This window comes from Crinia signifera, chromosome 1 (assembly GCF_055691185.1).
Source record: "Crinia signifera chromosome 1, ASM5569118v1, whole genome shotgun sequence".
NCBI classification, from domain to species: Eukaryota; Metazoa; Chordata; class Amphibia; order Anura; family Myobatrachidae; genus Crinia; species Crinia signifera.
In genome coordinates this window covers 350,734,780-350,806,868 of record NC_139217.1, presented here as the reverse complement: position 1 = coordinate 350,806,868, position 72,089 = coordinate 350,734,780, and the positions used below count along the sequence as shown (strand labels likewise).

The 72,089-nt window shown below is 43.9% G+C and overlaps 2 protein-coding genes across 2 annotated transcripts; both read left to right on the top strand.

Moving 5' to 3' along the window:
• The first annotated feature begins 31,276 nt into the window (after positions 1-31,276).
• On the top strand, positions 31,277-69,279 carry LOC146008153 (paxillin-like). Its single transcript, XM_083147144.1, has 11 exons — positions 31,277-31,431; positions 53,698-53,912; positions 54,944-55,017; positions 55,101-55,240; positions 55,730-55,922; positions 56,015-56,150; positions 63,953-64,123; positions 64,202-64,375; positions 64,458-64,539; positions 64,733-64,881; positions 66,936-69,279. Exons 1-11 carry the CDS (start codon positions 31,419-31,421, stop codon positions 67,200-67,202), a joined length of 1,614 nt encoding a protein of 537 aa, XP_083003270.1. The 5' UTR covers positions 31,277-31,418; the 3' UTR covers positions 67,203-69,279.
• Positions 59,365-63,946, top strand: LOC146008163 (uncharacterized). The gene is made up of 2 exons (XM_083147155.1): positions 59,365-61,410; positions 62,639-63,946. The coding sequence occupies exons 1-2, from the start codon at positions 61,147-61,149 to the stop codon at positions 63,119-63,121; spliced, it is 747 nt and encodes a 248-aa protein (XP_083003281.1). The 5' UTR covers positions 59,365-61,146; the 3' UTR covers positions 63,122-63,946.
• Positions 69,280-72,089: the final 2,810 nt, after the last annotated feature.

Here is a 72,089-nt window from a genome sequence, read left to right as displayed (position 1 = left end):
GTACTTATAGGTGCTGGAACTCATTTCCTCTAAAACCAGCCCCCCAAACCCCCCCCCCCCCCATCAACCCCCCCCCCCCCCCCCCCCTTAGGCAGAGCGCCGGGCCAGTGCCAGGGATTTCCGTACCCCCTGAAAACTAGAAATGTGGGCTCTACACCCCATACTTAAAGGGACAGTGGTCTCACATAGAAGGAGTGTGGTCACAAAATAGTCCCCACAATTCAAATTACACCCCTCAGAAGCACAATTATATTTACATTACACTACATGTAGTGCCCCTGATTCATATTACACCACATAGTAGTGCCCCTTATTTACATTATGACACCTAATCATGCTTCTTATTCAAGTTATGCTACAAATAGTTAACCTTATACATGTATGCCACAACATAGTGTCACTTATACACAATGCCCACAGAAGTTATGCTCCAGCTCCATCCCTTGTGACTATCTAGCAGCTTTCCCTCATCCCTGGGTCTCTCCAATCCCACTCACCCAGTATTTTGTATGCACAGAGCCTGCTCCTCTTAGTGGCTCTTCTCGAATGAAGGGGTGGTGATGGCATGACATCACATATTCCGTTTTAGGAAAGGAAGGAATTGGGACAGGCTTTTCTGTAGGAATTACTGTGCAGGGTTGTGGTGGTGAGGAAATTTGTTACCCCTACCATTACAGGTGGTGGAACTCAATTTAATTCCTTACCCTGAACACACACTTTGTAACTCCAAGAGTGTACAGATAAACTTGTACAAATATCTTTCAATTATCAATCCTACTATTGATTTAGCAAAACTTGGGCTGTAAACTGTCATATAGGCAAAACAAATTCCCTGAAAACAGCCAAGCTAAAAATGGAGTTGTTTCTAGCAAAGGGCGTAATTCAGACCTGATCACAGAACAAATGTGTTCTCAAAATTAGCAAAAACATGCTGCACTGCAGGTGGGGCAAATGTAACACGTGCAGGGAGAGTTGGATTTGTGTGAGTTATTTTGTTTCTGTGCAGGATAAATAGTGGATGCTTTATTTTTTACACTGCAATTTAGATTTCAGTTTGAACACACCCCACCCAAATCTAAAGCTGGGAACACACCGAAATATTTAGGTGGGAACAAAAATCTGGTAATGTATTAGGAGCATTAGAATCAAACATCTCTCACTTTCTGATTCTCTCACTTTCTGATTCTCTCACCATATTACATTTCACCCATTGTGTCTGTAGTAATGAACTCTACCATTCAAATTCCAACAATTAATAGTTAAGTTTATTAAAAAGTTAAAAGCAATCTCACTTCTACAGTAACATGATCTGCTATTGTCTGTTCCCTGTGGTCTCATTTTGCACTTTAAAGGAAAAATTGCTTAAAAGCATAAACACTGATGTAATAAAATGTTATAGAATTATTGCCAGTTCAATGTTAATAAGGTTAGAGGTTTGCCTTATTGGAGATATACATCTTCATAGATTGTGCATTGTTTTTAAATTGGTCTGTTAACGATTTGTATGCCCGCAAACAGCAACATTTTTTAGACTGTATAAATACATTTGTAATGTTATTGTTTGTAGCATGCTTTGTTTTATACAGGTAGCTCCATCTGTACCACTGCACCAGTAGCACACAGCAATTCCTTTTTATTAAAGGCTGATAGTACTGCTTCCCAGGGCCGGTGTAAGGCTTCTCAGCACCCTAGGCAAAACTTCAACCCACTGCCGCCCCCGCCCCCCCCCCATACTGCCACCAATAACCATTTTCCAACCCCTTAATGCATATTTGCCTAAAATTCTGGAATGGCAGGGAGCCTCCCAAAAATTGAGTGGTCCACCCAGCCCCCCAGGAAGGTGGGCAAGACCCTTGCTTTACCTGGAGGCCCCCAGCACTCTCCCCTTTGACACTCATAACAGAGTACAGGAAGGGAGGGCGCAACGTAAGGAAGTATGCCTCAAGAGAAAGTATGGAGGTGAGGTCTTAGAAGTTCCACAGCAGCCACCTGCATTAATTACAACAAGGATTGTTACAGACATCATTGATTTTTTGATAGGCAGACTTGGTGGCGCCCCCTAGAACCTGGCGCCCTAGGCAACTGCCTAAAGCTACCTAGTGGTAGAGCCGGCCCTACTGCTTCCTAATAATGTCCACGCGCACTTTACCCAGCAAAAAACATTGATATTTTGCAGTTCATGTCTAGGACCAACTTTGCATTCTGTTCCACATTTTTATACACTTCATATGTAGTTTGTATAGGTGCCAATCTTGTCAGGGCCGGCTTGATGCCTTCTAGCACCCTGAGCGAGATTTTTTGGAGCGCCCTCCCCCCAATGTGATAATTGTGCTCCACTATACATTATACCACACACTGTAATGCTCATTCTACATATGCCACACATCGTGATGCCCATTACACATTATGCCACACACCATGATGCCCATTAGACATATGCCACACACTGTGTAATATAGTATGCCTATGGTTACCACTCATCCCTTTTAATTTTGGACACATATTAATTACACAGGTTCTGTGGCTGATTAAAACTATGTGAAATAGTCTTGAAGTCAGCCAGCCACAGAACGTGTGTAATTAATATGTCTCCGGAATTAAAGGGTTGAGGTGGTAACCCTAATTATGCCACAGTGCAGCTCAGCTACAGTACATGCTCATTGCTATGGGTGCCGGACGCGGTCCCGACCGTCGGGATCCCGACTGTCAAAACTCCGTCAGACGGGTGCCCGATGGCCACCTGCTATTCTCCCTCGTGGGGGTCCACGACCCCCATAGAGGGAGAATAGGTGGCGAGTGTAGCGAGCCACCATGTCTGCAGCGTGGTGAGCGCAGCTAACCCCGCAAAGGGCTTTGTTGCGCTCACCATGCTGTCTGAGTCCGGGCAGTCGGGATCCGAACGTCGGGCTAAGGACTGTAGGGATCCTGACTGTCGGTACCCTATACCACACCCCATTGCTAGGGGGTTCTATCTCAATGCCAGGGGTTACATGCTCAATTCCAGGGGTTACGTGCTTGATGCCAAGGAGGTTTCATGCTTGTTGCCAAGGGGTTTCGTGTTCGTTGCCAAGGGGGCTTCATGCTAGCTGAGAAGGGGGTTTCATGCTTGTTGCAAAGGGGGTTTACATGCTCGTTACCACAGGGGAGGCAGCACCGGTGGGTTCTGCAGTGGGTGCATTGAAAACACTGTAGTCTGACAGCCAGGCAGAGAGTGGGCTAACCAGCTGTCTCCAGAGCGGGTCCACAGATATTTGAAATCTCACGCTGGGTCGCCAGCCAATAGCAGTTTGCTGTCCAGTAGCCAATCAGGGGCAGCAGTGGTGGCAAAAAAAGGTTTAAAAAACAAACAACCTTTTATCCCAACAGTGATATGTTACGGTGGGGTAGATGTAGTGACAACAGTGATATGTTCCTGTGGGGTAGATATAGTGACAGCAGTGATATGGGAGGAGAAGTGTTCCAGAGGATAAGTGGCCATTGGCAACCAATCAGCTGCTCTGTATAATTTTATACTGTGCAAATAATAGATGTTACTTCAGTGCTGATTGGTTGCCATAGGCCACATCTCCTCTGGCTCACTTCTACTATGTATAGCACTGACTTACTGGCTCATTGTGTGTAATAAGAGCTTAAAGTGGTCCTGTAAAGGTGACGGAACTCCTTTCCCCTTCCGCCTCATTAGGCAGAGCCTAGAGCAGACTTCCCTAAAGGGATAATGGTCCCACAAGGAAGGGGTGTGGTCACACAATAGTAACTACAATAAAAATGACAACCCACAGTAGCACAATCATATACACCTTAAACTGCATGTAGTGCCCTTGATTAATATTAAATCACACAGTAGTGCCCCTTTTCAGGGCCAGATTAAGGCTGGTGGGGGCCCGGGCAACAAATGTGTGGGGGCCCCCACCATTAAAAATTAAAAATCCATTGATATTTGTATATAAAAAAAAAAAATCTCACTGTCCATGTCCCTCAGAAGCTCCATGTGTCCCTCCAGCAGATTCCTCACCTCTGTGTCCCTTCAGCCCCCTCTCACCCTGTCTTCAGCATGCACAGAGCCTGCTCCTCTTAGTGGCTGTTCTTCATTTCAGCGGCGGTGATGGCATGACGTCACATACGCTGTACCAGCAGAAAATGCCGCTGGGACAGGTTTTTCTATTGGAATTACTGTTCGGGGCTGTAGTAGAAGTGGAACTCAGTTCCCCCTACCATTAGATGTGGTGGAGCTCAGTTCCATCCCATTCCCCCTCACTTTAACCCCTGTGTGTAATTATAGCAGCCTACCCTATATAGCACTGGCTTACTGGTGCATAGTGTGTAACTATAGCAGCCTACCCCGTATTGCAATGGCTTATTTGCGTATTGTGTGTAACTATAGGCTATAGTTACACACAATGCGCAAATAAGTCAGTGCTATACAGGGTAGGCTCCTATAGCCTACCCTGTATAGCACTGGCTTACTGTGTGCAGCCGCGCGCCGCTGCCGGGTCTCTCCGGCTGCTGTGTTGGTGTGTTTGGAGTCTGGACTGGAGAGGAGATTAGAGTCTGTGACCGTTGTCCGCGCTTACAGTGCAGCAGGCAGCAGCAGCCGCTCAGCTGAGTCAACTGTCTCCTGTTGCGCTGCGCACATACCTTACTACACATGTGCGGCCCCACTGTCAAATCTGCTCCAGACCAGTGGCGTAACTATAGCCCCGCAGCCCCCGACATAGCGGGGAGGCGCTGAGTAACTGTGGGCGCCGGTCTGCGCTGCAGGACTATGTTTCTATTCACTGTGTGTGGCTGACCGGGACGTGTGGGCAGACAGCGGAGGAGGAGACAGTCCGGAGCCTGGAAGAGATCTGCGCAGAGGGAATGCGGCGGCATGCGGCGGGTTAAGGGGGAGGAAGGGCTAGGGGGTGGGGAGGCGGCACCTCCTATAAGATTCCCCCAAGATTTCTGTTGCCGGCCCTGACTATAGCAGCCTACCCTGTATAGCACTGGCTTACTGGTGCATTGTGTGGGGTGTGGATCGTTAGGTCTAAAGCAACTAGGTCGACAAACCCAATGTTTGTCGACCTAGTTGCTGTAGACCTAATGACCGTATACCATAACACTGGCTTACTGATGCATTGTGTGTAACTATAGCAGCCTACCCTGTATAGCACTGGTTTACTGGTGCATTGGGGCAGATGTATTAATATGGCTTTTACGCTTTTAAAATAACGTTATGGGTGAATTAATTAACCCCCCGTGCTGATAAGGAGAGCCATTATCCCCAACGTGAACAGCTAACTTTATCGGTGCCACAAGCAGGGCGGCTCTCTGGGCATATACGAGATCTTGCCTTTATCTCGTGCGCAGCCCAGAGCAAGCAGCAGGGTAGCATTGTCCCTGCAGTAGGGATTCAGTGGCGCACACAGGGGACGTTTCTGAGTCTAAGGGCCCTAGGCTGAAAGCTGAGGGTCCCCTATTTCCATGGGTACAAGAATTTTAAAAATCGGCCCTTGGGAACCGGAGATATCTGACTTCAAAGCAGTGGTCACCATCTAAGCCTGTTAATTGCTCTTCCCAGTCAGATATTTCAGGTTCTGTCTGACTTTTTTATTCCAAAAGCTTGGACTCTCCCCCTTTGATGGACACTAGTAGCATGTCTTCTCTACTTTTCCCAGAACCAGAGATATCAGCCTTCCAGTAGCTGGTTACTGCTCCAGTTCCACACACCTGGTATGTAGTTTTATATGCTCGTTGGCAGATGCTCTGCCTCCTAAACTCTGATCCCCTAGTCCCCAACACCATTTGGTAGGTGGGATTCTCTAGTTTTTAATTCCATTCAAATCTAAGAAATCCGGGAACTGGAGATATCTGCAGTCAAGCAAGCTGTCCTCCCACCAGAAAATTATGAACAATAAGCCCACTCCACTATACACCAATCCTCTGCGTATTAAACATCCTCTACCACCCTGGAAGTTATATATAAGGGTCCCTTCATTCAGCCCAATGCCCCGTTCTCCCACCCTTTCTCCCTTCATCTCTGCAGTAAAGGGGTAATTAGTGGAAAATACTGATCCAGTCCCTACATGCTGAGCGGTTGATATAATACCCCCTACCACCCTACCACCGCGGGATATCAAAGCTTCCCCCACCCCTACTGCTGGAGGATCGGTATGGGCCCCAATACATTGCTATGCCCAGGTGCCTACACTGCTGTTGACACCCCTGTATGTATGTATGTATGTATATATATATGTGTGTGTGTGTGTGTGTGTGTGTATATATGTATGTAATACTATTTATAGCTATGAATATCATGACCATGGACCAGTAAACAGACTGTAAATTAAAGGTAAAACTAGAACCTAATAAATACACATATATAATTGAAATTAAATTGATACCATCAGTTTGAACTTATATCTCTTTATTCGTTGTTAAAATACATCCAGTGGGAAGTCTATTAATTTTGAGCCATTGACAGTAATACCAATACTGAAAATTATTCATTGTTGAGAAACCTCTATACAGATCCATTAAGGTATGATATGCTTTTTCCTTTTAATAATAATAATAAAAAAATATAAAAAAATATAAAAGTAAATGATTGGGTCGAAACTTTCACGCCCTCTTTTCTTTCCTTTTTTCCTTCCTCCTTCAATTCTTTCCAATTTTTTTCCATTCGTTTTTTAATTAACTATGGGGAATACAAAAATAAAAAGTCTCTCACCTCATATGTACATATATTTCAAAAAACAATTCATAAGAATACTGGAAAGAGAACACTTAGTATTAAAAAGTGAACGTTTAAGAATCCATCTGTTCTTCATCTGTAAAATTGTATGTATTAATTTGTCTTTCCTTGTCTGATATGCTTATCAATATGTTCTATTTATAGATATATGTAAAGCACCCCTGATGAAGTCTCGTAACGAGACGAAACACATCGGGCTTTTGTATACATCCACTATTTAAAAGAAAATCCTCTGTTGAGAAACAACTGTGTGAACAACTATTTGTTTTAAAAAGTGATTTTTTAATATTTTTTTTTTATTTGTGAAATGTGTCTATGTATGGTTTAAGACAGGAAAGACTATTATAACAACTGGGCGCTATATAGCACTATTGTGGTGATATATATATATATATATATATATATGTATGTGTGTGTGTGTGTGTGTGTGTGTGTGTGTGTGTATGTGTATATATATATATATATATTATATTATTATTATTATTTATATACATTTGGTCTATCTATAATACTTTAACTGACCTGGCATATACTGGGTTACCTAAGTATCACAAACAAGAATTTAAATAGGAAAATGGTGGCGCCAAGGATTGCAGCTATATGTATATCTGTGGAGCACCAGCTCTCCACCACTCGACAGATTGCAAAAACAAATTGATATACACTTCAGAGCTATCCCAAATACATCAACCCACTATCCGGTGGTAGAGATTTAACACGATTTTCTCAAGGTCTTCCGTACTTCTGTAAAGACTCCAAGAAAACCCTACTGACCTCCAATAAGGTCCCTATGTACTATAAAGGTTTCTTTGTTTTGGGGGTTCTGCAGCTTTTAGCGACTCCTCCTTTTTATCCCGACATCCACTAATGTTCTATCCAAATGTTTACTGACCTTATAACAAGGCCCTATGTTCACAAAAAGGCATCTTTGTCTGGTAGATCCAAATATAATCATTCGATTTAGACCTCACCACCGCTTTGCTACTGGAAACCAATGGAAACAGCATTCACCTCAAACTGAGGCCCTTTGTTCATTGAAAGGTTTCTTTCTAGCTGTCCATATAGGTTCTTCTCCCAATCAACAACACGGGACGTTCATCATCAGTTATAAATGTAATCCAGAAAGTATACAATAAAAACATGCAATAAAACACGATTAAAAATATCCACACAGTTACAGATGAGCCCAACAAAAACTCTCTCCTTATATCCGGATAAAGGGAAGAGTGTTACCAGTTGGAAATACATAAAGGGTCTCACCATCTACTGTGTGTTTTTCATCTCATCAACGCGTTTCAGGCTATTCACATCAGCCCTTTTACAAGGTGTGAGGAGTACATAGGTGGGAGGGTATTTATACCATTCCCACCAATCACATATTAAATAAAACCAGAAATGGAATTCTTAGAATATAAACATTATACTTTAGCGATAACCTAAACAACTTCCTAATACATAGCATCATCCTCTCTAATCATCTAAACATATACACCGTTAAGTCATATACGTACAGAGTAGAGTGCAGAGTCAAGAACAATACATATAATCCTTTCATGTGTATAACTCCGGTGTTCCATATTTTCCTTTTAGCCGTGTTTCAGCTGTAGTCGCCGGCTACTGGAGCGCTTTTTTACGGTAATCGGCTCCCCCGGAAGTGCGTCATCGAACTTCTGTTTCCTCCGTGACACATCACTTCCTGTTCTTGGATCGCATTTACTTGGAGTTCTTTTGACATCCGTGTCACCTAAGTGTCCATCTCCGTGCTTTGCTCCGCCCCTCTGGAAACCCCCTTCTGAAAATCCTGAGTTTGCCCCTGGAATAGGACACCGCTAGCCCAGGGCTGGCGAAGCAGTCGGGGTGATTTAACGCCTAGGCGGCTGTTAATATATCGCCCCGGCTGCTACTGGAGGGGAATGCAGGGGACAGCCCTGCTGAATGTTACTCGGTGGGCTCTCCCTAGGGCACATTAGGCGCACTTTTAGTACATCTAAAAAAAGTAACCCCCACAGTTAACTAGCGTTAAGTGCAGAAATGCACTTAACAGTAGTTCATACATCTGCCCCAGTGTGTGTGTAACTATAGCAGCCTACCCTGTATAACACTGGCTTACTGATGCATTGTATGTAGCTATTGCAGCCTTCTCACACTAAATAGTAGAGATGTGCGGGCTCGGATTCTGGAGATCTGAGCCCCCATGAACGCCATCAACCCGAGCACGGTTCCGAGCAGCGCTCGGAGCTTCCCGCCTGACTCGAATCCGGGCGTGCGGCCAAAACGTCATCGCCCAGTGCTGGGTTTCGCGAGGCTTTAAATAGCGGCTCCCGCGCCCGCCATCTTCACTCCAGTCTAGAAGCGGGTTGGGAGAGGGTGTGTTGGTGCTGCTGCTGGGGCTTGAACTGAGGCTGTCTCCCTCAGTGCTGCTGTGTACTCTGTTATCTCTGGTTAGGGTGGGATCACCCTAGCAAGGAGGACAGTCAGCTGTGTAACACTCAGCTGATAACTGATTCTGCTGTGTGTGTGTAACTGTGTACTACTGTCTCCTCTGTGCTGGGGCCTACCTCTGGTGTTGTGCTGTACATAGTAATATTATATTATATATATAGTCCACTGGTGCTGCTAGTGCCTGCACTGAATAGAGGCTGCCAGTACCTACTCAGTCCACTGGTGCCACTGACAGTGCTACTGCCTACATAGTAATACCTACTAGGCTATTATATTTAATTAATAAATAATACCTTTCCTGCAGTGATGTAACTGTAATAAATTCCAGGCTGCTGGTGCCCTGCCAACCAGTACCTACTGCAATATAATTATTATTATAATATCATTCTGCTGATAGCTAGTATTGCCAAATCTACTGGCTCGTGCCTACTACTGCCGTATCTACCTGTCTTGTGCCTAGTACTGCCGTATATACCTGTCTGGTGCCTAGTACAGTGTATCTACCTGTCTGGTGCCTAGTACTGCCATATCTACCTGTCTGGTGCCTAGTACTGCCGTATATGTAATACCTGCCTGCTGGTGCATACCTACTGACATATTATAATTGCACTCCAGTGGTGCTGTCGTGTGACATAACTCCACAAAAATAATGGAGATCCAAAATATGGAGGATAAAAAATAGGGAAAGATGAAGATCCACTTCCTCATAGTTCTGAAGCTGCTGCCAATAATCATGACATAGACGATGAAATGCCAACAACGTCGTCTGCCACAGCCAATGCCCAGTGTGAAAGCAGAGGGCATGTACAATCGAAACCAAAGTTCCATAGAAGGATTGGAAAAAGTAAATGTAAATCGTTGGAAGAGAAACATAAACTTGCCAATATGCCATTTACAACACAGAGTGGCAAGGAACGGCTAAGGCCATGGCCTAAGTTCATGACTAGTGGTTCAGCTTCACATGATGATCAAAGTCCTCCTCCTCTCCCCCCGCCCTATAGTAAATTTAAGAGAGTTAGGCTGACACTGACTAAAAAAACTCAGAAAACAACTCTGCCTTCTAAAGACATATCCCAAATCCCCAAGGAGAGTCCAAGGGTGTCGGTGGTTGTGATGCCGGACCTTCCCATTACTGTACGTGAAGAGGTGGCTCCTTCCACCATTTGCAGTACGCCCTCTGCATATGCTGGAAGAATAACCCACAGTCTAGTTCCAGATTTTAATAATGAAGGTGATGTTGTACACCAGGAGGAGGATATTAATGTAGCTGGCGCTGAGGAGGAAGTTGACGAGGAGGATGCAGAGGTGGTTTGCTTAAATTACACACCAGGGGGGAATGAGGCACCTGAGGGGGAAAAAGTTGTTGTCCATGGGATGAAAAAGCACATCGTCATGCCTGGGCAGAGGACCAATGAATCCACCTCTACGGTCTGGAATTTTTTTTTATCCGAATCCGGACAACAAATGTATTGCCATTTGTAGCTTATGTAAAACTCCAATAAACAGGGGTAAGGATCTTGCCCACATCCTCCCTTATACGTCACCTGAACAATCTTCATAAATAAGTGTTTAGTTCAGGAACTGCGGCTAGCAGTCCAGGGACACAAAAATCCCTTGGTCCTCCTTTTGGAGCTAAGCGCCTGAAAAGCACACCACAAAGTCCCTCCTTGTCAAATTCCTCCTCGATCCGGAATGGGGGGAGTCCTGCAGGCCATGTTACCTGCATGACTGACTCCATAGATTCCTCCAGAGGATCCTGCTGTGCTACGCCTACTACTGCCGCTGCTGTTGCTGCTGCTGGAAGTCAGTCATCATCCCAGAGAGGAAGTCGTAAGACCGCTATGTCTCTCACTATGCAATTGACCGTCCAACAGTCATTTGCCATGAGGATGAAATACGACAGCAGTCATCCTATGGCAAAGCAGATAACTGCGGTCTTGACAGCTATGTTGGTGTTAGACGTGTGTCCGGTGTCCGCCATCAGTGGAGTGGGATTTAGATGGTTGATGGAGGTATTGTGTCCCCGGTACCAAATCCCATCTAGATTCCACTTCACTAGGCAGGCGATACGCACGATGTACAGGAACGTCAGAAAAAGTGTCCTCAGTACCCTGAAAAATGCGGCTGTACCCACTGTCCACTTAACTACGGACATGTGGACAAGTGGATCAGGGCAAACTAAGGACTATATGATTGTGACAGCCCACTGGGTAGATGCATCGCCTTCCGCAGCAGCAACAGCAGCATCTCCTGCACGCCAGCTCATTCCAAGGCAGGCTACGCTGTGCATCACTGGTTTCAGGAAGAGGCACAATGCCGACAACCTCTTAGAGAAACTGAGGGAAATCATCTCCCAGTGGCTTACCCCCTTAGACTCTCTTGGGGATTTGTGGTGTCGGACAACGCCAGTAACATTGTGCGGGCATTAAACATGGGCAATTTCCAGCACGTGCCATGTTTTGCCTACACAATAAATTTGGTGGTGCAGTATTTCATTAGAAGTGACAGGAGCGTGCAGGAGATGCTTGCGGTGGCCCGCAAAATTTGCGGACACTTTTGGCATTTTGCCACTGCCTGCTGAAGGCTGGAGCGGCAGCAAAAAATGCTCAATCTACCCTGCCATCAGCTTAAACAAGAGGTGGTGATGTGCTGGAGCTCCACCCTCTATATTTTGCAGAGGATGGAGAAGCAGCAAAAGGCCATTCAAGCCTACACGGCCACCTACGACATAGGCAGAGGAGCGGGGCTGCACCTGACTCAAGCGCAGTGGAAGCTGTTTTCCGTGTTGTGCAAGGTTCTCCAGCTGTCACGGCAGAAGGGCTGGATGGAGTCGTGTGGTGCACAGAAGCTGGAGACGGACCAGGGCGAGTAGGATTGAAACGTGCAGGTTTAATAACTGATTTCATAAATAATAAGTTCACTTAAATACTTCTTTAAGTGGCAAAAGAATAAATCAATAAGTCCAGCACAATATACTGCCAGTGGTAATTCTGGAACCAGTCTTTAGGTGAGCCAGAGTACATAGAAGAAGATGCAGGAAGAGGTTGATTTGGTGAGGGAAGAAATGGATCCGGAAGACTGGAAGAGGATGGAATGGATGGATGATGAAGAAAGGGAATTCTGGAACAAGCAGGGACCAGCACTAGATAGCGCTTGCAGCATTGGTGTCAGGAGAAAACCTTCCTTGGATAAGGTGCAGGGAGCAAGGCACCAGAGTCAGGAGAGAGAGAACCAGGATCCAGGAGTCAGCTCGGAGTTGTGAACGACTCAGAAGACTCATTGCACTGACACGGATCAGCCTGGGCAGCTCCACTAAATCCCCAGGGAGTGGCTGCCATTGGCTGTCCGTGCAGGATGAGGAGGAACTCTCTACTCTGGCCCAATCCGCTACCTGCCCTTACTCAAGATGGCGCCGCCGGCCTCCCGGCGCCGCAATCGTCAAGGACGCTGCTACCTGATGCTCCGTCGCTGCCGCCTCTACCCAGCGCTGCCCCCACCTGCCCGCCTCAGAGTGGAGCCTGCACACGCTAGCCGGCGGCGGGCGCGGACGGGTGAGTACTGTACCCGCCGCGCTCCGTCGCGGCTGCGTGTGACAGTACCCCCCCTTTTCAGGGTGGCCCCAGGACGCCTATGGGCCTTGTGAGGATTTCGCTGCAGAAATTGCTTAATCAGCTTTGGAGCATGCAAATCAACGGAGTCCACCCAAGAGTTCTCTTCAGGACCAAAACCGACCCACTCCACCAGATACTGAGTACGAGCATTGCGGTGACGAGAGTCTATGATACGTCTTACCTCGAATTCGATCCCACTCTCGGAGTTAATCTTGGGTGGTTTGGGAACCTTCTTCTGATAAGAGTTCAATCTTAAAGGCTTGAGGAGGGACACATGAAAGGAATTCGAGATCCTTAGGGAAGGAGGAAGTTGAAGTCTATAAGCGACTGGATTAATGACTTGGGTGATAGCATATGGCCCAATGTACCGGGGAGCCAGTTTCATAGAAGGCAGACGGAGGCGTATATGACGGGTAGATAGCCATACCCGATCCCCGAGTTTTAATCTGGGCGCTGCTCTTCTTTTCCTGTCCGCCATTCTCTTGTATCGAGCAGAAGATTTAAGGAGAGCGGTGTGGACATCCGACCAAATCTTCGCAAAGCGTTGGAGGGAAGTGGTCGCTGCAGGAACTTCAGAAGAGAGTAATTCTGAGAAGTCTGGAGATCGTGGATGTTTACCAAATACGGTAAAGAAGGGCGTGGTTCCGGAGGAAGAGTGATAGGAGTTGTTATGCATAAATTCTGCCCACGGGAGGAGATCTACCCAGTCATCTTGAGAGGACGAGATGAACAATCGAATAAAGGCCTCCAAGTCCTGATTCACCCGTTCCGTCTGGCCGTTGGTCTGGGGATGAAAGGCAGTAGAAAACTTGAGATTAACCTTTACCGTGGCACAGAGAGCTCTCCAGAATTTCGCCACGAACTGTACTCCGCGATCAGACACAATTTCTTTGGGCAGACCATGTAATTTAAAAATGGTGGAAATGAATAGCTGAGCCAGTACTGGAGCAGAGGGAAGACCTTTTAGTGGGACGAAATGGACCATTTTTGAGAATCGGTCAACCACTACCCAGATTGCTGTATGACCTTTGGAAGGAGGTAACTCGCAAATGAAGTCCATAGATAGATGAGTCCATGGTTCTGTGGGAATGGCCAGAGGACGGAGAGGACCAACAGGAGTTGTTCTGGGCACCTTATGCTGAGCACATTTTACACAAGACGCGATGAAGTTGGTGACGTCGTGACGAATGGTTGGCCACCAATAAGAACGTGACAGGAACATCAAGGTCTTCTGTATTCCTGCGTGACCTGCGAAACGGGAGGAATGTGCCCATGATATTATTTTTTTTCGCAGTCCGAGAGGCACAAACGTCTTGCCTGGAGGAGGAATTGGCTGTACGGACACTTGAGCAAAAACCACTGGATCAAGGATTGGACGAGGAAGAATCTCTATATCAGAAGTCGTTTCAAAGGAACGGGATAGGGCGTCAGCTTTAATATTAGTGGTGCCAGGTCGAAATTTAATTTGAAAATTAAAACGTTCGAAAAACATAGCCCATCGGGCTTGACGAGCAGTGAGGCATTGAACTTGTTTGAGAAAGGACAAATTCTTGTGATCTGAATACACGGTGATCTTATGCCGCGCACCCTCCAGAAGGTATCGCCACTCCTCTAACGCAGTTTTGACAGCAAGTAACTCTTGTTCCCCAATGGGGTAATTCTTCTCTGCCGGAAGGAATTTTTTGGAGAGGAAAGCACAAGGATGTAATTCTTGATCCTCTCCTTTTTGTGACAAGATGGCCCCAATACCTTCCGAGGATGCGTCCACCTCGAGGATGAAGGGCTTGTCGAGATCTGGTTGGAGGAGAATGGGTGCCGTCATAAACGCCCTCTTTAACTGTTGGAAGGCTGAGAATGCTTCTGGCGGCCATTGACTTGGATCAACTCCTTTGTGGGTAAGAGCTGTGAGGGGAGCAGCGATGGTAGAGAAGTTCCGGATGAATCGCCGGTAATAATTTGAGAATCCTAAAAATCTCTGAATTCCCTTGAGTGTCGTGGGAGGTGCCCAGTCTTGGATCGCTCTCACCTTCTCTGGATCCATCTCGATACCAGTAGCAGAGAGAATGTGGCCTAAGAATGGAATGGAGGTGACTTCAAAAACGCATTTTTCCAACTTACAGAATAGTTGATTTTGACGAAGACGTCGTAGCACCTCGGACACGGTCTGTCTGTGATGTTGAAGATTGGAGGAGAAGATGAGTATATCGTCTAGATAGACTACAATGGAATGGTACAGCAAGTCCCGGAAGATATCATTCACGAACTGTTGGAAGACGGCAGGGGCGTTGCAAAGGCCGAAGGGCATCACCAGATATTCATAGTGACCGTCTCTTGTATTAAAAGCCGTCTTCCACTCGTCACCGGAACGGATTCGTATCAAGTTGTAGGCCCCTCGTAGGTCCAATTTGGTGAAGACAGTCGCTCCTCTGATCTTATCAAACAGTTCTGTGATAAGGGGTAAGGGATAGCGATTCTTTATAGTGATGTCGTTCAGACCTCTATAGTCGATACAAGGCCGAAGACCGCCATCTTTCTTTTTCACAAAGAAAAACCCAGCCCCGGCCGGAGAGGTAGAAGGTCGGATGAACCCCTTGTTTAAGTTCTCTTGGATGTACAAGGACATGGCCTCAGTCTCGGGTAGCGACAGAGGATAGATGCGGCCACGAGGAGGAAATTTCCCAGCCATCAATTCTATTGGGCAGTCCCAAGGCCGGTGGGGAGGTAAAGTGTCAGCACCTCCTTTACTGAAGACATCTGTAAATGGACGATACGGTACGGGTATAGACAAGGGTGGAGCTGAAGAAGATGAAGAGCAGTTATCCTCACATTGTGGATGGGTCTGGTAGACCGGAAGGATCTGAGGAATGCAAGTAGACTGGCAGACTGTTCCCCAGGCCTTGATCTCCATAGTGGTCCAATCAATTTGTGGATTATGTTTGGAGAGCCAGGGAAGACCCAGGACCATTTGATGAGAAGATTGTGGAAGAATGAAGAATTGAATGATCTCTTGATGTAAGGCTCCGATGAGCAACTTCAGCGGAATGGTTTGATGAGTGATTTGTCCACTCCGAATTCGACTCCCATCCACAGCCGTGAGGACCAGCGAATGATCCAGAGGTTGCACAGGCAGGGCATGCTGGTTGACAAAAGAAGAAGAAAGGAAGTTCCCCGCTGCTCCAGAATCCAATAAGGCCTGAAGTCTTCTCTCGCCTTGGGGACACACAAGAGTCACTGGAATAGTAGAGTCAGTAGAAGAGGGAGATGAAAACAATACTCCTAATCGGACCTCCCTCGGGGGGATTAGGAGCGGTCGTTTCCCGGCCGCAGTGGGCAGGCAGCCAATAGGTGAGCAGATGAGCCACAGTACATACACAAATTCTCTCGCCGTCTTCGGAACTTCTCCTCGAGGGACAGGCGGGAACGATTGATTTGCATGGGTTCATCAGCTGGTGCAGCAGGCGAAGGAATTGCCTTGGGACCCGGAGCAACATTGGGAGAGAAACAAGGACGAAGGCGATCAGAACGATTCCTCTCAAGTTGGCGTTCTTGGAGTCGCAGGTCGACTTTGGTACATAGGGAGATGAGTTCTGCCAGGGTGGAAGGAGGATCGCGAGTTGCTAACTCGTCTTTGATGCGCCCAGCCAGACCGTTCCAGAAGGCAGATACGAGAGCCTCTTCGTTCCATCGAAGTTCGGACGCCAGGGTTTGGAACTGTACGACATATTGTCCCACAGGGCGACTGCCTTGACGAATCCTCAGGATCTCCGTGGCTGCAGAGGACACTCTGCCGGGCTCGTCGAATATACGACGGAAGGAGGCCACAAACTCTTCATAATTATTGAGAAGAGGGTCCGCACGCTCCCAGAGGGGGGACACCCACTCCAGGGCTGGACCAGCCAGTAGGGATACGATGTAGGCCACCCGGGTTTTGGGCGAAGGGAAATTGGAAGGCTGGAGGGTAAAATGCACGTCACATTGATTTAGGAATCCTCGACATCCTCTCGGAGACCCGTCATATTTACTGGGTGTCGACAGCTGTAGATGGTGAGGAACAGATGGACTCGCAGGAGCAGGAGGGGCAGAGACTCCAGCAGTGGGTGCGGCCGAAGCTGAGGGAGCCGCCTGAGGTGGTGACAAGGACTGGAGGAAGTGAGCCACTTGACGCTGGGTGGTTTCTACTTGTTCCAGGCGAGCCATGATGCCTTGAAGAACATCCGTCATGGAAGCCTGTGCTTCACCCGATTCCATCGGGTCAGTGCAAACTGTCACGGCAGAAGGGCTGGATGGAGTCGTGTGGTGCACAGAAGCTGGAGACGGACCAGGGCGAGTAGGATTGAAACGTGCAGGTTTAATAACTGATTTCATAAATAATAAGTTCACTTAAATACTTCTTTAAGTGGCAAAAGAATAAATCAATAAGTCCAGCACAATATACTGCCAGTGGTAATTCTGGAACCAGTCTTTAGGTGAGCCAGAGTACATAGAAGAAGATGCAGGAAGAGGTTGATTTGGTGAGGGAAGAAATGGATCCGGAAGACTGGAAGAGGATGGAATGGATGGATGATGAAGAAAGGGAATTCTGGAACAAGCAGGGACCAGCACTAGATAGCGCTTGCAGCATTGGTGTCAGGAGAAAACCTTCCTTGGATAAGGTGCAGGGAGCAAGGCACCAGAGTCAGGAGAGAGAGAACCAGGATCCAGGAGTCAGCTCGGAGTTGTGAACGACTCAGAAGACTCATTGCACTGACACGGATCAGCCTGGGCAGCTCCACTAAATCCCCAGGGAGTGGCTGCCATTGGCTGTCCGTGCAGGATGAGGAGGAACTCTCTACTCTGGCCCAATCCGCTACCTGCCCTTACTCAAGATGGTGCCGCCGGCCTCCCGGCGCCGCAATCGTCAAGGACGCTGCTACCTGATGCTCCGTCGCTGCCGCCTCTACCCAGCGCTGCCCCCACCTGCCCGCCTCAGAGTGGAGCCTGCACACGCTAGCCGGCGGCGGGCGCGGACGGGTGAGTACTGTACCCGCCGCGCTCCGTCGCGGCTGCGTGTGACACCAGCCATTTGAACTAGCCACACGTGAAGTCAGTTCCAACACTGCCAGCTTGAGTCAGGTGATTCCCCTGATCAGGCTGTTGCAGAAGCTGGAGAAAGTGAAGGAGGAGCTAAAGCATAGCGATTCCGCAAAAGCATGTCGCTCTTGTGGATGAAGCCCTCCATATGCTTTGCCAGTATACGAGGGTGGTCAGTCTGTTAAAGTCAGAGGAATACATTCTGGCCACCGTGTTCGATCCTCGGTTTAAAGCGTATGTTGTGTCTCTGTTTCCGGTGGACACAAGTCTACAAAGGTGCAAAGACCTGCTGGTCAGGAGATTGTCATCTGAAGGGGACCATGTCACGGCCCCAGCTCCTCCTTCATTTTCTCCCACACCTGTGCCTGTGATGAAACAGCTGCGATTTTCCACACAACCCACTGGCGGGGATGCAGGGCAGGCAGGAGGTAGTTTTGACATCTGGTCCGGACTCAAGGACCTGCCAAGGATTGTTGACATGTCTACTGTTGGTGCATTGGATGCTGTCACCATTGAAAAAAATGGTGGAGGATTACTTTGGTGACAGCATCCAAGTAGACATGTCAGACAGTCCTTACCTGTACTGGCAGGAAAAAAAGGCAGTTTGGAAGCCCCTGTACAAACTGGCTCTATTTTACCTGAGTTGTCCCCCCTCCAGTGTGTACTCCGAAAGATTTTTTAGTGCAGCGGGGAACCTGGTCAGTGAGCGGCGAAGTAGGTTGCTTCCACAAGATGTGGAGAAGATGATGTTTATAAAAATGAATTATCTCTTCCACGTAACCACGCCTTCTCTTACCTTCAAGCCACTCACTATTTACGATCTATTATGACTAAAGAGCGACCCCAGGATATTACGAATCCTCTAGATTCTGTAAATCGTACCAAAACACATTCTATTTCCACCATATATGCCCGCATATGCCCAGAACTAGACCCTGATACTGGCCTCCCAGTGCTCACTAAATGGGCCTCCCAATCCCCCTCTCTTGATCCTGAAGCTATCCTAGATACTTTTTAATGAATCTAAAACTCATCCTAGCTAGTTCCTATCAGGAAATGCTTTATAAAATATTTTATAGAGCCTATTTCTCACCCAAACGTTGTTATTTGATGGGCATGACAGAGAGATCTGACTGCTCTAAATGTCATACGCCAGATGCTGACCTTTTTCATTGTCTTTGGCGGTGTCCACACATACATACGTTCTGGCAAACACTACACGACTATGCTATAAACACACTTTGGTTGTCATTTCAATGTACTGATTCCTGGGCAATATTTGGGCATATTGCAGACCAACCTAACATTCCTAAACACGAAAAAAAAAGTTATCATACTGATCTCAGCGGTGGGTAAGAAAGCCATTTTACAGCAATGGATACAGACATCATCTCCCTCTTTAGACATGGCGACTTCAAGACTCCTTTTTTTATTCACGATGGACTGGTTAGAGACTTCATTACATAAGGAACTACTGACTCCAAAACTATTCAAACGCTGGGATAAATTCATCCAGACCCTACCCTCCAGTACTAAACTGGCGATTAAGGGCTGCTTTCAAAATACATCATGGTATTCCCTACAACTACTACAAAATATCTCTCCTATTAATATATAACTGGATTCTCAAATAACACCTCCCTTATACTTCCTAAACTATTCCTTTCCCTCATTCTTTCCCTTCATTCCATGCTTCTAGTCTTCCCTCCTCATATTTCCTGTGGTCTAACGGGATCTGTCCATGGATGGGATGGCGCCCCGGGTCGGTAATTGGGCAAGTACCTTGTTTTGTTTTATTGTTTTAGACTTTATTTTATTTGTATTGAACCGAGTTGTTCTTTTTTTTTTCATGTATTTTATTATTATAATTTTCATTTTATATTTTTTACACTATAATGATCATATGTTCAGGTGGAGTTTAATACTTAGAGATATCTACCTATCCTCCAGAATTGTAAACAGCGTCTCCCGCCTTTATACCGCTGAAGTAGGAGATAGCTCTCTAATCTGCTTTTATAGTGTTGTTAGTTTAAGAAAATGTTGGAAAAAATTTTTTGGGTCCTCATCAATACTGTGCATATCACAATCTATTGTTTGATGTACTGCTTTTTGCTTATTGAGGCTCAATAAAAGATATTTTGGAAAATAAAAAAATGAATTATCAATTATTCAATGAAGACCAGGAATTGCCTCCAGAGATTATAACGGGACCTGTGATTGTGGAGTCCAACGGGGACAAATTGATAATCTGTGAGGATGAGGAAGTACACACTGAAGGGGGCGAGGAATCAGAGGAAGAGGAGGATGACGAGTGACGATAACATCTTGTCGCTGTAGAGCCAGTTTATACAGGGATATATTATGCATTTTTTTGTGTGGGGGGGCCCAAACAAACCAATCATTTCAGCCACAGTTTTGTAGGCCCTGTCGCTGAAATGTTTGGTTTGTTATAGTGTGCATGTCCTATTTTCACAACATAAGGGTGGGTGAGAGGGCCCAAGGACAATTCCATCTTGCATCACCATTCATTAATCCCACTGCCTACGGTCATTCATGGGGTAACTGGACTTGTCTTTCAATGCATACAACTGTTTGCATTCTTCTTGATAGTGGTAATAAATTTAATAAATTATAATCAATCACAGATCTGACCAATCCCACTGCTGAGATTAATTGATTGCTGCACGAATCGCCCACTGCCCCTCAGCTGCACATCGAAAACACGATCAAGCCAGATACCATTAGGAAGGAAGGAAGCAACCGTAAGAACTGGTGTACAGCTCCAACCCAGGGGTAAAAGTGGTCCTAGAGAGGTGGGGGAACTCTTTTCCATCTGCCACCTAATTAATTACCCCCTCCCCTCCACCTATTAGGCAATGTTTTGAGAGACAACTGGTAATAATCCCAAAGTTGATCAGATTAAATTTATTGTGAAATATTTTTATTATATTGTCTAAGCCAGGGGTTCCCAATCTTTTTTGAATCATGGCACCCTAGAGTATCAAAATTTTTTCATGGCACCCCAAAAATGAATTTTGATTGGGTTTATATGCGATTCTTAGGGTCATTAATGTGGTAAAGGGCAGGATTTGCATCTGTTTGTACACATATTTCATGATAGGCAGCCACCAGCACTGGTTTTGCCCATAAAAATTAACCATTAAATAGTTTGAATTGGTCCTGGACCACCAACCTTGGGCACCCCTGCAAGTGTCCTGAGGCACCCCAGGGAGCCACGGCACACAGTTTGGGAACCACTGGTCTAAGCAAAACAAGTATACAATCTAAAAAACAAACATGAACATTAATTACAGTTACTTTTTTTTACAGTTATCGGGATACAGAAAGGTTTTTGTCTTAAAACATTGCAGAAAAATAAGTTAAAACTGTTACATGCTCTTTAAGCTAAAAGCTATACTTACAAATCTCCTAAACTCTAAAACTCTTCAAAATGTACAACACAAAAACATAAACAAAGGAAAATATTTTAAGTGTTTTTTTGTTATTATGATGTTAGAATCTAGGAGGCCAAAAACTGGGTTGACCATACATGGCTACTGGATTAGTGTCATAAGGGAGAGGAGGCTGCACACTGGGGGTCATATTATAAACTGGCCACGTGGGGCTTGTTGTTGTCGTCAAGGAATTAGGCTGGTTATCAGTTGGCAAATTAATATCATTGATTTATTCTGTGTTGCCATCCCCTGAAGAGTGTTGACCAACAGACAGAGACTACCAATCAGATCTGGCATAGACACTTCCTGAGCTACAGAGCCTTGCTCCTTGGGGGGGAGCCAAATAGGTGTCAGCCCCTGTTCCATCATATGAAGGTCTTCTCTCTCCACATCATCTATTATAGATGAAAATATGTCATCGGGGACATCCATGATCTCCTCTTTCTCTATCCTACTTCTTTTTGGAAAGGATGTCCAGGATGGATGAAGGATGGGTGGGTGGGAAGAAGGAGGCCTAGCAACAGCTGGGGATGGTCATCATCAAGACCTTTGTGCATTCAGGCCAGATATGATCCATGAATTCCCAGACAGTTTCTGGACAGATGAATCCTCTGCTTGTGATGATCTTTGGTAATTCCTGGCATAGGTAGGTGTTATAGCCAGACACTTTATCTGCTGTAACTTTGAACTGCTTTATAGAAATTATGTGAATAAATCCTTTCCATACAGCGGACAATGAAGAAGGTGTCCCTTGAAGTTCAGCACTCAAAGCATATTTTTCCCGATCTCTGTGGTCTCTCCTGATTGTGAAGAAAGATTCTCTACACTTTTGTTTTCTGTTGTGATTTTTACTGGTGATTTAGGTCTTATTGGATATTAAAGTGGTCCTAGAGAGGTGGGGGAACTCTTTTTCATCTGCCACCTAATTAATTAATTGTAAACACGATCAAGCCAGATAGGGGTATTATTGGATGTTTAACTGTACGGTTAGGAAGGAAGCCCCCGGTTTCTGAAAAGGTATACTTCTCCAACCCAGTTGAAAAGTGGTCCTAGAGAGGTGGAGGAACTCTTCCATCTGCCACCTAGTAATTAATTACCCCCCTCCACTCCACCCATTAGGCAATGATTTAAGAGACGACTGGTAATAATAATCCCAAAGTTGAGCAATCAGATTAAATTAATTATTAATAATAATAATAATAATAATAATAATAATAATAATAATAACACAATCAAGCCAGATAGAGGTCTTATTGGATGTTAAGCTGGGTACACATGGATAGATTTGAAGCCCGATGTGGGCGTTCCCAATGGATGGGAACGACCAATCGTTCAAATTGTTCCGTGAATCGTTAAGGATGGTCTATGATCTTTCCTGCATGCAGGAAGATCATAGACAAATCTTTTGTCAAGTGTATCCAATCATTCCATGTGTACACACGATGAATGATTTGATACACTCATTAATGATGTCGGAACGCTTCCGACATCGTTCCGTGTGTACCCACCTTTAAACTGTTACACACTTGCAGACAAACTCAGTGCTGCACGAAACGCCCACTGCTCCTTGGCTGCACTTGGTAAACACGATCAAGTCAGATAGGGGTCTTTTTGGGGCCTAGTTTTTTAAACTGCCATCCTGTCTGCCGCTGCAGTGCCACTCTTACATGAGCCACGTGTTTGTGCCGCACACTTGTGTGGCTTAGCATAGTAATCCAGCTACCTCGGTGCAACCTTTTACCCTAAAAACAATATTGTGAGGTGTTCGGAATAGACTGAAAATGAGTGTAAATTAATGTTATTGAGGGTAATAATAGTGTAGGAGCAAAAAAAAAAACAAATTCTGTGATTTTAGCAGTTTTTATGCTTTAAAAAAAAAATCAGAACCCAAAACCCAAAACGTTTAGTGGATGTTTTGGCAAAATCAATTAGAACTCAAAACCTGAAGGTAATCAGAACCCAAAACCTGAAGGTAATCAGAACCCAAAACGCAAAAAGTGGCCAGTGCACATCCCTTCTAAATACTAACCCTAATACCCTATCCCTGGTCCTAATACATAAACCTTTGGTGCTAAACTAACCCTAAACCTTTACCTTATCATAATAACCCCTAACCCTATTATTTAAGCTAAACTGATAAACCAACTCTAATATCCTATACCTCATCCCCCAAACTAACCTAATACCCTCACCGCCTAACCCACAATGATAAAACAGCCCTAATACTCTATCCCTAATACCATAACCCCCTAACCCAATCCCTAACAATAATATCCTAAAGGGCCAACTGGATGGGCTATATGCTGCTAATCTTCCATCAAGTTTTATATTTGTATTTTTAACCCTTTGAGTGCCAAGTGAATTTGTCAAAATAGGTGTAAATATTGCCAAGCAAACATTTTTATTTATCATAATGACCTGCACTGTCTACCTTATATAGGAAATATAATTTTGTTTTACACAAACACATTTTATATTTAAGTATTTGTAGGGGGGTTGTACCTGCGCACTAAATCTCGGGGCTAGCTGCCGCACTTACGGATGACTGATCCGGAGGTTTGAATAATAGATACGTTTTTGTTTAGTGCTGCGCTCTGCCCTTTTTATGGTTGTAGATTGTTTTAAGAAATAAAGTGATGAATAGATTGTGGGTATTATTTTAAAATAATGCTGTATTTGCAAATTTTACTGTTTAATTAAACTTCAAATGGCTAATGCTTTGTAAAAATTGTTAACAATGAAATAAAGATAATGAAATGAGAAATCAAAGAAAAGTCTTCCTAATTCCACTCTCCGTGGTATGCAAAATATAGGATAACGCTGTGTGCTCTCAGCACAAACAAAAACCAAAACAAAAAATGCAAAAAATGCAAACAAAGTATTAAACACTTAATTGGAGCATGCATGCATGTTAAACGATGGTGTTAAAGGTGAGCTTAGACAATCCTGGCTTGGCTCTATGTCCATAAAGTAATGTCAATGCGCTTTTGTCATAGAACGGCGTCCCGTTAAATGACCGATGGGTTTTAAGTCCTGCAACAGAACAGATCTTCAGGTACCTCTTTGCATTGGTGGCCAAAAAGGGCAGAGCGCAGCACTAAACAAAAACATTTTATATATGAATTTATATAACAAATGGGAGCGATGCTGGTATTTTTAGCGGATACTCAAAGGGTAAAAGTCTATACTGTATACATGTGTTAACTTGCCAAGCAGGGAGACTCTTCCAAATGCTCCCATCGTTTCCAAATTTGTTACTTTTAGATCTGGGAGTCAAATTGATAAAAAATACCCTGATTAATTGTAAGTATCTCCATTGCAAATACATATGTAAACTCAGAAGTTTTTGTAACTACTTTCAGGGGATTGTTGTAAATGTCCAGGATTTGATCCCTCTGCACTGCCACCTATTGGTTGCTTGGGCTTTGAGATACTGTAACTAGATTTGCACTTCTGTATTTGGAATTACTGGCTAAGGGTGAATTGTTGCAATACTATGTTTGCATTGGACATTCATAATATCAAAGGATCAATCCCATAAGCAAAACATGGCTGTATTTGTTCTAAAGCAATCACCCATACATTCTATCATGTTTAATGTTATACCTTAGATATGAAATATGTTGATGTGTATAGTAAAAGGAATATCCTGGTGGCTCAGGGCCGGTGCAAGGCACCGGAGCGCCCCAGGCGAGTCGGGCTGGGGGCGCCCCGGTGCCGGGGGGGGGGGGGTGGTGATACCTGGCGTTCAGCGCTGTCTATTTAAATCTGGCGGCGGAGGCAGCGGGGGTCCCTGCAGTCTATTAAAAACCACGAGCGCTATCCGCCGGGCTATGCGGAAGCGCTTCTAGTGTGAAAACACTGGCAGCACGCTGATTGGCTGCCAGAGTTTTCACACTAGAAGCGCTTCCGCATAGCCCGGCGGAAAGCGCTCGTGATTTTTAATAGACTGCAGGGACCCCCGCTGCCTCCGCCGCCAGCTTTAAATAGACAGCGCCGTAGCTAGGACAGGTACCCGGGCGGCATTTTCCGCCCTCCAGTGGCCGGCGCCCTAGGCAAATGCCTAGGTTTGCCTAGTGGTGGCGCCGGCCCTGTGGTGGCTGATAGACAATGTCTAGGTCGTACATGCGCAAACCACGGGAACGAATGGCTATGCTCAAGGAGGGAAGGGAAGGGGGTGGCAGCAGGGGAACGCCCAATGTTTTATGGGGCCCCATAAAACCGCTGAACATTCTTATGACATCAGCGCCCACACCCTTTACGGCAATCTGCTGTCTAAAGGCAGTCTAAACTGGCTTTTATTAGCGAATGGCAGAAAAATCATTGACTTTTTTCTATTTTTTTATACTTTACCATACACGTGGACAATGATTAGGAATGGTAAAGTGTGCCGAGCGTGCCAGTAGCAGAGCGAGGCACTTGGCCTGGAGCTTGGCAAACGAAGCGCTACACTTATTGGGAGTTCAAATACTTAGGTTCCGACATTGACAAACAAATCTCTTGTATATATTTTCATAGGGCGACATTTTATCCATGATGACCTTTTGCTTGTGTCAACCTTTTGTCACTGTCGACCATGTGCAAGACAACCTTTTGGCGTGTCACTGAACATTTTCGACCTAATGTGCCATACCCAGTATAAGGGAGCTAGTCCACTCAGTAAAGGATCCCATACACTAGTCCGATTTGGCCAGATTTCATCTGATCGCAATGGATCATGCTGAGAAATCGGCCTAAATTGGATGTGTTTGACATCCCCATGGATCCGATGCACGATCCCATGCACATTGGACCTACTGCCCATCAGACCTCTGACTTGGCCCCCCTCCAGCGGGGCAGAACCGTGTCACATACGATACATTGCATACCGCATGCGATGTATGGCATGCGATCTTGCTGCCCGGGAAAGTTCCAGGCAGCTCAGGGCGGAGGAGGTGCCATACACTGCCAGAATATATTGCAATAGTATATGACCACCTTAAAACTGGCATCTTAATTTATTTGTTTATTTTTGTAGCTGTTAGATACAAAACAGATGTGCATTCATGGACATACACACTGGGTTATTCTGATTCACTCGGAAAGGCACAATCACTCTCTAATGGACAAAACCATATGCACTGCAGGTGGGGCTGATGTAACATGTGCAGAGAGAGTTAGATTTGGGTAGGGTTTGTACTTCAAACTGATATTTATATTGTAGTGTAAAAATAAAGCAGCCAGTATTTACCCTGCACATCAACAATAATACACCCAAATCTAATTCTCTCTGCACATGTTATATCAGCCCCATCTGCAGTGCACATGGTTTTGTCCATTAGAGAGTGATTGTGCCTTTCCGAGTGAATCAAAATAACCCCCACAGTGTGATCCCTGCAGACGCTTATAACGGCAGCCGCCAGGACCTGGAAGGGTGCTGGCAGGCGAAAAATGACGGCGAAGGGGGAGGGGGTAGGGACTATGCCGCATTTTGGTCTGTGGGATTTGAGCTAACTTTCCTCACGATTTTGACTATATAGTCAAAATCGTAAGGAAAGTTAAGCCAACATTGCCGTTTGTATGCCCCTTCCCAAACACACTTGTTTCCAACTCTAGCTCTGAGATTATTTTATCCAACTAGAGCAGACATAAAGCTGAACAAACTGTGGCGTAAACAAAATAGGATTTTTATACATCAATGTTAATGTGAAACTCATACTTGTTAAAATATTTGGTACTTGTTTCCTAGAACGGCCACAACGATTTAGATCGTTGTGGTCGTAAGATAAAAAATCGGATCGATCGCATCGCATGCGATTTGGTCGCATACGATGCGACCGATCCGATCGACCGATTTTTCACCCGATTTTTTTTTTTTTTCACCAGATTTGTTTCAATTGCCCCCCCAAATGTTAATAAGTGTGCTAGACCCCACGATAGACGTGAACCCGAAGCGTGGCGAGCGCAGCGAGCCCGCGAGGGGCGGCGGTGCGCGTCCTCCGACCTTTTCATTCCCCTACTATCCACTAGGGCGTGGAGTGAGAATATAATAGTGTGGCGAGCGCAGCGAGCCACCGAGCCCGAAGCGTGGCGAGCGCAGCGAGCCCCGCGAGGGGACGCGTCTAACTTCACAGGTATACGCGTCCCCTCGCGGGGCTCGCTGCGCTCGCCACGCTTCGGGCTCGGTGGCTCGCTGCGCTCGCCACACTATTATATTCTCACTCCACGCCCTAGTGGATAGTAGGGGAATGAAAAGGTCGGAGGACGCGCACCGCCGCCCCTCGCGGGCTCGCTGCGCTCGCCACGCTTCGGGTTCACGTCTATCGTGGGGTCATGGCGGGCACATAAAAAATGTGAAATGGGTCATATTGGCCCATTTCACCTTTTTTATCATTTTTCCCTATGTGAGATGGACTTAATCAAGTCCATCTCATCTTGTGCCATTATAATGGCACAAGACCGACCGATTTCAATGTTAAAAGATTTTTTAACATTGAAGTCTATGGAAAAATCGGGTCAATCGGTCGGTCGCATCGCGGCCGATTTTAATTGGTCGCGACCGACCGATTGACCCGATTTCTGTCAATCAAAGTGAAAAAATTGTAAAAAATCGGCCACATCGTGAGGATCGTGTCCCTTAATTAAGAGCCACGATCACTCACGATTGTGGCCGTTCTAGGAAACAAGTACCAAATATTTCTATTTAAATGTATCTAATTAGCTGGCAGTTCATCCATAATAGCATTGACAGGTAACACAAAGCAAAGTGAGGAGACCATTTCAACGGATTCGGCATGAAAAGCCGGCGGTCGGGATTCCGGCGTTCAAAACCCCGAATGCCGAAATCACGACAAGGGGGGGACGTGGATCGCCCTTCCTTGTGGGCTCGCTGCGCTCGCCAAGCAGCGGGCCCGGTGCCTCGCTACGCTCGTCCCACTAATTTATTCTCCCTCCGAGGGTGTCGTGGACACCCACGGGGGGAGAAAGTGTCAGTATTTCGGCGTTCGGGATTCCGGCGTCGGGATTTTGAACGCCGGGATCCCGACCGCCGGGATTTAAACTGCATCCCCATTTCAACAGGTGCTTCATCTTTTATTTAATAAGATAGATGACCCTTTAACTTTTCGGAGAAGAATTAAATGTAAATTACAAAAGTTTTTTCTATTTATAATATTTAAGTAAACAAATCCATATGTGATATTTTATGACCAGTTGACAAGTCTATTTTAGGTACTGAACTGCTAATGTCTGTCACTGTAACTTATACCACCAGAGGCGTAACTAGAATGTTGTGGGCCCCATAGCAAACTTTTGAAAAGGGCCCCCCACACATTGTCCATACAATTCACCTTAGGCTGGGTATACACTGGACAATATCGATACCGTTACCGATATCGCATGAATATCCTCCAGTGTGTACCCAGCATTAGGGTAGCAAGAGAGGGAGTGTGAGGGAAGTTAATGACAAAGAAGATGTTAGGGGGAGACAGAGTATATAGAGTTATATATATTGAAATTCTGATGGAAATTGTGGAAGAACAATTTTTTTTTTTTACTAGCGCCTATCACAAGGGGAGCTTTTCCCAAAAAGTGCTTTCCCACTGTAGCCTTAAACATGTTGAAATGGAAAAAATCGTCAATATACCGTTTAACAAGTGCGGTGTAAAAGGGGCATTATAAGTGCGAGTCAGAGAATTGTTATATTTTTATGTATTTTGACAATAGTAGTGCTGACACTGTGGCCTGGAAAACTGGAGAGTATGGAGTTCATTCTGGTTGACCCGCAAAGCTGCGAATTTCAAAGCTTTGCGGGTCATCTAAACACCGCCCACATGAACGCCCGCCCCCCCTCACACACTGATATTATTGCATGCATGCGAATGAATGTTTAGCATAAAAATCCATTAGCACCCTAGTGTGTGGGGGCAAAATCATTTGATGGCCTCTGCTGACCTTAGTTCTGCGGCACCCTTGTAGGGAAGCAGACATGCAGCTGACGTCAGCTGCCCGTCCCCCGCACCTGTGTCATGCCGCATTAGCATGGAAACGCCCAGAATTTTCATGGGGACATCCATGAAATGCTGGGTGCTACCCCTCGCTGCCACCCCCTCTCACTGGGCGTTCCCATGGGCGCTACCACTCCCCATCAACCCCCATCCGCACTGCTAGGTGCGAACAGGCCTGCGAATAAAAAAAAAAAGTGAGTCAAAGATGATTGAAGTACTGATATCAAGAAGAGCAGGAAAGTAGCCACTTCTCTCCAGGATAAACATCAGGGTCAGACTGATATTCTGAAAAAATGTACAGGAATTGGACTGCTGAGAACTGGGGTAAAGTCAGTTCTCTGATGAATTCCCTAGTAGATTGGTGCATCTGGAAAAATGTATGTCCAGAGAAGGAAAGGTGAGCACTACCATCAGTCCTGTGTAATGCCAACAGTAAAGCATCCTGAAGCCATTCATGTGTGGGGGTTTCTTCTCAGCTAATGGAGTGAGCTCACTCACAATTTATCCTATTTTTCATTGGTTCCATGAATAAAGAATGGTACCAAAACATCCTCCAAGAGCAACTTCTCCCAACCATCCAAGAACAGTTTGGTGATGAACAATGCCTTTTCCAGCATGATGGAGCACCTTGCCATAATACAATAGTGATAACTAAGTGGCACAGAGAACAGACATAAAAAAAAATTCCGTCCATGGCCAGAAACTCTCTAGAACAGTAATTTTCAGCCTTTTTCAATTCACGGCACAACAAACAAGATTTCAGAATTGCCAAGGCACACCATCAGCCCTCACAGAGAGAAACACACACAGGCCCCCACAGGAAAAAAACATACCCATTGGCCTGACATAAACATAAAATCACATTAGCCCCTATGTAAAAACAATCATTCACGCTGTCCCCCATAGAACACAAAAATAAAAAACACTGGCCTCCAGATAAACAAAGTAAAGTACAGTAGAGCATCTGTTCCAGAATTAACTGCTTACAAAACACAGGAGAGACCTTATGGCAATGCCAACTGTTTTCAATGTAGGGTGTAGAGTTAAAAATGCATTTCTGGCTCCAGTTGCACACCTGAGAATTGCTCACAGCACACTAGATTTCCACAGCACAGTGGTTGAAAAACGCTGCCCTAGACATTAATCGCAATCCTTCTGCCCTAACAGCATCGGCAGGGATCGGATAGTGTGTATGAGGCTTTAATGTAATTATCAAAAAAAGCTTTTGGGGCCCATTTATCAAGGTTCACATTTTCAATGCGATCTGGGCGGAATATTATCGCCCAGGATCGCATCCAAAATACGAACCTATCGGCAGAATGTATCCTGCAGCACTCGCAGGGACAGGGCCCCGAAATGAGCAAGTCCCTGCGATGTGCGAAGCTCTGCTGCCCGATGTTGTAATATCGGCCAGCTTCGCATCCCCCACAGATACTCATGGTGGATGCGTCCGGCGGCGATGCAGGAGAGATAGCAGCAGGGATGAGAGATTCCTGCTGCAGTCCCCTTATGGTACATTCTAGTGATAATTAATATTTGCAGCTAACCCCCGGGGGTTATCAAATATTGAATGATAATGCCCCCCTTTGACACTTCTGAAATGCTTGTAATTTGACTTCAGTATTGCCAGCTGACAAAAAAGTAAAAAAAAAAAAAAAAAAACATACAGCAAACTTTGCAGTGACCCATACTCAAAACTTTTGTCCATGGCTGCACAGTAACATGTTGAGGATGGATGTATACTTGGATTTGCATTACAACACAAGTGATATTCTTATACATGTGCCAATCATCAAATTGCCCATAGAATTACATATTAGTGTGTCTATGTATATGAGCTGTCACTGTGTGGCTCCATAAAAAATATATAGCCACAGGTTGCCGCATGTCACGGGAGAGGCCCGGGAACGAGCGGCCAAGTATGCGCCCTCCCGAGACGCGGGCCTGCCTACGTAGTTGGAGGCGTTTGAAGCTGAGCGTGAAGTTGGGAACCTGCACGTAACAGCGAGGTGTGGCTCGGCGGGGTGTCGGGAACGCGGACGCAGGGGGCGGAGGCGCGTTCCTGCATTGAAGTCAGAAAGTTGAGTCCGACTCCTGGGGACCGCTCCGGCTGAGCGGTGGCAACATGGACGACCTGGGTAAGCGATGGGCACAAGGGACGGAGTCTAGTGATGGCAGCTCCTTTGCGTGTGCCGAAAGCTGTGTAAGAACGGGCTCCGGCTGAGTTGGTCCCTTGGTTCAGTAGTCTCACAGCGCATCACACAGGGGTGTATGCTACAGTACATGGTAACGTGCGGGCTAACTTGGCCTGGATCCCGGGTTACACTTATTACAGGTGTCACTCTTCATCTGCTACATGGTGGAGCAGTGGTTTGGCTGCAGCCTGCTGAGGGGCAATGTAGTCCCGCCGTGTCCCCAGCATAATCTTCGACCACCTGTGATTGGAAGGAAAGCATGCCTAGTAGTGTGTGTGTGGTGTGTGTGTGTGTATATATATAATTAGTACTTCATCTTTTCGGCCACAGTTTACACTACAGAACTTATGTAGCGTATTTCACACCACCCTGGGCCCACACCACCCTCCTGTGTACATGCCACCATCTATTACCTTTTATTAAAGTTGTAGCGAGCAGCGTTATGGTGTGTACACCTGGTACAATCCAGCATACAATTTTGACTATATAGTCAAAATCGCATCAGGATCAGATGCAAATCATACAGGTTTTTTACCATGCAATGCAATCCTGATGTGCGCTTCTGGGACAGCACAAATCAAAATCCAGATAGACAGGGCAGCAATGACTATATAGTCAAGATCGCATGCATGTCAGGTGGCTTTCCGTGCGATTTGATCCCGATACAATCTGATCAAATAGCAAGCCTAATCGACCGTGTGTACACACTATTAGACACCGAGTCTGAAGCGTGGCGAGCGAACAATGGTGCTATTCTGAAAGTGGCTAGCGTATCTGGCGTAAGCTGTGGCCACAAAGATGAGGAAGTATGATATGTATGTTCACTGGCTAACTATTCTGTGTCACTACTACACTGATTACAGCTGGGTACCTGTGATTGGCTGTTTTCTTTTATTATCTTTTAAAGTTATGTTTTGACAGCGACCAATTTTGACTGAATTTGGCCTAAAACCAGCCTGCAAAATTGCTTGTTGCCAATGTTTTAACTTTAGTAACTGCACTTTGCAATTAATAGGATCGACCCCAAAAAGCTAAGCTGGTCCTGCTCACAAAAAGTATCTATTTGGCTAAAATATTGCACACTGCGAATGAGTAAAGATGTATCTTCACTTCTGCCTGACTAATTTTTTTTCTGTTTGATTGTCCTTTTATCTAGAAGATCCATAGTTTATATTTTGTGGTTCGTTCTATATTTCTCTTATGGTGTGTACACATGGGTACAATCACCTTGTGATTCTGACTATATAGTCAGAATCGCGTCGGTATCGCACGCAGATCACAAGGGTTTTAACCCTTGTGTTCCTGATGCGCGCTGCCTTGACTATATAGTGCAGATCTGCACTATATAGTCAAAATTGTATGCCGTCATGTACATGCCATGTGATGCGATCTGATCGCATCGCATGGCACATTTCACCGTGTATACACACCATTAGAGGTTTGAATGCAATGTTAAGCCCTGTGTTTTAAATCTGCTAAATTTGCGTAATTGTCTGATACCAAGGCAGACCCACCCCCCCCCCCGCCGTGTGCGTGCGCGCACGCTCGCGCATAGTGGATAATTCTCCATCTTGTGAAATAGACTATTGAGTTTGTCTGTTGGAAGTTGCAGATGACTAAAGCCACATTCCTGGTGTGTGTTTCAGTTTTAAAAGGTCTCTTCACATCCTGTATGTGACATGCTTGAGTTACTACTTGGATGGCAAGTCTGTTAGGAGTAGGATATAATGACAAGTAGTGTTGCAGTGGTGGAGAGAATTTATACATTATTTAAAATCGGCTAATTTATTCTGTGTATGCTGGTTATATCTAATGCCTACTCTTCAATGACATGGTTATTCATTGATTTGTTTTTTTGTTTACTTTTGTATTACATCTCGCATATATCTAGTGATCCATATGGACATGTAGCTCTGTGATAAAGGTTTAATTGGTGCCCTGTGCAAAGGAAATGTCAGCTGCAACAGGAGAAGGCGCTCCATGTTATTTCCAGGGATGGCTTGTGTATTTCTTGGATGGCCATTCATAGCTTGTTTTAAATAAAGTGTAATGTCGGCGTTTAGTCTTGGCAGGATATGTAGCCAAGTGTACCATGTTTAATGTGGCTGGCTGTTCCCAGCCCCATGAAATATTGTTCTGTCAGTTGTATAGTGTTTGACTCTCATCAAGTACCTAATGTCATTGTGCAGACAATAGTTCCATCTTAAAGTTTTCACCATGTCATTGTTTGATATCATATCTAGCAGGCAAAGGAAATAACAATACTGAAGTATTTTTAATGAATACATACTGTATTTTGTCATCTCTGTGGCTTATTCAACAAATGGTTCATGTCTGCATTATTATAGGCTTTACATGTAGTGCAGCAGTTTCTTTTTATTTTTTTATGCTCCAATACACCTTGATTATGCTTTTCATTTATGAGGACCCCTCCTCTCAATTTGTACAGTATTTATGAGTGGAGTGGTACTCCCATACATTGAGGAGTAGTGTGTGTGTGTGTGTGTGTGTGTGTGTGGTCAGAAATCGGGTCCCTCTGTGTCTTACCACCTGGCTGTGCACTGGTACTGGGGTTCCCATTAATGCATGTCGGATTAATGTCACTGTTTCCCCCACCCGTGTCAGTGTGGGGCATTTGAACACTGATTTCTGAAGGCAGCATGGGTAGCTTCCAATGGATTGCTGGTCGGGCAAATGCACAAGGAGACTGACACTGCAGACGGAATCAGAAGTGACTTGGTTCATCTCCAAGGCAACGGGAGAATTCTTCCGCCATCAGGAGACTTCTTCTTCCTCTTTTTTTTTTTTCACCATTACCAATATTAATTTAAAGTTCCCCCAGATTGGGAACCACTGCTCTAGGAGGAAGCTAAAAAAAATGTTTGCATAGAAGCAGGTCACCCATTATAAAGTACATACATGTTCTTTCATCACTCATTTAGGATATGTACACCGTGGTGTTTGCAGTTTAATCTGATGCATGTAGACAGCGTGACATTTAATGAGTGTTTTCAGTTTGCTTTTCTTACACATGCAACTGTGACAAGATACGAAGTAATCATTTTCATGTCCGGCTCATAGAAACACTTCCCCTTTGTCTTTTATAATGAGATGCTCGGCCCGCCAGCTGTTGTTGAACTATGCATCCCAGCATGCCAAATAGCAAAGCTGTAGCCCTCCCAACAACAACATGCATTGAAGATTTATTTGTGGGAGAGAAAAAAGTCCTGTGGAAAGTGTAGCAGCAGGTGCCCAACCCAGTAGGGCTTGTCTGACTGATAACATTACTTATTCTAGGTAAATATTTGACGTGCTGTACAGTAATTCTTGAGCCATATCATGATGGACTGTTTATTCTGTGTTCATAATTACTTTTGTTTAACTCTTTGCTATTGCTCTTCTATCAAATTCTCACCAATCATGTATTTAGGTTGCAGTTACTTAACATTTGTGTGAATTCATTAGACCTAATCCAGTGTGATCTGGGAACTATTTGTTGTGTTTATTGAGTAAGATTACACCTGTATTGTGGCTTGCAGTCTGTGGTGTAGGTTCAACATAAACCAAATACTTCACTGTTTGAAAGTACTATTATGCCCCTTTCCCACTGCAGCTCAAAAACGGTAAATTGACGATTTTTCAGTGCAAAATACGGTTTAAGGCTGCAGTTGGAAAGTGCCAGAGTTGAAATACCGTTTAAAGTTAAATGGTATTTCAACACGTTTTAAAAGCAGAGTCCTACATGCTAAAATAACGTTTTTGAAGCAGTGGGAATGCCTCTTAAACGTTATTTAGTGATAACAGCAGGCCAGGGCCGTCACTACCTCTCCTGTCAGAGGGCCCCCCAGCCAGAGTGCACCATGCGTTGGTGCCAATGCCTGCCCGCAGTCTGTGGGCCCCAAAGCATTATTGGGTTGGGGCTGCGTGCGGCCGTAGTATTGCAGACCGCAGTACATACATGTGACGGGAGGCAGAATCCCTGCTTAAGCCTTCTGCTCTCAGTGTAGTGGCGCTCGCTGCGGCAGTGTGATCTCCGGATCCCGATTTTCAGGCATATGCGCACGCAGGGGGCTGGCTAGCTGCTGGCTGCTTACTGGGAAGCTGCTGCAGCATCACTGCGCTGCTCCTCTCAGGCAGTTCTCATGTGGGGCTTTGAGAGGGAGCTGGACAGCCGCTCGGTCTGCGCTGTAGACAGTGCAGTCTCAAGAGTGTGAGCAATATCAGCTTGGAGCCGGGCACCCACTGCTGCAGGAAGGGGCATTGCAGCTCATTACCCCTACAGACACAGCGCAGTGCTCCAACTAATGAGCTCCCTCTGCCAAACACTATGCTGCCATTTTTGCAGGTATGCAATGTTTTATTCCTATTGGGGTATTACTGTGGCAGTAGAAGGATGCAGAGGTGTAATAATTGCAGTGGAATGCGGCTGCTATAGTGCACGACACTTTTCTGCACCAGGTCACACCACTTCCTAGCAAGTTATATTAGTATTAAGTGTCCACCCTGCCTGGTTCTGCCATTCACTGTAAGGCCTGTCCCTGTCTGTGCCTTTCAGATCGCCATCACCTCAAATCCCACCTCCCCTTTGCCACTTGAGCGATGGGAGGCCCTTTCTTTCTATACTGTGAAAACATCATAGGTGTGTGCCTTTTTAACCCTGAAAAGCCCATTTAAAATGACAGGCACTCATTTCTGCTGTAAAAATGTTTTGAACAGCAAACGTTTTACCTGCAATGGGAATGGTACTTAAATGGTATTAAAATGGTAATCTGCTGCAGTGGGAATGCTAATACCGTTTTAAATACCATTTAAGATTACCAGTACTTTAAACGGGTCTGCAGTGGGAAAGCAGCATTCACAGCAAACTAAGCACCCGGTGTCTAGTTTATGGTGGGAAACACATCTGTGGTCTCATCAGGACTAATCTTTTGCATATATCATGCAAAATGTGCGTGCCCACATTAAAAAAATATACTGGTAAAATGCACACCATGATCTGTAAACATAGCCTCTAGGTATTTGTCACATCAAAAGTTCAGATAAAGGGTACACAACACACAAATCTCCCCCATAAAAACTTGAGGATGTTTTAAAAAAAAATAATAATAATAATCCCAGTTTCTGTAAAATCGCTCTTTCCTTTGCAGATTTTGATGTGGCATTTGAGTAATAAGGTGTGCGTTGAGTGTTGCAATGCATAGGCATAGTTTGGAGGTGGAATGATAGGGGGAAGGGCTCTTGGCTGTTGATAGATGGGTGTGGGAGGAAGGGCCTGCTTCCTTACAAAGCTGGATTTGGTTTCCTTTCATTTTCAAATATTTGCCCAGATGTTGAACCTCCAGCAGTTGCTGTGATATGGCCACTGTCTTGCTTCCTCCTCTATGCAGGGGATGTGGGCACCCTGCCCATCCTTCTCATTGCAGCAGAGAAACTGAGTGGGTTATATATGTACTGTGTATTATTCCTAATACAGTGCAAACACTGCATGGCTCATGTACTGTGCTTTCAATCTGTGTTGTGAATGGATAATGCCATGTCACTTATTCCTTTATATAATTACATAAAGATGATTTACTTTAATTAGAAAGCCGCATCTGACCTTTAACAGCTATTGTGGGTGGGTCCACACTGGCTTGCTTATGTTTCTCATTGCCCCACATAAGCAATAATGATCACCTTCCTATAAAAAAAAAAAGTAATATATAGTCAGGTTTTGAAAATGAAAAATGAGATTTTGTTTCTTGTTATATGGTAATCTAGTTATCTAGTAGTAAGTTAGTGAAAATGCAGCGACTTAAGTTGACATTATCCAGTTACTGGCTTTATTCTAAAAATGTAGTTTATCTCTCTATCCCTCACAAATGCTTCGAAAGCTAGTCTGCCATCTTGTGATTGCCTCTGTGTTTGTGCGTGTGAGAGAGAGGGAAAGAGATGTAGTTTCACTCGCTACCAAGAGATGGCAGTGCTTCGGTTATTTGCCGAAGCACTGCCACTATAGATTTATAGATAAAAAAAAAAAAAATCTGGGTATAGGTCAACAGGGTTGGAGGTTGACACAAGCATTAGGTGGACGATGGTTGACATGAGTATCACATGAGTATCACAGCAGACCATCAAAGTGTACCACGCATGTCTCGCTGTGCTCGGCTTGCTTTGGGAACACTATTTTGTACTCCCGCCACACCATAGTGCATGATAGGGCATGAAATCCTGCCTGTCTGCTCAAATAAACCCTGAAAACCTCATGTTGACCTTCAGTGGTCAACCAAATACATGTTGGCCTAATGACAGTATTCCATATAGCTCTTCTCTGTATAATCACTTGTTTGATTTCCTTTGGGTTTTATGCTGTGTACAAGTAACTGGAGGTCACTGCAGTTGTTGTTGTTGTTGATCACCAATCACTAGAAGCTAATTACGCTGAAGAATCTTGTGATTCAGTTGCTGATTAGTTTGTCATGACTTATATTATCACCATAAGGTTCTCTGATAAATAATACAGACTCTGTGCAGGGAGAGAGATGTTGGATCCGAGCTTGTCCTTTATATTGTATACAGTGCATAGACTCCCCATTCCTGCGCAGTTACTCACTGTATGAGTATATGAGGTTACATGGGATTGGATTACAGCTCAGAGTGGTGTGTAATGAGTGCTGGATAGGAAGACACTGGGGACTCTGTTTCATTTTTCATGGCTAGATATCATTGCTTTGTACAGCTGTTTGTGTTTTGTGATTCACTTGCAAAACTTCTATTTTAATGAATAGCAGCAGATGCAGTAGGTCCTTTGGAGCTTGGTGAGACTACTTCCCTACTTTCATCATTTCACACACTTTGGTATTTATGATTATTTTCTGCTGAATCATATGATCATTTGAAAAACAAGTGTTTAATTTGTAAATTATGAAATGGTCATCCTTAAGCTGGATATATATATAGAAACAGGTGATGAGAAGAACAACGAGGAAAAGGACGAGGAATTGAAATATTGGTTCCCAAGAAATTTAGAGAAAACTTGTAAAAGATTTGAAGTAGGTTTATAATTCCGACATACCAAAATGCATAAGGACAATTTCCACAGTATTTCTTGGTACGGGTGTCTTCAACTGGGTGTTTGTACAATGGGACCTTAAGAATTCAAAGGTACCTAATAAAAAGACGTGTCATTTCTTTAGAGAATATTCTAATGCATGGAATTAATTATAAGAGGATTTAAGGAAGGGGGGATTCCTTACGTGTTGTCAAATTCCTTGAGGGGTTAGTACCATAATTAATCGATCAATCCAAATGTGTACTCTCTTTCTTACTCATGGGCTTGAATTCCCGATATTAGACTCGGCACAATCAGATTAATCAGGTCATATATGTGCGAGTGATTGTATAGCTGTGGGTATATATACAAAAATAAAGGATATAAGAGTTCACTATTAGGATTGTACCTTTTACTTGAGATAAGGTTCATTACTGAAATAAAGCTTTTACCTTGGGGTTTCTGGGTATTACGGTATTGACCCCGCTAATCCGTCTAATTATAAACCTACTTCAAATCTTTTACAAGTTTTCTCTAAATTTCTTGGGAACCAATATTTCAATTCCTCGTCCTTTTCCTCGTTGTTCTTCTCATCACCTGTTTCTTTTTCTTTTTTCTTGTTAAATGATAATCATCATATATTACATTTCAACAATGTTTGCCTACAATACTGTGAAAATGATTTTAATTTTAGTAAAGTCCCTCTATATTTTTTTTAGAATATTGTTATTAAAATTGTAGATATACAATTGACCGTACAAAATGTATAATTAAGTATTTGTTTATGTTCATAGCGAACCCCTGATGAAGTCCCATGTGGGGACGAAACGCGTTGGGATCGTCTATAGTGCTGTTATGAACTGTACCACTGAACTTTTTTAACCACCATTGTAGTGTGGAATCAGAGACATTTTAATAAATTTATATGAATTTTTGGACTTTACTTTCATGTGTATGGAATTCCAATATTAAGGCTACACAGACCTAATTAACGAAGGTCTCATTAAGGGGCGCCAACCCACAACTGCTATATATATATATATATATATATATATATATATATATATATATATATATATATATATATATATATATATATATAATTTTGCTCCTAAACAAGTGAAAAGTGCAACAAAAATTGTTGACAATTTATGTCTGGGTTTGCATTCCGGTTTCTATGATGACTGGATCGACTGGACATACACACCGTGCAATTTTAGCTTCCAAGAGCAGTTGGCACAAATCGGGTGTTTATATAGCTTGTGATGCCGATGCGCGGGCCCATGGGTTCGGAATCGCAAGATAAAATGCACTGGAGGCAAGCCAACTTTTACTATATTGTGTATAATCTAACGTGCTAGTATAATAAAAATGTAATGTAAATATAATCAATATTGTATGGGGAGCCTGGATGGTGTAATGTTTGCATTACTGCCTCACTGGACTGAGGTCAGGGTTTCTGTTTCCCACCATGGCCCTAACTTATGGAGTTTTGTATGTTCTCTCTGTGTTTCCTCCAGGTACTCCGGTTTCCTCCCACATTCTAAATATACTGGTAGGTTAATTGGCTCCCCAACAAAATTAACCCTAGGATGAATGTGCGTGTACATGTGGTAGGGAATATAGATTGTAAGCTCCACAGGGGCAGGGACTGAGGTGAATGTTCAAATATTCTATACTGTTACTAAATAAATGACTGGTTCAAGGGAAATCGCATAGTTGAAATCGCACATAGACAGAATGTAACAGTTTGTATGCTCTGCTACTCAGTTTGGAGAGATGGTATCAGATTTGTTTTGGGGTTCCACTTAGTATCAGTAACCTGGTGCTACAGACCACTTATGCTGATGCTACATGGTCACCAGACACTTGCAGGCGTCCAGTGCCAACTATGCACCACTCTGTTGCTGCCAGTTGTTGAAGGGTTCGGGTCATAGGGTTGACAGCACTAAGGTCAACATGCATTGGGTCATCATGGGCCATTCGTATGCTGCGGGTAACCTCCCACATTTCGATGGTCGCCGACCATCGAAAGATGTGGAAGGTACACGCATTAAAAAAGTGACTTTCAAGTCCCTTTCATATGCGTGTACGATGGGACGGATATGGCGGGCAGCTGACATCCGGTGATGTCAGCTGCCTGCCCCCCGCACCTGCGTCACGGCCTCATTACCATGAGAACACCCATGGGGGTAATGGGGCAGCCCAGCATCCCCGCCCTCCACTGTGTAGGGTGTGTGCACCCGGCGAACCGAAAGTTTGACGTGGGTGCACGCACCCTCCATCTGCACATGCGCAGAAACACGCATGCACAGACTCACAACAATCTAATGAACATGAATAACCCCCAGAGACCAGAGGGGGGCAGTTCCAAGACTTGTGCCTGCCAAAGAGGTATTGCCACACTGTTATGATGGTTCATGCATGACTGCCATACCACACCCGACCATCATGCATGACTGCCATACAACACCCGACCATCATGCCTGGCCGCCATACAACACCCGACCATCATGCATGACTGCCATACAACACCCGACCATGCTTCCACAACCAACTTGGTACTGAGGCCTGCCCTGTTGCATGGTGGCTCAGTCTGCAGCATCTCTTTGCTGTGAATGTGTCTGGTTTCCCTAAAGCCCTGTACACACACATCGATTTGCTTTTGATTCGATGTTAGATTCAATTTTCTATTAGATCAGGCATTAGATCTTTCCATTTGATTTGGCGTTAGATCTGTACTTTATTAATTCAATAAAGAATTCGATATACATTCATGGTACATTGTACACATTCGATTTACTAGATCAAATTCAATATTTCCTTGGCTGCACAGTAGATTTTTCTGTTCGGTTTTGTGAAAACAGGAGCACGAATCGAATGTAGATCGAAAGTGACACAAAAATCATTCGATTTCGTTTAGGATTCGATTTTGCTTCTATAAGCAGAATCGAAAATCGGGAAAATGGGTGCATGTGTACAGGGCTTGAGATGCATGGTTCAAAACAGGACAGCTGGAGATTGATTAGAGTGATCACTATCATCTGAATGTCACATGATTTTAGCTGATGTGTGCAGCTTGCAGGAAAAGAGCAAGAGCTTCAAGAAGAGTTTTGTTTATTGCCCAGTAATGGCTCTTAAGAGCTGTTACACACAACTAAAAGGATTGATACTTAGGCAGAAGTAGTCTTCACATTGGGATTTGCTTCCCTTTTTGTGAAGTATTTTAAACACTTGTTGGCAGGTGTAATCCTGCCTCATGTCAAGAAGTCTGCTCTTGGGAAGTTATTAAATCTCTTGCCTAAAGTATGTTTTAGGAGATCTAGTCCAGGTTCTAGCATTTTATCTGTGTATGCTTTTCACAGATAAAATGCTTCCAAATGTAAATTGGCTCTAGAAAGCTGGTAGCTAGACCCCAGATCAGTGGTCTTCCTTTTGCCACAAATATCACAAATTCCTTTACACAGGTGGGACTCTGTTGAGACCCCTATCAGACTGGCGGCTGCTTATTGCTGGAAGGGGAAAGGTCACTGCTCACAGGTGCAGAACCAGTGTTGGGGATGAGAGAATCTCCCAGCGCCGGCTCTGACTATGTTGCAAATGGGATCTGTGTCACATTGGCTTCCTTGTTTACACTGCATTGGGTACTTACTGGGACCAACCCAGCAAGCTAGCCGGGTTTGGTTCTCAGGCCATTGGATCTGGGTTAACCCATTTCCAATGAGCTGCTTCCAGGTTATCAAGGCAGTAATGTGGGTTTTTAGAGACAGTGGATAAGAGGTATTAGCTTGGTGGAGCTTTGCTCCCTGGGGCTTATAAGTGGCATCATGCCAACCAGATTAAAATCTTGCTGACACTATGAGAAAGTGTCCAGCAATACGGCGCTCTTGTTCCCATGTAAGGAGTCTGGTTAAAGTAACCCACTTCTTACATGCACTCTTGTAGGGTTCAAGGAAACGCTTCATGGTGCTACAATTAGCACTTACAATGCAGCCCTCAGCTGTTCCCTGCACTCCAGAATGCCAAATCCACATTGGATCACCAGAAAACCAAAGTATCAGCACAGTAGTGCCACAAGCACCCCAAGGGGAGTACATATCTATCATGTAGAGATTGTAAAACTTCTAGAAATGTATATAAGCTGTCCATCAGTGGAAGGGGAGCAGACTGAAGAAAGATAAATACACATGTATTAATATATGATGACCTAAAGCAAGATTATAAAGTGTTATGGAGCCTAAACGTGTAGTGATTTAGGAGCATGTGCTTAGAAAATGCCCCAACATCGATTTGTGTGTAGGGGCCCTAGCGATAGTGATGATCGGCCCGCGTATTGCTATCGCCGGAGAATACTGCCCCGGACAGATTGCTCAGCACACAGCGCTGACACATCGCTGTGTGCTGAGCAATCTAGCATCGCTCAGAACGCGTCAGCATCTCCCCATGTGTAGGCCCCTTTACACTTTATTAGCAGCATCCCACAAATACAATGAAGCTAACTAAAATCTAGGGTGGAAGTGTCCGACTACAATCGTTAAATCCAATTAGCCCCGATAGCAGTTACTTATCGGGTCTTGTGCAAGCAAAGTATAATCCTCGATAATCAGCCCTCAGAGCCATGATAAAACAAATACTGGAAGTCATCCTGGATCCCATGTGTGTTGACTGAAAACGGGAATTTCATGGGAAAAAGGTAAACTGCCCCCCCCCCCTTCCATTGTGTAAACAAAACATTTTGATCTGTCCTCGCCCACCAAAAAACATTATCCTACGTATTTAATCTCCTCTCTTTATTTAAAGACAGAATATTCATTATGCACAACATGTTAAGATGACCAAATCGTGTTAAACTCTTACTGGCCAGTCACATGCCTAATATTCTAAGTAATCTGTATGTTAACTATTTCTATCATATTCACATAAGTGCATTTGTGTATAAGTGCTTCTTTATTTAGATGTCAGTGCTAGAACATGGTAAACGATCTAGGCTTCACTAAGTCCTAAATTGGTATAAATTAAATCTTATATGCTGTAACAGATTTTACATTTCCCTAACAAATATAAAGCCTATGTAAAGTAGTAATGTATAAATGGTAAATAACATTGCTTCTTCCATGCCAATAATGTAAGCTATAAGGTGTGACACGACTTGCTCCTATCAGAGCAGGGCCCTTATTAACCATTGATGTACTGTATGGATTGCTTTACAATACTGTATATAATGTTTGTGCAAATAGGGCGTCCATGTTATACAGTAACTACCCAGTAATACATCATGTTAATGTTTTTCATCTGCGGCATTTCCGCATTTGTTACTCTGTATGCAGTGCTGATGTTGCGGAGGTGCTTTAAGTGCCAGCATGCAGGGAATGTCTGGATTCCTTGAGACTGTACTTGGCAAGCTTAGATTTTCCTCCTGTGATAGGAACCGGCCCTGGGGGCAGCATTGCAGAAATCACTGGAATGTGGTCTTACGGTATACGCGTTTTTTTTCTACTCTGGAATTCTTCTTGCCCATTACCATACTGTTAACTAGGCAAATTATCTTCTATTAAATACTTTTCTAGGTTTATAGTGTTTGAAAATTTGCACTAACTTTTTTTTTTTTTTGCTTGTAATAATGTTTGTGAAATGCCTGGTATGTGGTGTCACTGGTGTATTTCCTAATACTTTTGTTAACCTGTAGCGGCCTGCATTTACCATATGAGAAAGGGGTGTCGTGGTCTGCCAGCAGGACATAGGTGGTACCATGTTTCTCATACTTTTTTTTTTTTGTAAACGTGGAGTATGTGGTTAAGCGGAAAGTCAGCACTCTTGTAAACAATTATATGCCTTTACCCAACAAACAACCTTGAACAAGTCAGCTCTTTACAGTCATTGGATTTGGTGTGTGAAAGCGTATGTCTGAGAATGTTGACATTCAAGATTGAAATGCATAATAAAACCTTTTCACGACAGAGAAAAAAACTATTTTTTTCCCCATAGGGAAGAAATCAAATGTACATATTCCTCGACTTTAACCCTGGCATTTTTAGCAAATATTTCTCCTACATCCGGCAGGGGACACTGGCGATCACTGTGGGTAATTAGAGCTGGCTTGCTGGGAGCTGGCACACTATAACTTTAAGTAGCTGGCTTCTCCCCTCTAATACCCCACAATCCCCAGTTAGAAAAATTGTGCCGAGGGAGCTGGACACGCTGGGGCATTGCTCCTGCTCTTTTTCTCCTTAGGCATTTTCTAGTTTAAAAAAAAAAAAAAAAAAAAAAAAGCAGCTCCTTATAGCTATTTAAATAGACTCTGGAGCTGGGCGCCGCTGGTTCCTTTCCAGCCTGTCTGTCAGGGCCTCATTCAAAGGCACCTGCCCAGACCTACTGTGTGCCTGCGGACTCCCACCAAAGGGTCCGTCATACACGAGCAGCCTGCAGTGTCACCGCCGGTGAGTACATTTATTTCTCCTCCAGCGCGGCGTTTTGAGCGCTGTGAGCGCGTCTTTTCACTTTCACTTTCCCGCACGGCCGCCCTTCCCCGCCGGGTGTTCTGCGGCTTATACACCCGGCGTTGGTCAGGAGGACGGCTGGTGCGCTGTGTTTGTGTGCGCGCTGGCGGCGGCTTGAGCGCGGTAGCGTTCACGTGGCCGGCGCCATTATTTAAATATCGCCACTGGGGGTGAGGGTGCCTGCTTCGGCAGCACTTATGTTTAAATGGTTGTGGGCTCAGCTCTTTGTTGAATAAAGATACACTTGGCTGTATTCTGAGCATATCTATGGTTAACCTTTCAAGTAGATATGGTTCTGATGCTGTCACTGCCTTTATTTTAGGAGTGTACAGCAGTTGTGTGGAGACTGTACTGTTAACCCCTTCAAGCCCTTCAAAGCAGGGGACTTTGCTTTGCACTAGGTTGTGTAAGGGAAGGGGAATTTAATTGAGGGTTTGGGCTTAGTCTTCCCTCTGGTGCCCTGCAGTCTCCAGTACCCATCACGTCATTTGTTGTGTGAGTGGGTTTGGGTGGCTACCCCTGGTTGTGTGTTATCTTGTACTGTGCCTTACAATGACTGGCAAGGCAGCGGCAACCAAGGCCTCTCAGAAGGCATTTATATGTGCGACATGTGGGTCTAAATTTTCCCAGTCGTCGGCTGAGGGTAAGGCCACTTCTTGTGATGCCTGTCTCGCGGCATCTCAGGTACAGTCTAACCCTTTGGCGGTTACCCCGCCGTGGGCAGGCTTGTTGGTTGGGGCCATGTCAAAGTTGTCCTCTGAACTGGCGGAAAGTCGCGCAGCTCAGCCGGCATGGGTTTCTACTTTGTCTAGGTCCATGGACACTTTGGTCAATTCTATGGCGGCCCCGGGGGCTCAGCCAGTGCGTTTTAAGCGCACCTTGGCGCAGTTACAGGATTCGGATGATGACGACCCTGCAGGTCCAGATGAGGACTTGGACCAGGGGATGGACATGGGCATGGACATGGATGATGATGATATCCCTCCACTGGAGGCGGAGCATCAGGCGTCTCCTGTGGGGGTAGAGGCCCTCATTGTAGCGGTTAAACAGGTTCTTAATTTTCCAGAGGAACCGGAAACGGTTTCGCAGGAGCTTGACCTGTTTGCTCTTCCGACTAAGCCGCTTGTTGTGTTCCCGTTTCCGAAGCAGGAACAATTAACGGCGGCTTGGCAAAGTCCTGATAAGAGATTTCAGGTTCCAAAACGGTTCCTGTCGGTCTACCCGTTTCAGCCATCTGCTTTAGCGAAGTGGGTGACCCCCCCACCGGTCGATGCTTCGGTTTCAAGACTGTCCAAGAAGACCACGCTTCCAGTCCCGGGAGCGTCCACGCTAAAAGACCCGTCTGACAGGAAGCTTGAGAACACTCTTAAGGCTATTTATGTGGCGGCGGGCACCCAATTGCGTCCGGCAGTTGTTTCAGCTTGGGTGAACAAGGCCATCTCAAAGTGGTCTGCTCAGCTCATTCAGGGGTTGGATGACGGTACCTCTCGTCAGGAGCTTCGCTTATTAGCGGAGCACATTCATGAATCGGCGGAATTCTTAGCTGATACCTCTAAGGATATCACTATGATTGCTACACGCATTTCGGCCAACTCCGTGGCGGCACGTCGGTCGCTGTGGTTACGCTCCTGGCAAGCCGATGTGGAATCCAAAAAGGCGGTGGAGGCTCTTCCGTTTAACGGGGACATGCTTTTTGGTCCAGAACTGGACAAGTGGATTTCCCAGGCTACTGGCGGTAAATCTACATTTTTGCCGTCAGCACCTCCTCCAGCCAGACGTCAATATTCTGGTCCATCATTCCAGTCTTTTCGCCCACAGCAGTCCTTTCGTGGCCGTGGTAGAGGCTCGGCCTTCTCCTTTCGAGGCGGCAGAGGCAGAGCAAGAGGTCAGGCCACCGCAAGACCCCAGCAGCCTAAGCCCCAGGATAAACCAGCAGCATGACTATCCACCAGCGATGCTGGGAAGTTCTCAGGTCGGGGCCCGGTTACTGGAGTTCCGAGAGCAGTGGTTGTCCACGACTTCGGATCCCTGGACTCGTCTTCTCATTTCGGAAGGTTACAAGATCCAGTTTTTGGGACGGCCTCCTTCCAGGTTCTTCAGGACCGGACTTCCGCACGTTCCAGAAAAAAGGTTGCATCTTCAACAGGCGATCCAGAAGCTCTTGCGGTCTCAGGTGATTACTTCAGTTCCGTACGAAGAAAGAGGGCGAGGGTTCTATTCCAATCTTTTCGGTTCTTCATCAGTCGTTTCTCAGGTTTGCGGTGGGTCACGAGCACTTCCAGTTTCGGGCCCTCCCGTTTGGTTTATCATCTGCCCCTCGAGTGTTCACAAAACTGCTGTCGGTACTCATAGCTCACTTGAGGCTCCAGGGTCTCAATATAGTACCTTATCTGGACGACCTGCTGATAAAGGCCTCATCACCTGCAATTCTGCAGGAGCATTTGCGCTTGACGATCCAATTCTTGATCCAGCATGGTTGGATAATCAATTATCAGAAGTCCACACTCTCTCCAACGCAGCGTCTCCAATTCTTGGGTCTGATTCTGGACACAAAGAATCAGAGAGTGATCCTTCCAGAGGACAAGGCAGAGGCTATCAGACTTCTGGTGCGCCAGGTGCTTCAACACAGGCGAGTTCAGATCCTTCTTTGCATTCGCCTGCTAGGAAAGATGGTTGCAGCCTTTCCAGCCCTCCAGTTCGGCAGGTTCCATTCGCGGACCCTGCAGTTGGATCTGTTGAGTCAGTGGTCGGGCTCGCACCTCTATATTCATCGACGCGTGCAGCTTTCCAGACTCACAAGGTTGTCACTCATGTGGTGGCTACACAAACCGACTTTGTTGCGGGGGCGTCGCTTCGCGGTCTGGGACTGGATAGTCCTCACCACCGATGCCAGCCTCACAGGTTGGGGGGCGGTCGTCTTAACGCATCGGCTGCAGGGGCGGTGGACTCAAGCGGAGTCTCGTCTGTCGATCAATGTTCTAGAACTAAGGGCAATTTTCAATGCCCTTCTGGCGGTTCAGGACACTCTGAAGGGTCTCCCCGTAAAGATACAGTCGGACAACGCGACGGCGGTCGCCTACGTAAACCGACAAGGGGGAACAAAGAGTCGGAACGCCATGAAGGAGGTGTCCAGGATTCTTCGTTGGGCAGAAAGACAAAGTGTGATTCTGACAGCAGTCTACCTGCCGGGAGTCGACAATTGGGAAGCAGACTTTCTCAGCAGAACGGAGCTGCATCCGGGAGAGTGGTCTCTTCATCCCGAAGTCTTCCAACAGATTGTCAGTCGGTGGGGCCTGCCCGAGGTAGACCTCATGGCTTCTCGCCACAATCGTCAGCTCCCACTATACGTCTCTCGGACAAGAGACGCAGGGGCTTGGGCGGTGGATGCATTGGAAATCCCGTGGACATTCCGATTGGTTTACCTGTTCCCTCCAATTCCTCTTCTCGGAAGGGTTCTCAAGAAACTAAGGCGAGAACAGACTCAGGCTATATTGATAGCTCCATTTTGGCCCAGACGGACGTGGTTCGCAGACATCCAGAGTCTTCTCGGGGACGATCCCTGGACTCTTCCGGACAGGCCAGATCTTTTGCAGCAGGGTCCCTTCTTGCACCCTGCTCTCCGGCCCCTTCGTTTGACGGCGTGGCTATTGAGACCGACATCCTGAGGAAGAAGGGGATTCCTTCCTCTGTCATTCCGACCATGCTCAGGGCTCGCAAGCCGGTCTCGGCCGCCCACTATCACCGCATTTGGCAGTCATACTGTCGTTGGTGTTCTGGTAGAGGTTATCCTTTCAGGTCTTTTCGTTTGCCTCGCCTGCTCAGTTTTTTGCAGTCAGGTTTAGACGGTGGTCTTCGTTTAAGTTCACTAAGGGTTCAGGTTTCGGCCCTATCCGTTCTTTTTCAAAGAAAATTGGCCCTTTTGCCTGAGGTCCAAACATTTTTTCAAGGGGTGGCCAGGCTTCAGCCTCCCTTTATACCTCCCACTCCTCCGTGGGACTTGAATATTGTTTTACGTTTTCTCCAGTCGGAGACTTTTGAGCCTCTGGAGTCGGCGGAATTGAGATTCCTGACATGGAAGACGGTTATTCTGTTAGCTCTAGCGTCTGCTAGACGGGTCTCGGAGATTGGGGCTCTCTCGTGTAAAGCGCCTTTTCTTGTCTTTCATTCGGACAGAGCCGAGCTTCGTACGCAGGCGTCTTTTTTGCCGAAGGTGGTTACATCGTTCCATGTTAACCAACCCATCGTCATTCCGTCATTCCCTGATACGGACCAGAGTTCTGCCTCTCTGGACGTGGTACGGGCTCTTCGCATTTATGTTTCCAGAACTTCATCCCTTAGGAAGTCAGATAATCTTTTTGTTCTCTATGACGCGTCGAAGCGCGGATGGCCGGCTTCCAAGCAGACTATTGCCCGCTGGATTAAGCTGACCATTAAGCAGGCATATTTAGCCGAGGGAAGGTCCCCTCCTGTTTCCATTACGGCCCATTCCACCCGGTCGGTTGGAACTTCTTGGGCGGCCAGGCGAGGGGCCTCCACTTCGCAGTTGTGTAGGGCGGCTACTTGGTCTTCCGCCCACACTTTCATAAAGTTCTATAAGTTTGACACATTCGCCTCGTCCTCGGCGGACTTTGGTCGTTTGGTCTTGCAGGTTCCCACGAGTTCTCCCGCCCAGGGGGATATCTTTGGAACCTCCCCACAGTGATCGCCAGTGTCCCCTGCCGGATGTAGGAGAAAATAGGAATTTGGTACCTACCGGTAATTCCGTTTCTCTGAATCCGCAGGGGACACTGGCCACCCCCCACCCAACTCGTGTTGCCTGCCAGTTATTGTTTGGTTTACATGATTTGTGTGTGTTTGTGGTTGTAGTCTGGTGTCTTCTCCTCTCGTTACCAATTTTCCTAACTGGGGATTGTGGGGTATTAGAGGGGAGGAGCCAGCTACTTAAAGTTATAGTGTGCCAGCTCCCAGCAAGCCAGCTCTAATTACCCACAGTGATCGCCAGTGTCCCCTGCGGATTCAGAGAAACGGAATTACCGGTAGGTACCAAATTCCTATTTTTGCACATCTCACAGCAATGTTGGCACTTAAAGGGTTGAATACTCTAAAAATTGTAAGCTTCACTCCTATATTATGTCTATATTAACTCTAAAAAAGATGTATGTGATACGAAGCAAAGCATACACGTAAAATCATTGAATTGATCTACAAAGTACAGTATAAGGTTGCAGCAGTTTATACTACTTTGGGAAGGGTGTATAATATCAGTTATCTGTCTGCCTAGATGGATATTCTATATATGTTTTCTAATTTCAGTGATGTGTGCTAAACTTTATCATTTTCAGCAGGGATGGTGTAATGCTACCTCACAGAACTGAGGTCATGGGATCAATTCCCACCATGGTCCTAGCTGTGCAGAGTTTGTATATTCTCCCCGTGCTTGCATGGGTTTCCTCTGGGTACTCCGGATTCCTCCCACAATCCAAAAATATACAGTTAGAATAATTGGCTCCCAACAAAATTAACCCTAGGTTGAATTGCGTGTATGTGTTATGGTGTGTACACACCTGCGATGCGACCCTGATGCGGTCAGATCACATGGCATGCATGCGATGGCATACAATTTTGACTGTATAGTGCAGATCTGCACTATATATTCAAGGCAGCCAAGACTTTCTGCTGTGCGATATGGGAGCGTGCATCAGGATCGCAAGGGTTAAAACCCTTGCGATCAGCGTGCAATACCGATGCGATTCTGACTATATAGTCAGAATCGCAGGGTAATTGTACAAGTGTGTACACACCATTAGGGAATATAGATTGTAAGCTCCATTGGGGCAGGGACTGATGTGAATGTTGCTGCGGAATGTGTGTGCTATATAAATAACTGTTAATAAATAATATATATATATTTTTTGTCATGGAGATGTCTCAAATACCCTGAATCTGAATCTAAATTTAAATTGGGTCCCTTCAGCAGATATGGTTTTGGAGAACATTTAACAGGCGCTCAATCCTGGAACTTAACAGACTGACTTGAACAAACACATTTTGTTATCTTTGATTGTGATGTACAGGCAGCACTGGTCTTTCATTCAGAATACAGCGAATGAAGCACTAGTGCTGTATATTGCTGTGGCTGTACCATATCTGATCAGATATCCCCATTGCCATTGTGCCTTTATCACTCTGGGAGAAAGCAGGGTGTGTATCCAGCTGCTGACCTTTTGTCCTCTGTACTGTCTTTTTCTGATCAGAACTCCTGTGTATGTGGGATACAGTATGTGACTGACAATGCGGAAATGACTGAATTGACTCACTCAGAAATGTATGACTGGTGCTGCAGCTTCCATCCTGTTTAGCTAGTGAACCCCCTTATCTTGCTTCAGATATTGCATCATACTTTTCACAAGCCAATTAAATATCTTTTTTTTATTTTTCTTTAAAGCCTGACAAGTTTTGGGAGAGATCTATCCATTGCTAGGAGAGAGAGAGAAATTAGAGCTTTGCCCAAAGTATCCAAATGGCTTCTAACTGTCATTTTATAGACTGCTTCATAACTTAGATGATTGGCTGCTTTGGGCAACTTAAGCCGCATACATACACTAGTGTGTACACTACCTGTCATTACCTATGTGCACTCCCGCGCGCTGTTAATGACCCCCTCCCTCATCCAGCATGTCCAGACGAGGAAGGTCCTCATTTACGACGTCCATGCGGCAGCACAGCTGTTGCTCACCTCTGTCGTTGCTCAGGCATCGGCAAGTATGTATGCATTTGCCGAAGCCCCCCCCCCCAGCCAGTCAGGGGTTCAATATAAATGATTAGTTCAGCTGTCATACAGCTGTGCAGTTTTTACACTTCTGGGACCTTCGTTAAGAGTTTGGAAACTGAAAATTCTTTTTACTTGGGCTATATTAGTTTTTCCTACTTCAGTTTATTATATTTGTACAGAATAAGCCATTGGCCTTTCCCTACAGCATAATGTGTTTGTGTAGGTTAATCACTATTAAGTGACTATGTAGTCCTTTCTACAGTAAGTTGCCGATCATGCAAACACCTGTAGCATGTGGTTGCTTGGCGTAATCTGAGGTACAACCTCTTGATCTGCACAGCGGACTGTTGCATGAGTGTGTCTAGGTAAGTTGCTGTAACACTATAGGGGGGTATTCAATGTTGGGCGATATATCTGATAGTCAGAAAGATCAGCCAGGACCTATTCAATCCCGGCTGTGTTTGCTGCAGATTTGACTGGTTTAAAATTTGAATCTGCATTGTCTGAAACGGCCTTTAACCCTTTGAGTGCCAACGTTGCTGTGAGAGATCCTCAAATTATCGGCTATAAATGCCAGCCTCGCTAACAGCGACTGTTCCTGAATTAAATTGACTTCCGTAATTGTAAGTTTATTTAAATATTGCACCCAAAAAAAAACAGTTGCTGTGGACGACGCTGACATTTTTAACTGATATTTTGAGGATCTCTCAAAGCAACACAAAAATATTAAACACAAAGGGTTTAACAAAAATGTTTGCTTGGCAATTTTCGCACCTATTTTGACAAATCCCCTTGGCAAAGGGTTAAAGGGTGGAATTAGCATTAGTTTTCAACCAAAAATGGATTTGCAGATCTGTGATTTTAAGACTGTCGGAACATTGAAAATGACATTGAATACAGTAGGTCTAATGTAAATTTGAATTATTATCCAAAAAGGCCAATATTTCTGACATTTGGAAATATCGTCCGGCATTAAATACCCACCTATAAGGGACACTGTTACAAAAGTGATGACGAAATGCAGACAAAGTTGTTTTAGTTGCTTGCAACGTAATTGCAGACAGTACAAGATTTTAGTTTGAAATAAGTCTACTTTGTACAATTCATTATGTGCATGTACATATTGTAAGTATGTGCACACCCACACCACACTCTTAGCAACTGCCCCCATAAAGCAGTCTTCCTGAATTTTGGGTTCAAATAAAAATCCTCTTGGTCTACATTTTGTTTTCCATTTAATAATGTAATTTTACTTTACTACATTTGTAATATTTTTGGGGTTAATAGTCTTTTATGTCTTAGGTAGTGGTGTTGTAAACCTCTTTTATCACATGTTTTACTTGCTGTTGCATTCAAAAGGTCTCCCATTAAAAATCTTGGGAATAATACAAATTCTTCTCAACCCAAGAACACCTTAAAAATAGCCAAGTAGTTTTCTGGAATGGCCATCTGCTAATCCAGTATCTCCTCTGCCGTACTAGTGGTCTTCATTCCTTGTGTTCTTCTAAATATCTTGACCTGTAAATAAACCTCTTCCTTTTTCTTTTCTTTTTTTTTGTAATGAAAAGTGCCAACTTTTGCTCTTGCTACCTTATCCCTAACCATCCATAAACCAGTAGGGAGGTGGAATCCTTTTTTTTTTTATCTCTTAGATTTTTTGTAAGTTTTTCCATATGCATACAAAAATGGAGGTGCAATCTTTAATTCTAAATAAAGATTATTACTTTAATTGTGCTAAAAATGATTCAATAAGCTAATTGACATTTTCCTGCTGTTTAGATTTGGTTATTACTCACTTGATTTCAATGTTTACAAAATTGCAGAAGTGAACTAGTTTCATTTAATGTATCGTGTAGTAACCTTTATATGTTGTTTAGCTACAATCTGCTCACTGTCCATCTATACTGCAGATGCATTGCTTGCTGACCTGGAATCCACCACATCTCATATTTCCAAGCGACCCGTATTTTTATCAGAGGAGACCCCGTATTCTTTTCCTAGTGGATGTCATACATATCAGGAAATTTCTGTGCCAACTGGACCTACCAGCGAATCTCTCAATGGCACGGTTACAGATCCCCTGGATTCCTGGACCAGCAGCACCAATAAATTCTCCCAGCAGCAGGTAATTACTATTTCAACTGTTACTTCCTTGTTTTACTGATCAATCTAGCAGTTAATGCCTTTCTATCTATAACACACCGCTATTAACCACTTCTACTGGTGCTGCTTGGTGACCATGATTGTTAGTTTTAACTGTCCACTCTGTCCCATTCACTAGCATGTGGAACCGCTTACTTTGCTGCTGGGTGTGGCTGGTTCCTTATGACCACTTATGGTGAAACAACCATCGGATGAGTATTCGTATTAGCTCTTCTCTATATGTCACAGGACTAGAGCAAGTATTGGATATCTTGCTGGAAAAAAGCAAGGTTCTTTTGGAATAATAATGATGCTTGAACATCTATAGCCATCTCTACACACAATACCCACCTTAAGGTTCTACAGACATGGTCCTTTACTGCACTTTCAAGAAGATTTCTTGTGTGTGCTAGCGGGATATAGTCATTGGGTTGACATGCAGAAAGGTCAACATGCGTTTTTTCACTGGTTTTTGAGACATGTGCCAACAGGCGGTATTTCATGCCCTGCCATTCACTAGGGCATGGTGGGGAGAATAAAATAGTGCCCAAAGCATGGTGAGCACAGCGCTACGTTTGTGTCCATGTTGAAAGTGTCGACATTCGGGTAAAAAAAAAGTGAAAAACCCCATGTCGACCTTTTGACTGTTAAGCTTGCCCATGTCGACCTAATGGTGTCAACCTAATTCCTGGAGACCTAATGAGCCATGCCCGTGATAGCAGGAGTATCCAGACCATTGTCCTTTTTAAACCATTTAGGCTTATTTACTTATATTGCACATACAGTTTTTTACATTTAACTGTTGTACTCTGGTATTGTGTCCAAATCTCCCCCCCCCCCCCTCCCCCCCTGTCCGATGTGGGGGTGGAGAGATGGCACGCTGCTGGTTACACCTCTATCCCACTGGTTCCCCATACTATTGTACATGCAATATACAGTACAGAGTATACATGGCAAATGAATGAAACTGTTTGTTCTAACTGTAATCTGACCTCATCCTTTTGACTGTTGCAGAATCCCCTCCATAGTTCTCTTCCAAAGGAGAGTGTGGGATCTCCCTCTACTGGGGAAGAGGAGCATGTGTATAGGTGAGCATAATACACAACCTATTTTTGCTGTTACATTAGTTCCTTTAGATCCACAACTCATGTGATCTCTTCCGTCTGGACAGTTTCCCCAACAAGCAGCGATCTGCAGAGCCATCCCCCACTGTCATGAGCTCCTCTCTGGGAAGCAATTTGTCAGAGCTGGACCGCCTTCTCCTGGAACTAAATGCTGTGCAACAATCCCCATCAAGTAGCTTATCTGCAGGTGAGGCTATTCTACTGTGGCACAGCAAATCAAATGCTTTTTATTATGATTTTTTCCCCCCAATGTACAGGTACCTACTAGAGTAATGAGAAAAGTAAATGCACGTTACAAAGTACATTAATTTTTTGGGAGTAGTCAGATAAGCAGCTGGTCATATATAGCAATGCTTTGCAGGCCAAGTGTATGTTAGTATACGAACAGTGTAAACCAGGCATGTCCAAACTATGGCGCTCCAGCTGTTGTGAAACTACTCATCCCAGCATGCCTTGCCATAGTTTTAGCATTCCCTAATGGAAAAACTATTTCAAGGTATGCTGTGACTTGTAGTTTCACAACAGCTGGGGGGCCATAGTTTGCCCTCTATTCAGCCTCTCAATTATGGCCTTTACTCTTTTGTTAAAAATGTTCTGTTCTTTATGCCTTTTAGCAGTTATTGCTGGTTAATGCGTGCTTGCATCAGGCCATAAAATCTTGTTGATTGTTACTTAGATGATTTGTGCCGAAACCTCTCTCAACCTGCGGCTCCTTCTGGTCTCTGCAATGTTTTGGACAACTCTGTTATAAAGGTTATGCAATCCTCAAAAGAAAAACCTAAACGCAATGGTGCAAGAGGAATTGAGGATGTCCGTCCTAGTGTTGAAAGTCTTCTGGATGAACTTGAGAGCTCTGTACCCAGCCCAGTGTAAGCACTTTTTTTTTATATATATTTCCTCATTTCCTACCTCACTGTTCAGTGTCTCATTGTATATTAATACTGAGCTTTCCTTCATACAGTCCATCAATCACTGTGACTCAAGGGGAGATCAGCAACCCTCAGAGGGTCACTGCCAGCCAACAGCAAACCAGGATGTCAGCCTCGTCTGCGACTCGTGAACTGGATGAACTTATGGCCTCACTCTCTGATTTTAAGGTATATTTGGCTGTTAAATAATTGTAGCATTACTTATTCAGCATGTGCTCTGGTTCAATATCACCACTTGATGTACTTGTCAGTTTTCTATGGTGTTGCTATGTATTTAAAATCTTCTTCTTTAATGTGTTTGCTTTACAGCATAACATTGTTTTTTTTTTTTTCTTGAAAGCTTTTGTGTACTTTTTTCATACTGCTGGTAATGGCAACTATCTTTCGTACTGAAAAGTAGAGTTTCCTCATTAAGTGGTCTTTTTTTTATTTATTTTTTATCTGCTTGCTAGGTTTCAACATGGTAAAATCTTCTTCTGTAATTGACAGAAGAAGGTTTTAGCACCTGATTGCATTGAGCACCTGAATACCAGTTCCCTGTACACAACTTGATGCTTAAACCTCACTTGATGTTTTAAACTCATAAGTGGTTTATCTATGCTGTACTCCCAAGTCTGAGAAATAACCTTTTGTAAACTGCTTTCTCTAATGGGTATAAAAGGCCACACAAGTCCACTGAAACTCCTGCTTAAGTGGTGCTAGTTGGTGAATATTCATGGCCTGGTAAGGAACTCAAGGGCAGATTTATTAAGCTTGGTGAAGTGATAAAGTGAACAATCAGCTCATAATTTTTTTTCAAACCCAGCCTGTAACTTGACAACTAGGAGCTGATTGGCTGGGGATAAACTACCAGCCACTTTATCACTTCATCAAGCTTCATAAACCTTCCCCACAATGAGTACAAATTAAACTGCTGCTTCTTGGTGTGTGTTCTGATCAGCCTAATTCTAGTTGTAGTTTGAGGGTGAAGGGTATGCCTCCTGGAGATGCTTTCATGGGAGCGCCTGTGGTGCATGGTCGTTGAGGGTACTTGCAGGAGCATTTGAACAGAGGAGGTTTGATCTTTCCCTCTGAAAGTTCAGGTTTTTTTTTTTTGTGGTGGTGGGGGGGGGGGGGGGGGGGGGGAGATAGTTCTTCTCATAGACTCTATTTTAGTGTGTGGACACTTGACCTATCTACCAGCTGCAGCATACCCCAATGAAAAATACAGCAATGGTAAAGTGTATTAAATGAAGCATACATGCAATAACATACATAACACGCATTCAGACTGTGTGGTTTATGTTGCATTCTAATTCTCTAGAAGCTCCCATATTGTGACAGAACAAGTTTTTTTTTTTTAAAGCTCTTCAGGAGAAATTTAATAGGGGAAGTGCAGTATACAGTACATGTTGTTTCTCCTTAAATGTAAGATCTTATACATACATTTTTTCTAGAAAATATTAGGTCCATCATTTTCCTACATATACATGGCATTTGTTTATTGTATAAACAGTTGAATGTCTACCTATTGTAATGATTAAAATTTGTTAATTATTCCTATACTAACTAAACTAATCTCTAAAGTCAGCTGTTATAATATGTAGGAAATTGTAGTAAAGTTCTTAATAGCAAATTAAAGTCTACAAATGACATAGATAATTTTTTTTTTTTTTATGTTGTACAACATGTCTGTTTTTCAAAACCTCCTCAGCACTTCATCTGTGACAGAACTTGGGCACTTTATATGTACCACCAAATGTGCAAGTTCTTCATCTATTGGCTATAAGGAACTCTGTATGTTTGAGTGCCTGCATCTGGCACCTTTACAATTATACAGTCAAAGTTCCCAGTACCTAGATTGCACTGGTTCCTCGTGTTTTATCCAATAAAATTACTTGGCAACATTCTGTATTTTAGTAAATCTCATACCACAATGCTTTTAGTACATTGTGACAGTAACTGATACAAACAGCACATTTGAAGCACCACCATTGTTCTGGACATTCAGGAGAAAACCTTTTTGTTTATTTGTGCTAAACATACATCATCATACATACTTTTAATGCATAAACTAGAAATAATTTTCTTTAATGGACATTTGTTTGGAGGCATAGGAAGGAGGGGACTTTTTGGTTTAAAAAAATGTTTTTACCTACAACGATCAAACATAAAAACAGGAACTATTTGCACAAGTTATATTTATTTTTTATCCTATGTGATGGGACATTTAGCAGGCTATTTGGGAGGGCATCCCAGTGTTAAAATAAAAAAAAAAATTGCTTTTTGTTTTACTTTCAAATTTGTGCCAAATCTGACTGAACAACTGGATTATCAAAACCTGAAGCTGTGTTTTTTACTGTGCTGAAAGTCCCCTCCAATAGCATTCTAAAGGTCCATACACACTGGGCGATTTTTTCCAACATGTATGGACAGCGATGATGGGGAAAATCACAGGGCTGAAAATCGCTCAGTGCATACACACAGCGCTATTTTTGCGTGTTTTAGCAAAAAATAAAAAAATAAATTACCACCCTCGGGGATGGAAGACTTTCCATAACTGGACAACATGGCCAGCGATGATGCAGAAACACGCATCAGTTTTCATCACTGGCCCATACACAATGGACGTATGGGCCAAAACTGAGCTGCTTTCAGCTCAGTCACCCAGTGTGTATGGGTCCTAAGGGGGGAATTTAGTTGCTTTTTGGGAACCTTGCATCTGACAGATCAATTCAATTGTGGCTTCATTCAGGTGCAAATACTGCTCCCCCTCTTGAGGTGGTGAACAAGCTGAAAGTCCAGCTTTTTGCACATTTTCCTGGATTAGCTACATTACATGGCTAAAATGCCCATTTATCGAAAAATATTTCTGACTTTCACAAACAAAACAAATTTTTAGGGGTAAACTTTAAATATTTGTAGGGTGTTGCAATCCCTTCTTTCCTGTTGGCAGCTGCATCCCTTATAGGTTTTTATGGAGGATGCGATGCTGCTAGATTTACGAGAATGGTGGTAGCCCACTGTAGCGTATGTTCTGCATATGTAACTGGCAGAGGGCCCCATAAATGGCCTCTCTGCATGTGTAGTCGGTGGTACTGCATATATGCATATTAGTCCTGTTTCCATAATGAGCACCTTGCAGGTGCTCATTAATACATTGGCCTTGTACAATCACATATTGCAATGCAATCCTTTGCGCTAGTATCACGCCCAGATAACAAATGGGCCATTAAATCTTAAATAAGGATTGGATGCCCAGTGTAAGGAAAATTATTGGGTACTTCTTTACTTTCACGGCGCCAGCATGGCGCCGCGAGTCAGAGTCCACTTGCGGGGCTCGCTTCGCTCGCCCACGCTGCGGGCTCGGTGGCTTGCTACGCTCGCCACGCTAATTAAAATCAACTCCATGCCAACATGGATAGTGGAGGTATGAACTATCCATGTTGGCATGGCGTTAACTTTGTTTATTTTACTTAGTTTGTGGCGAGCGTAACCCGGAAGTAGCGCGGCGCCATGCTGGCGCCGTGAAAGTAAAGAAGTACCAATTATTGAATATCACCCTGGCTAAAACGTTGGGCGCAGTAAAATCATTGAATAGCCCCCTTTCAGCTGAGTCATAATGTTGCTATTTCATGATGTTATTTCATTTGGTGGTTATGTGAAATTTCTTGTCTGAGATTTCTAGTAAGTGGCTGTAATTGGTACATAACTCATTATTGCCAGTGCAAGCACCTTGATAGTGCTGTGTACTTTCATTGCATGTTTATTGTATGTTATGTCAATGTGTGTCCATTTTATTCTTAAATAAATTGTTTAAAAATTAAAGTTTTATAAAAACTATTTTTCAAAGCCGTGCCCCCAGCAAAAGAGAGTACTTTTTCTTTCTCCTACTTACATGTTCATTTACTCTCAGGGGAGCACCTCCACTAGCCATTTAAGTACTAACACTGAGGCACTCCATTATATTATTGTGGATCCATAATTGTCTTTAAATATAAAAAAACCCTTATTCGTGTTTATGCTTGTGCACCGGTATTTTCCCTACTCCCCCTTCCTTTAAAAACAATCATTATTGCACTGACATTTGTTTTCTATAACTTTGTGTTTCTTTTGGCCTTTTCTTTTTACTTCTAATACAGACCTGTCGTCATACTTTATCTGGACCTCTATCTGATCTGCATAAAAATAGACCTATATATCCTGCAAGCACTTTCTGCACTTCTTCCCTATATACAGGGCAGGAGAATGGGTCTGATCCTCTCACACCCATTAGTCCCTCAGTTCTTCTGCACATTGATGAGGAGGAAAGCCCCGCCTTAACCTCTCATTTTAGGAAAGCAACTGTGCTGTCCAACCATGATGTAGACATAGATGGGGATAATAAAGATCAGCCAATTACCTGCCCATTCAATGCTTATAGTTTGAGAACAGATATTTACCTGCAAAGCTTTCATAATTCTCAAGTTAAGCAAAAAGATATTGATGCTTGTCCTGTTGAATACATGCAATCAGATCTTGTTGTCCAGTCTGATGGTCCAGCTGAACTTCAATCTCCTTTAGAAGAAAATACCCGTACTTTGTGGGAAGCTCATGAGAACATGATTCTAAATAGAGAAGCCTTGTCTTCCGAACCCACACATGAACCGGGTTCAGTCACCTTGAGGAATGCAGATCATGAACCTGGAAATGATCATAAGTTTATGGAACCCCCTGATGAGCAAGTAAGCCGCAGTACCTCAGATGGAGACTTTGGACAACAGTCAACGTTTGGATTTTATCCTGACATCAAAAATATTGATGATTCATGGACACAGGAATCGCACCAAATTATGTTTCCAGAGACTCCAGCAAGGGAACGGATCTCTGCCTCACGTCAGGCAAGCATGTTGTGTGTGGAACTTGTCCTGTGCATGGGAACTATATGCATGTCCGAAGAATTCGTTACTATAAGTGCATGTACGCGTAAAAGAACCTTACAACTTCTGGAATCTATTGCATTTAATAGGTTAATGAGCACTGATGCATCCTGCATTTTTAATAAGAGCTGTGTACGATATGGAACACTTTGTACCGCTCCTGTGTGTTGTGATGGTGTTGGAGTGTTACATGGTGGTTTTTTTTTTTAGTGCACCTTTTATGTGCTTTTTTCTTTTTTTTGCATAACACTCTATTGTTTGTTCAGATGAAAACTGTAATAAAAAGAACTAAGGAGAGCCCTAATGTGCATCCAATGTCACGTGACCTTTCTCCTCGGCGGAAGTTTGGACCAGCTATATACAACAAGAGTCCATCGCAAGACCGCCTGATAGAAGAGCTGCACGGGCGGTTTGGTATAGATAAGCAGGAGACTTGCAAGACCCCAGAGGATAATTGGCTGACAGAGGGAGTCATCATTACTTCCCAGCCCACTAGAAATGAGCGATTGTCTGAACCGAGGATAGAGAAGGTAGTTGGCATGTTGGGAGAGAATGCCATTTTACCTGGACTGTTTTGCATGGGCTGATTCATACTGACAACTCTGGAAACTATGAATTTGCTATGTACCTTAATGATCATTTTAGGTCCTTATTCTTTAGGACCTTATTTTTGTTTGTGAGGCTGGAATTTATAGTCTTGTCTTTTTTTAAATAGACAGTAAATGGATATAGGTCAGTGATGGAGAACCTCGGTATGCCAGTTGTTAAACTACACATCCCAGCATGCCTTGCAACAGTTCTGCTATTTCGCCATGCTAAAACTGTTGCAGGGCATGCTAGGACGATGTGTGGCCAATCTACAGCTGATTGCCCATGGTTCTACACGGATATAGGTCATATGTAATGTATATAACATATTTTTTATTTTATTGGGCATTGTCAATTAAGCAATGCTATTATAGGTCATTCAGTATTAATAACCCTTCTGATGTACTGATGAGAAACTAAAGGGGCATACACACATCGCAATTCTAGCACTTTTTTTGCCCCATTGTCTAAATAGATCTTGAGTAAATGTAGTCAAGATCTAGTGAAATCGCCAGTGTTCTAATCTGATATTGCCCCTACACACACCATTACGTGTGTATGGGCGATCTAGCAAGCCCTGTGTGCTAAGCGATCTGACTAGATCGTTCAGCACACCAGGCTCACACACACTGCGTGTATGAGCCTTTAATCTTTGAATGTGTGCTTCTGGACATAGAAAGTAGCATAGAAGTCTTTTTATTTATTTATTTATTTATTTTAAACCTTTTTCCTAACTTTTTGTGGAGTTATTATCTTTGACTCATTATACTCTAAAATGTTAGCACCATGCCGTGTTTAAGTAAATAAGGCTCTAATATTCGAAAATTGCTGATGTAGAGCAAGGGCAATAATGATACATTGTGTGCAAATAAAAGAAAGTAATGAAAACCTCAAAACAATTTATATAAGCAGCAAGCTTGAGTATATTAGAGCACCAATAATAGAACAAAACCCTTGGCAAGTATCAAGCCTGTATTTAGCATGCTACAAAAACATTGATAAAAGTAAGAAGTCTATTCTTCTGAAAAGGGGCATCTTAAAAAATAAAAAAAAATTGCATTTGACACATTTATACGGTGGGTGTAGCAAAATGATTTCTGTGTGTGTGTATATTTATAGATTTCTTCATTGATTTTTTTTTTTTTCCTCCCTCCTATGTTTCTTATTTAGATAATTATACCTCCAGATTCTCCACAACTCATGAGAAAAACATTATCTATCACTTCTTCCCCTCCCCGTACTTTGCAGACGAGGCTTGTGTCTAAATCTACTTCCCCTGCACTACCCCCTCATCCTTCTCACTCTTCTTCCTTCTCTACTACCACTGCTGCTTCATTTCTTCCACCCCCGGCTCCTCCTTTGCCCCCCATTCTGCCGCCCTTGAACACTCCTACTTTAAGTACACTTCCCCCTCAGCCACTACCTCCTTGGACTATATATAATGATGATTATCAGGATCTGTCCAGGGTTCTTCCCTCTCAGGAAGAATCTAGAACTAATTATCAGGATGAAGCTTTTGTCCCATGGATCTTGAATTCCGCTCCTACCAGATCGCTACCTGCACCGAAGTCCTGTGTCTCTGTGGCTTGCCAGACGGACAGTAATCCACTCTTTCCACCTATTCAGGCATGGCATTTATTACATTCAGAGTGAACCTCTAAATGCTGCTTTTAAAAGCAGCAAGGCATGCCTGGTTTTGGAACAGTCTATGACCATTGCAGAACTATGTTTGTCTGGTGGGATGGATTATTTTATTTATTTTTATTTATTTTTTAGACTATTTAAGAAGTTAATGTTGTTTTTCCTAGTGTATTCATACTGGGTTACCTTGGCAGTGTTTATATTAGTGTTTTATTTTTTGGTGACAAATTTTCATTTTAGTGTCTTTCACAATCGGTCAATTCTGAATCTCCTTGCAGATGATGCCTCCTTTTGCCACTACTAGTTCTGCAGCTTTTGCTGCACGCCCTCCACCAAGCCCTTCTCTACCTGACCAGGCAGGTTCTTTTATTTGTTTGCTTGCTGGTTTTGGCAACCCCAGTTTCTGGAATTGGTGCAGTGTTTATGAGTTAACTGGGTTTTAGTGCCATTTGTTTTCAAGTTGGTAAAGACTGTCTGAAACCAGTTGGTGACAGATGGTGCATGTTATCCAACAGTCTGCTCTTGTGGTGTGTTATTTGCATGCTGAAGCAGCGTGTTGTGCAGTGACATGGTCATCAATGTTCTCTCTTTATATTGGTCTCTAGTCACTGGTTTCTTTCCTTCCGGCCACCCCTGCTTGGCCCCACCAAGAAGACCAGGAGTTCATGTGTGCTTGTGATTACAGTAACGGCTTCTCTAGACTCCAGACTTCAGCCAATGACACACCTTTGGTACATACTTGGCCTGACTCTAAACACAGTGAAATGTTAATCAAGGGGATTATGGTGTTTAATAGAGGGACAATGTTTTCTATCTCAGAGCTTGTTCGTTTTTCTCTTACAGATCATGTCCAAAGGGATGCCTGTGAACAGCTCACCTCCTTCCAGTGCTCCCAAGCCAGGCAGTCAGCTGGACAACATGCTGGGCAGTTTGCAGTCTGACCTTAACAAGCTGGGAGTGGCAACAGTGGCTAAGGGGGTTTGTGGTGCTTGCAAGAAACCAATTGCTGGCCAGGTAATTATCATGTTCTGATTTCAGGAGAAGGTACTTTGTGTAAATACAGGTAGGCTGATGACATTGTCTCTCATGCAGGTTGTCACAGCCATGGGAAGGACCTGGCATCCTGAACACTTTGTATGCACACACTGCCAGGAGGAAATTGGATCACGGAACTTCTTTGAGCGAGATGGTCAGCCATACTGTGAAAAGGATTACCACAATCTGTTCTCACCTCGGTGTTTCTACTGTAACGGACCTATACTGGATGTGAGTGCCCGTACTGGCTCGGAACCGTGTGAAATACATTAATCTCTGCATTAAATGTAACTTTTTTTTTTTGCTTTTGTAGAAAGTTGTGACCGCTTTAGACAGAACATGGCATCCTGAACATTTCTTCTGTGCACAGTGTGGAGCATTCTTTGGACCTGAAGGTAATTCCTTTTAGGGGTTATTGAGGTTTATTTGTAAAATGTTTTGCTGCATATTTTTATATTTACAAGATTACTTAAGCTTTCTAATGTGTTATTTAAGTTACATTTTTTGCCCTTAAAGTTTTAATTCTTAACCGCTTCAACATGTACAACAGAACATATTTAAATGCTTCCATTTGACTTGTTCTACCAGGTTTTCATGAGAGGGATGGAAAGGCCTATTGCAGAAAGGATTATTTTGATATGTTTGCTCCCAAGTGTGGCGGCTGCACACACGCCATCCTGGAGAACTACATCTCTGCCCTGAACACCTTATGGCATCCGGAGTGCTTTGTCTGCAGGGTATGAATCTCTGTGTTCCTACAATTGTGGCATTCTTAACTCTTGTTTTGTCTCTTTACCTTTTTGTACTTTTCATATAAGAAACCTATATGAAAACTAGAAAGAAAAAGGTCTGTTACGACTAAGAATATTAACCCTTTGAGTGCTAACATCTGAGAGATGTTGAAAATATCCACAAAAAATGCGAGTGTCAGTCACATTTGTTATACAAATTCAAATAAAAAGGTGTAAAAAAGGATTATATTTCCGATATAAGTAAACATTACAGGTCATTACAATGAATAAAAAAGTTTTCTTGGCAATTTTCACACCTATTTTGACAAATTCACCTGGTACTCAAAGGGTTAAGTGTTAAGAAAAGGAATGGCAACATTTAGGGGTATATTCAATTGCTGTCGAAACTGCCGGCTTGTTGGAAAGATGGCAATTTACAACTTGAAGAGGTTCAGACCTATTCAATAAGGGCTGTTTTTTATTTTTTTTGTTTGTTTGTTTCGACAGGTCCAAATGCTCCAACCTGTCAAAACCAGATGAATTGGCGGAATAGACGCCAATCCACCTGCTTTTGTCGGAAACTCATTCAAAACCAGCAGGTTTTGGCCCCCCTTCCGCAATCTCAATCCACCTTTTAAAAGAAGTCTGATTGTCATAGCGGATTAATCATTATAAACCAGAATGTCCTATAGTGTCTTACTGAGATGTGTCTTTTTATTTATGTTGTACTAAACTTTACTTAATTGATTATATGCTTGACATGTCAACGAACTGTACACTGGAGTTTTGATGGTTTGTGATTTTCAAAAACTCAATAAATAAAGAATTTATTTAAAAAAAAAAAAAACTGAGTCAGGGAGGACGGTGCCAGGTGAAGAGCAGCAGCTTGCTGATCAACGTCCACCCGGTCCCGCAATGGGCAGGGTGAGCAGTACTGCACTTGGCTAAAAGGGCGCCATCCTGCCGCTGGCGGGGTAAGCAGCAGCCAAACCAGAAAGTTGGATTCGGCTGCATTGAATAGGGTGTCTGTCTGAGTGGATCTGACATTTATTGAAATTTATTGAAAATACCCCTTAGTTGCCATGGACTGCTCCACATCTTTCCTTGCAGCGGTTTCAGACATATTCCTTGTAGTTCATAGCCTAGAACAAATTTTATTTTGCACTATATCTCATTTTCAGGCCAGATATTTCATGTGTATGTCTCTCAGGGGTAGATTTATTAATATTGCCCTAAGGTTCCTTAAGGGCGCAGGTTCGCTTCACCACTTTATCGTGGTGAAGAGAACCTGTCTATCGCCCTAATCTATTAATGCTCGACTGTACGTTATGGGAGTGCGCTATCCCCTCCTGCCGGGGATACGCTTCCTCCCATAACGTTTGTGCGCTCCCCCCTTCTGCCGAGTACTGCGCATGCGCTGGTTACCTTGTCAGGCAATGTGTACCCGGCGCATGCGCAGATACATCCGTTGCACGGCGGGGACCAGCAGGCGCCGGGGAGAGAAACCTCTGTCAGCCGGGCAGAGGACCAATAAAGTTTTTTTAATGAACAAAAAAACAACAACTCAGTTTAAACTACTACACAGCGCCAGAAAAATCCGGCGCTATGTACAAGAGCTAAAAGCAGAAGCGTGTGGCCACAAAGGATGTTGATAAATAAGGTATGAGGCAGGCGCCCACTTCCCCCTAAAGTATATACGTTACCCCTCCTCCCCCATAGCGCCGAGAGTTACACACCCGCATCGCGGGTGTAATAAATGAAGTGAAGCGTTATCCCCTGCTTTAGCGTGCGGGGATAACGCATATGCCCCACAGCGCTGCTTCATAAATCTACCTGACAGTCCCTTTCAAATGCATGCCATGTACCATTAGTCTAGCAACACACTCTTCAGAATGCAGCTGGTGCCTTAAAGCTATTTGCCATGTGATACAGTAGTACAATGTCATCAGCCTCTGATGTTCTGCAGCCGGTACCTATGCACTGCTTAAAATAATTCTGTATTGCAATGTGTTTTCCTTTTGTTTTTTCTTCATTCTAAAAACATTTTGCTTTCCTTCCAGGAATGTTTTACTCCATTTATCAATGGGAGTTTCTTTGAACACGATGGGCAGCCATACTGTGAGGTGCATTATCACGAGCGTCGCGGCTCCCTCTGTTCTGGCTGCCAGAAGCCTATCACAGGCCGTTGTATCACTGCCATGGGGAAGAAGTTCCACCCAGAGCACTTTGTCTGTGCCTTTTGCCTCAAGCAGCTGAACAAAGGAACCTTCAAGGAGCAGAACGACAAGCCATATTGCCAGAACTGCTTTGTCAAGCTCTTTTGTTAGAGAGCATTGCACTGTATCCAAACATTTCACTTATGAGAGTATGAGCAGCTTTTGTGGGCAGCCAGGGTGGTTAATAAATGTCTGGACATTGGTGGGAATGGAGCATAGGAGATTAGAGAGAGAATTTATATACTTCATTCGCATCTACTACTTTGTTGTATTGTAAGGCACTCATACTGTTGGTCACTAAAATCTTGTTTCAAGGAGGCCCCTAATCATTTCACAGTGGGTAGCACATGGCTGCGCGGGAGTTCAAGCTACGGTCCCTCTGTTCTCTAGGTTTGTATAATATCCATGACTACATGTCCTGATCAGTTTGTGCTCTTGGCTATGCAGCACTTTAGAAAAAGAGAGACAATCACAGAATATGACGGGTTGTGGATATGGGCAAGAGGATGACACATAGTAATGTGGCTTAGAATGGAGTTGGCTGCGGGTTCCCTTGATTTAAAAAAAAAAAAAAAACAGTTGGCTCTCATACGCTCACATGAATGAGATTGGCAGCTTTCATTTATATTGGTTAAGCTGTGTTATAACAGGGCCGGATTTGGGAATGACAGCAATAACATTTTCTACTGACAGTTACTGGTAACTTGTCACCTGAATGGTGAGTGTCTGATCTCACTTCAGGGCTTTGTTTTTTTTTAAATCACAGATGATCCTTTTTGCTCATTAAAAAAAAGTGAGATTTCTTATACTGTGTTTAATTCAATTTTATTGACAAAATTGGCTTTTTACATAAAGTATACACCTATATAAATATATAATACATGTAAACAAAGTGAATCCAGTAGGACTGGATTATTTTGTGCTTTAACTAAAACTTGGCTATTAACAATTCAGTATTTTGTGTGGAATTACCATATTAACGTTTTTTGGATATATGTTAATTAAAAAGCAGTATTTCAAAATGAAGCAATTTCAATGACCTAGAAATAATGCCAAAATTCTAAATGATGTAAATCATGCAATTCAACAAACAGAGTTTTATTTTTCTTCGGTTTATAGAGTAACACTTTTTTCATAAAGATGCATGTTAACTTTGGGGCAACATTTCTACCTTGACAGGAATCGATTCAGGTTCCCTATTAGGTGAACATAGTTACGTTCATCAGCATGCACTGCGTATTAAAGCTATGATTGTTTGAAATGCCAAAGATTATGCTGGGTTGGTTACTGTGCCCAAGATGCCTTTACTTGGTATAATCCTACAATGTCCTGACCTAAACCATCCTATTTTTTTATTGTTAATAAACTATACAAATATATTGACAAATAAATGTCTATATGATGCTTTGAATTGTCCATGGATTTCAAGTGAATGTCTTATTTTATATGTGCTCACACATGGCTCAATATCGTGGACCAGAAATGCAATAGGGGGCTTCATTTGGTTTAATGCATTTCTGTGTTAAACAAACTGGGTGATGGTACAATCTGGTGGTCCTACTGTTGAAAAGTTTCTTGTGAAACTGTATGTTGCATAATTGGATCATTGGCACGGTGGCATGGAGTGTAGAAATAATCTGTAGGTGTGGTTTGCACAGTTTGTGACATACTTGACCTATAGAAAGGCTTAAAAGAAAAATTGTTAGACCAAAATATTTCTGAAGTAGGGTTTATTCACCTTTTAGTATGGGTTTCTGGTATCTTTATTACCATTTTGTTGTTGTCCTAGTTAAAAAATTCAGTATTTTTTTTTTTTTTAATTACCTCATATTCAAAAATGAAACCGTGGGGCACATTTAATCAAAAGCAAATGTACAAGGCCAAATAGGACTGCTGTTTCTGAGTTCATTGCCTCAAAATGTTTCCTGTCACATTTGCTGTTTTGATTGAACTGCATTGTATTAAGTTAACCTGATGTACTGCACATTGCAGTTCCTGTTGTAGTTTATGAGCCAAGTTTCTACTCCAAAATAAAACCAATATTGGATAAATTCCTGAATACAATCACCTCATCCCCCTTTTTTTTTTCTTTTTTTTTTTTTAATGCTCCCCCTCACTTTCACACTGCTTATGTAACCTCTTGCTTCTTTGATAAATGGCAATAAAATTTACAATTTGGCTTGCTGGATCCTTAGCATTTTTTTTTGCTTCAAATATATGTATTGCATTTATAAATGGCTGAACAGAGAGCAACAACACAAAAAAAAAAAACTAGTAAGTTGAGTTAGCAGCTAAATAAGGATGGGGAGGGGGATAGAATACTGATGCATCAGACAATCTGCTAATTTGTCTTGCTTGTGGGAAAGATTATCTGCACAAAATATACAATTGTGTAGTGTTGCGTTAAGGCAGGGGTGTCAAACTCAAATTCATCGGGGGCCGCATCAGCAGTTTGGTCACCCTCAAAGGGCCGGTTGTATCTGTAGGACTATGTGTCCACTCTTTATTATCATAATAGTGTCCTTCATACAAGTATGTCCCAAATAATATAACTGTAACTCAGCAGTAGCATTTCCCTCCTGCTATTGCTGTGAACTGCAGTGCATTAGGGCACACGCTGCCTGCACAGGGGGGCAGCACTCAGTCTTAGGGCTTAGGGCATATGTCCTGCTTATTATCATAGGACACAGCAAATTAATGATGGGCTGCAATGTGCCAGTGCACACACACACATAGGCAGAGAGTTTGACACCCGCTCTGATGCGTCCACTCCAGTCTGAGCTGCTCCACCACCAAGGACACAGCTGCGCTCTCACACAGGCGCATTTCCCCCTCCCTCCTGTGAGTAGCGCTCCTCGCACTATCTATCCAGGAGTGGGGGGCAGCGTGCTCCCGGTCACTGTGCAGTGCACACTCAGCAGTAAGTGACCTGGAGCGCACAGCAGCAGCAGCACCATTCACCATGACGGACCTGCTCTTTCCTCTCTCTGGCTCCTATACAGCAGGTGGGAGCGGAGGAGGGGTTGACGACCGGTGGCACTGCGCTAGAGGGCAGACGTTCTCTGGCTTGTAGGCTGCCGCGCATGCGCTGAAGAGGCGGCTTTCTTGTTTAAAAAAATAAATCGAGAATAAAAGGTGATGGCTGGCGGCGGCTGCGCAGGCCACATGAAGAGGTCTGGCGGGCCGGATTTGGCCTGCGGGCCTTGTGTTTGACACCCCTGCGTTAAGGCATCTATTCAGTCCAGTTGAACAATGTATTAATCACCCACGTAACAAAACCTTTTCTTACGTGGGTATTGAATTGATGCTAAAGACGGAATTTTGATGAATGCACCTGTTCCTAGTCAGTAGTTTATATTAATGCCAAAAAAATGTAAGAATATTTGTGTGGCCTCTTGATATAGTAACATTGTTCGCAAAAGCTTGACACATGAAAAGGTTGATATGAGTTTTCATGTGTTTTTTGTGTCAATGTTGACACCTGAGCCCAATTAGTGTACTGCATTGCTCCTCAGGCTTCGGGTGATGAGGATTGATGAGCTCAGCACACTAACGCACTATACCGTATGAAAAAATAAAACGAAAAGTCATGTCAACCTGTTCCATGTTGACTTTTTGCTTGTCAACCTTTTGTCACTAACGACCCTCTTGACTGTCAATCTAGACATTGTCAACAATCCGGTTACTATGACTTCTGGTATAGTGGCACAAAGTGTTATGGTTGCTCTCTTGGTCTGCAGATGCACACTTACAAGCATAGAGAAGTCACATTACCATAGGATGGTTCTTTACTATTTGGAAGTATATTTATTTATTATTATTTATTTACAGTTTCTTATATAGCGCAGCAGATTCCGTTGCGCTTTACAATAGTAGACAGTGATAAGACAAACTGGGTAACAACAGACACTTAGAGGTAGGAGGGCCCTGCTGCAAGCTTACAATCTATAGGGATATAGGGGGGAAACATAAGGACAGGCACCAGTAATAGCATAGCAGTTACAAATCCAGAAGGGAAGCTATATAATACATAAGTGCCTCGGAGGGTTATGCATGTAGAACTTAAATATGATAGGCTTGCCTGAAGAGGTGAGTTTTCAGGGAACGCTTGAAAGTTTGGAGACTTGTGGAGAGTCTTAATGTGCGTGGAATGGCGTTCCATAGGATGGGAGCAGCCCGATGAAAGTCCTGTAATAATGAATGGGAGCTAGTGATCCGTGCAGAAGAGAGACGCAGATCTTGTGTAGAGCGGAGTGGTCGAGATGGGAGATATTTTGTGATAAGTGCAGAGATATATGCTGGTGCAGTATGGTTAATAGCTTTATATGCAAGGAGAAGTGTTTTATATTGAATACGGTAATATACAGGCAACCAATGGAGGGACTGGCAGAGCGGATCAGCAGACGATGAGCGTCTTGCAAGGAAGATCAGCCTAGCAGCAGCATTTAAAATTGATTGCAGTGGTGAGAGTCTGTTCTTGGGAAGACCAGTTAGGAGACTATTGCAATAATCAATGCGGGATATAATGAGTGCATGGATAAGAGATTTGGTAGTGTCTTGTGTGAGATAGGGTCGTATTTTGGATATGTTTTTTAGATGCATGTAACATGATTTGGAGACAGATTGAATGTGGGGAACAAAGGACAGTTCAGAGTCACATTGACTTAATGGGTACAAAGAATGATGCATAGTAAGTCTACCGCAAGATAAGTGAACCAGGTATCCAGTGTGTCACCAAGACAACAGTTTAGGGAGGTCAGAAATTATAGCCCAGGTTGGTGGGAGAGTAGAAAGTTTTCTCTGGGATTAGTAAACTATAAGAAATCCATCAGAAAGCAACAATGACTGCGACTGGTACTTCCCACCTATGGGAGGCTTCTGCGATTCGTCAAAACATAGGAATAGCTTGTTCAGGACAGCTGGGTTCTGGATTTTGTATCCTGTGGGTAAATTGAAGTGATGATAAACAGAATAAAGGACCTAGTGTCTGGGTTTTCA

Bases quoted from the DNA above. Each gene is read 5' to 3' on its own strand.
- LOC146008153 (XM_083147144.1), top strand. The intron at 55,923-56,014 runs GTAAGCACTTTT...TCCTTCATACAG, and splicing joins AGCTCTGTACCCAGCCCAGT to TCCATCAATCACTGTGACTC. The intron at 64,124-64,201 runs GTAATTATCATG...TCTCTCATGCAG, and splicing joins AGAAACCAATTGCTGGCCAG to GTTGTCACAGCCATGGGAAG.
- LOC146008163 (XM_083147155.1), top strand. From the start codon at position 61,147: ATGAAAACTGTAATAAAAAGAACTAAGGAGAGCCCTAATGTGCATCCA. The intron at 61,411-62,638 runs GTAGTTGGCATG...TTTCTTATTTAG, and splicing joins CTGAACCGAGGATAGAGAAG to ATAATTATACCTCCAGATTC.